Below are 72,089 nucleotides of genomic sequence, written 5' to 3'. Positions count from 1 at the left end.
TAAGTCTCTCATTTAGCCCCGGGTTTCTTGGAGAGACTCACCAGGGCTTCTTCGAGGCTTCTGTCTCCTGAGCTTACCGGCAAATCAGAGGCTCTCCTGCAAGCAGCGCCTCTCAGCAATGGCCGTTGGAGGCTCTGCTCAGCACTGCTGCCTCTGCTGGCCTCCGGGCCTTTCTCCTTGTGCCGCCAAGCCCGCAGCCACTTCCAAGCGCCGCCAAAGCCACCAGCAGCCACCAAAAGCTGCCAGCAGCTGCAAAAAAGCCACCAGCCACCGCCGCCAGGGAGCGCTGCCGCCGCCGCTACATGCCACTGCCGCCCCTCAGTGCTCCCGCCTCATCAGATCATCGCTGCTGCTCCCTTCAACCTCTGCAGCCTCTCCACAGGGCCTTCGGTGCCCTCCCTCATTCTGTGGCCTTGGCTACCTCGTGGCGCCTGGCCCATAGGCTCTGTAGCCTCAGCGGCCATTTTGTTTGGGCGTGAAGATCTCCAGTGGCCATTTTGGGCACTTCAAGGAGTCGTTAATACAGACCATGGCCTCATCTCCTGCCCCTGAGCCACAAGTGTCTCTACCCACCAACGAGACCCCTTCTTCTGGGATCCACAAATGCAGGCCTGTCCCAGATGCCTCCCTCACGAAGCCCTCTCCCAAGGCCCCCAGGGAGTCCCATAGGGTGTAGCCAAGCCACAGGCAAAGGACAATGCCCCCCAGGTTCCTCCTAGCAAGGCCAATGCCAAGACCAATCACACTGAATCCCATCTATTTCAGGCCCAGAGGCCTTCTCAGCCTATTCCTCCTCCGGACTTATCCTCTGATTCAGAGGATGACCTCTCCCTGCTGCATCCATCATTCAGCCTGAGGATGCCAGGGGCTCAGGCGATCTCGCCTGCAGTGGGGATGAATCTAAGGGTGGCAGGAGCATCACTCCGGATGAGGAGCCCCTCTACCAAGAGGAAATTTCCCCTCCTCCCCACTGCCGCCACCACTCTTACTCACCTGGTAAGGCAGACATGATATCTGAGGCCATTGAACGTGGCGTAGCAGCTGCCCTTAAACATAGGTCTTCTAACCACTCTACTCCACACAGGTCTGCTTCTTCTTCTGGTTCCAGATGCAGGAATGGTGATCTCTTGGCTTTTTCATCGCATGAGCTCCCTGGCAATTCCAGTCACCCTTCGGTTTTTGGCAAAGAGGAACGTCCAGGAAGAGATTCAGATCTCTCGGAAGACAAGGGTCTTCCCCCTGACCAACCTGCATTTGTTGGTTTGTTCAAACCTGCTGTCTTTCGCTCTCTCCTCTTTAAGGCCAAGAGAATCACTGGCATCCCTTCTCCTAAAGCATCTCAAGGAATGGAAGCCAACAAGGCAGACACTACTAACCCCCTTCTTCATCCAGCCTAAGGTGGAAAAGGAGGTGATTCCATCTCCCAGACTCTTCTTAGACATGGTCCAGAACCAATGGGCATCACCAGGTACAGGTCCCCTCCCAAATACCTTGGGCAAGCGCCTGTATAACGTGGGTCCAGAACTCACCAAGGCTTTAGAGGGACCTTCTATCGACTTACCTATAATTGGCCTTTCTTCTCCTAATGCAGCCTCAGCTCCTGGGGAGGCTCTTCGCCCCGAAGACAAGAGCAAAGAACAAACTCTGGTCAAGAGACACTAGGCCTCGGCTTGGGCCGTTAGGGCGGGTACTTCTGCTTTGTTCTTTAATCGCTCTGCTCTCTTATGGCTAAGGCAACTCCAGGTGAGGCTTCCGGCCAGAGATTCTAGGGCTCATAGGGATATCAACAAAATAAAGGCAGCCCTAGAATACACTGCAGATGCTTCCTTGGACATGGCCCGTTTTGCATCCAAGGCCATAGCATCCTCCATCTCCACCGGTTGCCTGCTTTGGCTAAAGCAGTGGCAGGCAGAAGCCTGTGCCAAGTGGAGGCTAGCCTCCTCTCCCTATTCTTCATCCCTTCTCTTTGGGGCCCCATTGGATCCTCTATTGGTAGAGTCCAAGGATAAGCAGAAGGTCTTGCAGCCGGCCACTAAGAAACAAGAGGGCCGCAGTCAATCCTTTTATCGCAGGCAGCCCTTTCGGGGTCAGGACAGGGGTTCCTCCAGCTCCCGTCCGCAACGTCAGGCTCCCCCCAGACAGGGCCTTTCCTTTTCCAACAGGTCAGGCAGAAACAGCCAGAGATTCTAGCCCAGAAAGTCATTCAGGGACAATACCAACCGATCCTACAAGAGGCAGAAGTGACTGCCTTGAGGATCTCCCCATAGGGGGACATCTGTCGACCTTCGCGGATCGTTGGGACGACATCACCAACGACATGTGGGTCAGGTCCACAATCAGATTCGGCCTTCTCTTGGACTTGCACTCCAGCCCTCTGAACCACTTTGTCCTGTGCCCCATATCCAGGGACCCTAAAAAGAGGCTCCTAGTAGAGCAGGCCATCCATCATCTGCTCCTCATTCGGGCCATTCAATCTGTGCCTCCAGGCCAGGTGAGACGGGAGTTCTACTCTCGTCTCTTTATTGTGCTGTTTTTTTCTGAAAACAATGGCACAATGGGTCACACACGTTATCTCATTCTTTTTCTTAGTTTCATTTGTGAAATGACAAGTTTTTAATTAAATGTTCCCCATCTGAGAAACTACCATTTGCCCAGCCATTTCTCGAGTTTCAAGACTGGCCTGATCCCAAGCACTTATTTCCTTCTTTCTGTTGTTCCTTAAGCTGGACTGGATAGAAAAAAGTAAAAAGTAAATATAAAAAAGTAAGAATTCCCTCATTTGACAAAATTGGGAAGGTTAGGAGATTCATCCTGACTGGTGACATCTCATCATAGCTATTTTTTATTGGGAAATAAAAATGGGAAAAGGCTTTAGCAGTTAAGTTTTATGTTATCACCTCTCATTGTATGTAAAAATAAATTCTGCCTAGATTCTCTTTTGCATTTGTAAGGAACCTAGCTAGCTAACATCTCAACTCTATAAGACTATGAATCACTACATTAGAAATCCTTCCTTTATCTAATCAAATCATTCTAATGGTTCACTTAACCATACACATTTTCCTCTCTGACATAACATCAAAGGTAAGGACTGTTTAATTATAACCAGGGATAGAGGATTTTTTTTAAAAAAAATGTATAATGCTGGCTGAAAAAATACTAAAGTTAGATGGGCTCAGGGAAGATTGTAATTACTACAGCTCTATAAGCATGCTAATGGATGAAAAATATTATCATCCACTTAATGAAAGACAATAGAAGAAAGCATATTCTAATGTATCAAAGGAACAACAAAGGAACAACAACATGCAAAACCTCATTTATTAAATCCAGCCCATTGTGACCTTTCTATGGCATGCTATTGACAATTCTATTCACATTTTTAAAAATGTAATTCACTTGCCCAAGATATGACAGAAGGGATGATGCGTTCATCTCAATTGTAAAATTTTTCACTTTAATGCCCCTTGGAATTAATTGAGCACACAGGCTTCACATCAAATATAATAAACAGGTTAGTAATTGATTAGAGCCTCAGGGGAACAATAGGATGAGGCTGGCTAGTAAAAAGGAAGCAACCTATAAAAATGTTAGGAATTTAAAATTTGATGGGGTGCCTGCACTAGCTCCTTCAAAAGGCACGCTAATAAAGAAATGATCTCCAGGGCTTAAATTAAATATTCAGATTTTATAAGCAATGTCAGTCAGTAGAAGTGTGCCACATTAACTCAAAATCTTGGGCTAGTTTTCCATCTTTGCGCACAAAGAGATAAGTCAGTCCGCAAGCTCCTGTTGTGCGGGTTGGTGAGAATGCATTATAGCTCAGCGTGGGCTCCCTTGTCTTCTTTTCCTTCTTTCAGCACAGTTGGGAGCTGTTAAGTTGGAAAGGCAGGCTCATGCAGTGAGGGGAAGCAACTCTAAATCTTGTGCTTGTTGAGAGTATGGAGCACCAAAGCCAAGTGTTACTTTTCACCCAATGTAGAAATCATTGTGAGGAAACCAGAGTGGCATCTTTTCTATTTGTAGGTCCAGAACCCATTTGTTCTGGGATCTTGCATTTATTTTAAAAAAAATTCCTGTGACATCAAGTGACAGCTCAGTTTGGAAATGGTGGCCTTCCCTTGCTGCTGGATGATACTTTTCCCGGAGCCAGTCCTAGTTGGCCAACTAGCCATTGTATTCAAATGCCTCTGAGATATTTTTCTAGTCAGAATTATATTAAATATAGTGTAATAACTTTAATCTTAAAATAACTAGGTCATGCATAAACCTTGGGATAATTTAGGATAATTTCAAAGCCAGTTCACTTGCTTCACAATAAACAATTTAATTTCTGCAACATTTTAAGGAAATGAAGGAAAGGCTATGTGTCCTGGATCATGCTTGCTCTTGCCTTCTTGGGTCAAAGTCCTGGCCAAATATTCAGCTTGGGCAGCAACAAATAGTAATATTTTCCTGCTTATGTAATTTATTTTGATCTTCAATGTGTTTTTTCTGCTTTCCACAGTTTTATTGCAAATCTTCCCCCTCTGGGGCAGCTTCTATTTTTTCTCTTCTTTAGAAGTTGAAATTTATGGTGTAACCCTATCTTGACCTCACTTTCTCTTTCTTGTTTCCTTAGTGAGAGGCCTTTAGGAGAGTTGCCATCATTGTTTTGTCTCACTCAAAAAATTAATATTCAGTTTCTTGAAAACAAGGGGGAATGGCTCAAGTTAACCAAGTTAATTGTTAAACAACATACAAAGGGATGGGGTGTCCTTCCATTCATCTGCACTCGTTCATCTAACATATTACCAAAAGTGTTTAAGGAAAACTGCATTGAAAGAAGTTTAACTTAAAATGAATCAAAAGGTTAAAATATGTTTGATATACATATATACAGTGGTGGGTTCCTACTGGTTCAGACTGGTTCAGCCAAAAGGGTCGCTGGAACTGGCAGCGACCCAGACCTGCCATGTCACTGAATCAGTTCTCCCAGCCATCTTGTTTTTCACTTCTGCGCATGTGCAGAAGAACTTTTTTTTCTACTGTGCATGGAGTGCCCCTGAGCAAACCGGTCGTACTCTCTGCCGGAACCAACCACTCAGTGGTGGGTTCCGGATCCCGGTGCAACGGGTACGGTGCAACGGGACTAGGCGTCCACCACATGAGAACGCACAGTGCGCGTGCACACATGAGCAGCATGCGCATGCATACTTATCACCTGTAACGCTCTGTGATGCCTCCACAATGCCCCAGCTTCTCAGCAGAGTGTCATGGAGGCGCCATACGCTCCATGCTTGTGCACAGAAGCCCCCAAAACCTCAAATACTGGTAAGGCGTAAGGGTGAGCTCTCCGGAGCACCGTACCAGAACGGTATCTGTTTCCCCCAGCAGGCACCGGTACACCCATACCGGTGCGAACCACTGCACCACTGCATGTACATGTGTGAATACACACACAGACACAGTACAAATTGTCAGTGAAAGATACAAGTAATAGATAAGAGTAATATAAAATTGAAAAAGTAAGAATAATGAAAAAGTGGCTTCTGATCTTCTTAATAGAAGTTATAAGTATATTCATATTTGTTTTTCTCTCCATGGTTACATCAAAGTTTCCTTCTTTCCGTAATCTACTCTTTTTAATCACCAGATCTATAAATCATCCATAAGGACTTTCCAGTCAGTAATAAATGTAGCACCTGATCTTTCTCTAAGCAAACAAGTTAACTTTTGCCATCTCCGCTATTTCCATCATCATCTTTACCAATCATTGTGGGTGTTTCAGAATATTTCCATTTTTGTCCATATATGGACAATCATATATAGAAATAATCTTTCATGGCTTCTGTTTAGTTCTCTATCCATTAATCCCCTTCCAGATAATTTTTCTAGAGTCATATATCAATGGTACATCATTTTATAGAAATTTTATCTTTTAGGTGATAACATAATGTGAATTTCATTCCTTTCAACCATGTTTCCTCACTGTTCCAATATGTTCAAAATTCTTAGTCCATTTTATCATGCCCTCTTTCACTTATTCATCCTTCATTTCAAATTTCAGCAAGATTTTATACTCTTGGCAATAAATGTTCATCATTAATATATAAGTTCATCTTCAAATTCTGTCTTCTATTGCTCAATTCCAAAGGTGCTGTTATCTGTCTTGAATTTTCCTCTTAACTGCATGTAAAAACTACTGAAAACTAAATCCCTCTGCAACTAGTTGTTCTTTTGATTTTATCTTATATTCTCCATGCTTTTCTTCTAACAACTCTCGAGGAGTTAACCATTTTTCTTTACTTACTCTTTTTTCCCTATAAAATGCATCTCATGTTGAGACTTAATAAAAATATTTTGGGACACAATCCGAGTTTATCTTTATTCTCAATAAGACATTTCTAACATAATAGTTTTATGAAATCAACACTAACATTAATGTTTTAGGACCATACAAAGTCTAATCCTAAAATTCTATTATTTCCCATTCTTTTATCCAAACCAAACAGCAAGCTGCAAAATACAATTTTAAATCAGGCAATCCCAACCTTCTTGATGTAACTGTGTTTAGGAGTGGTCAGGAGTGGGTAGTCAGAGATAAAGAGTCTATTCACATGTGTGTTTGGTTTCAGCCTCAGAATGGTTCACTAGATCCCAACTGGCTTCCATCTACATGATATCCCCAACAATTCTGTGAAGGTGGCTTCTTCTGCTCAGTTTTTCCTAAATCCAAATGCTCTAAATTCTTTGTGGTACCAATCACAGGTCCCAAAATTACAAAACTTCTTCTCTGAAGGGCGGCCTTTCTGAGGTGTGATCAACTAGGTCATTCTTTCAATTCTTTGGTAAGATTCGTTGAGTTCATGTTTTCTAATTTACCAACTTTCCCTCCAGCTTTGCAAGTCCTGGCTTTGTTTCCATCCTATACAGGATTGATTACCACACTGCTACAGTGGCAATCTGCTACCCCATTCTTCCAGAATCTATATATTGATCTTGCTTTTCCTCCCCATCCTTTTTCTTTCAAAGACTGTTATAAAATGCTAAGCCGGTTCCAAAGACTGGGCTCCTTTAATTCCAAGGGCCTGTGTAGTATTTATAGCAGATAAACAAATGAACTGCCTGAGACTGAGAATAAGAGGGAAATCTCTAGTTTTAGCTTCTTTCTATGAAAGGAGTGGCTAGGTGGGCACATATAATTGCTAATGTAATAGCAATTATATATACAGATCATCTGTATCATTATTATTTTTAAAGCTTCTTCAGTTTGGGAGTGGGAAGCACTTGGGCACATTGTGGCAGAGATCGTTGCTGAAGAGACCTGTGATTAAATGAAACAAAACATTGGAACAAGCTAAACAATATAGTATATAACAGCTGTCCTATCAATCATTACCCCAAAATTATAAAATAAGCTTTTAGTTAGCTCCTACTCCAGTCAGATAAACTGGAATAGGTAGGATAGGTAGGATATTCCATTTCAAAAACAAAAGATCCAATTTAATAGCCCTTGGATATTAAAAAGCAAATTGCAATTATGAGGGAAGATTTTAATCATAGTTTGATTAAAACTAAAAGGAGGGGACACTAATCATAATTTGATATAAATTTCTTTCTGTTTCCATTTCTGGCACAGAAAAAATCCACTGGTGTCAATCTTGTTTCAATAGCGTATCCTATATTTGGAATTTTAAACATATCCAGAATTTGGCAAGCATATTGGAGAGATCATGGGAACATACCAGGGAGAGGCTTGTCCCCTCCGTGTGATTACCTGTCACACACACACAAACGTATCAGTTGGCCTCTGAACCTGAGAGGGTGTCAAGGGAGAAGTACGTAATCATGAGTTCCAGATTGAAAACCTCAGCCTTATTCCATGTCATTGTGACATTAGAAGATCAAAATTGCTCAAGACCAAACCTGGGATTACCAGTAGCTTTTTAAAGTTATTCCTGATGTTGTCAACTCTAGGAAAAAAAATAAAGACTTGAAGCCAAATTCTTCTCTCTCCCCACTTTCTGATCCTGGCAACAATGATAATCCTATTAGGATCAGACCCGTGGAAGGAGTAGAAGGATTAGTGGATGGAATCACCGAAACAGTTTAAAATCTGTATTGAAATGGACAGGGAGGTTAAGTTGTCAGACTTCCTCACGTGACAATGCACAAACTTATAGAAATCCACACTGGTCTGTTTTAGAAATGTGTTCTAACCCCAGGATTATTACCGTAGCTGGGAGATCTGGACATTTATTTATTTATCAAATTTCTAAACTGCCTATCTCACCTAAGAGACTGGTCAGGAGTTTCTAGTTACTTTGTCCCCTGTAGTTTTGATGAGTGAATGAATTAATTTACATACAATACCGAAGGATGGTATGTATAAAAATAAAACTCTGTAGAGAGGATGAAATAAATTTCAGTCCCAAAGTGTCTGATTTTGGCATGAATTGGCACATTGTGATAATGGCAAGGCGGAAAGAAAGGAGTACTTTTTTCAATTTCAGGCTACCCTTGAATGGAAGATATACTGCTTGTCACATAGCCATTTTTACATATTCAAGGAAGCAGAACAAAGGGCTGAGATGATCAGTGGGTAGGTCAAAGGAAGAAGGCTGCTAACATTTTAGCTATGTTTGATTTTACAAGCAGATTTGCCAAATGGGGAGAAGTCTCCCAAGGAAGCCCCAAATATTTTTTTAAAAGAGCCATTGATTATCTTGCTTGGTGGTCTTCTCAAGCTCACATTCAGGTTGACACAGCTAGCAGAATGAATGCTGTTCCTCTTAGGATGAGTAGCAGCTTATTTCAGACATGCATATCGACCATAAAGCAAAATGGTACTATTATTGCCCTCTATGTCCTTTTATATCAATAGCACTTAGACTTATATACCACTTCAAAGTGCTTTACAGTGCTTTACAGCTCTAAGCGATTTACAGAGTCAGCATATTGCCCCCAACAATCTGGGTCCTCATTTTACTGACCTTGGAACATCTAATGCTGGAAGGCTGAGTCAACCTTGGGACTGGTGAGATTTGAACTGCCAAATTGCAGTCAGCTGGCAGTCAGCAGAAGTTGCCTGCAGTGCTGCATTCTAACCACTGCGCCATCACGGCTGGTAGAGAGAGCATCTTGTGCAATGTAGCAGCCATGAGCTTCCACGTTCCTCTAAGTCCCATCTGGAAAGCACTGTGGCACAAAGAACCAGCATTCAACATGGCTGCTGCTTCTCTGTGCTGTGTACTTTCTGGAAGGGACTTAGAGGAAAGCAGTGGCTCACAGCTGCTAAATTGCACAAGAGATGCTCTCTCAAAACCAGCAGCAGAGAGAAGCAGTCGCTGCCCTGGAGAGATGGAGAGGAGCAGGCCCCAAAAGGCTGCTCAATCAACCCTCACCACGTGGCAGAAGCTGTGCAGGCATGGAAGCCACGCGTGCACATAGGTGCATGCACTCACATTTTCAGTGAACCGGTTGTTAAGTGGGTTGAATCCCACCACTGGTTAAGGCTTACACAAAGATGTTGTACTCTGTAAGAAGAAACAGTATGACCTTTTCATTTGTCAATTTTTCATAATACTTAAACTTACTCTGAAAGGAACAAGAAGCCAAATGTAGTGCTGTTCTGAGTTTAATCACCCATCACACTAGCCATAGTCCCTTCTTTCATTGGTTGAAGTTCATACAACATGTTACATTAAAATGGAGCAAGCCATATTTGGTGTAACATTTGTACTTGGTCTTTTCCTCGTCTCTGGCAAACATCACCCATCACATTAGCAATCCTTGGTGCTCTCTGAGCCGCCCTGTTTTCTTGCAGACATTTCATTACCCAAACTAGGTAATATCATCAGTGCTAGCCTTCATTTCAACCCTGAGCTACAAATATTCTCCTTTATTGGAAACATCAGTTTTCCAAACCAGAAAAACCTAGAGGAGCCATGCTCAGTGAAAGTAACTTCAGTTTTTTAATAATAATAATAATAATAATAATGATAATAATAATAATAATAATAATAATAATAATAATAATAATAATAATAATAATAATAATAATAATAATAATAATAATAATAATAATAATAATAATAATAATAATAATAATAATAATAATAATAATAAAATTGAATTTATTAGCCGCTCCCTTTCCAGGCAGGACTCGGGGCGGCATACAATGGAGCATATAGAACATAACACATGTGTACAAACACATAAACATACATATAGGCAAAGACATACATGCACGGAGGAGGTAACAAATTACAACATTTAGACAATTAAAAATCACCATTAACATACCCCAATAGTAAAAACCCAATGTACAATTAAAATTTAAAATTTAAAAAAGACAGTCAGGAGGAATAGGAAAAATTACCTTTGAGCCAGGCCAGATAATTGAAAGAGGTGGGTCTTCAACTGTACACGGAAGGAGCGGAGATCGGAAGTAATCCTGATGTCACGGGGGAGGTCATTCCACAGGGCTGGGCCCATCACAGAGAAGGCTCTGCTCCTGGGTGTCGCCCCCCGACACTGTTTGGCGGACGGCACCCGGAGAAGTCCCTCTCTGTGTGAGCGAATTGGTAGTAGGGATGTGTGGGGCAGGATGCGATCCTGCATGTAACTAGGTCCTGTGCCATGAAGCGCTTTAAAGATCATAATCAAAACCTTGAAACGCACTCGGTAGACCACAGGAAGCCAGTGCAGCTCGCGCAGGAGAGGTGTTACAGGGGAGTATCTAGTCCTCCCCATAATCACCCGCGCGGCCGCGTTCTGGACCAACTGTAGTCTCCGAGTGCATCTCAAGGGAAGCCCCATGTAGAGAGCATTGCAGTAGTCCAGGCGAGACGTCACTAGCGCATGGGTGACTGTGCGTAGGGCATCCCGGTCCAATAAGGGGCGCAATTGGCGCATCAGGCGGACCTGATGGAACGCCCCCCTTGCCACGGCTGTTACATGGTCATCCATGGACAGCCGGGCATCTAGGAGGACGCCCAAATTGCGCACCTGTTCCATGGGGGCTAGTTGCACGCCCCCAATGGCCAGAGATGGAAGCACCTGGTTGAACCGGGGGGCCGGAAGCCACAGCCACTCCGTCTTGGAAGGGTTGAGTTTTAGTCGGTTGCCATCCATCCAGACCCGTACGGCCTCCAAACACCGGGACATCATTTCGACGGCCTCATTGGGGTGGTTCAGGGTGGAAATGTATAGCTGAGTATCATCAGCATACAGATGATATCCCACCCCAAAACCACGGATGATCTCGCCCAGCGGTTTCATGTATGTGTTGAACAGAGGCGAGAGCACCGATCCCTGTGGCACTCCACATGTGAGTGACCTCCGGGTCGAACTCTGCTCCCCTGCCAACACACGTTGCGTCCGGTCAGAGAGGTAGGAGCCAAACCACCGTAAAACGGTGCCCCTGACTCCCAGCCCCTCTAGCCGGTGCAACAGGATACCATGGTCGATGGTATCGAACGCCGCCGAGAGATCTAATAGGACCAGGATAGAGGAACAACCCCTATCTCTGGCCCTCCAGAGATCATCAACCAATGCGACCAAGGCCGTCTCCGTGCTGTGCCCGGGTCGGAAGCCGGACTGGCGCGGGTCTAGATAATCATTTTCCTCCAGGTGACGTGGGAACTGCTGTGCCACCACACTCTCTACAACCTTCGCTAAAAAAGGAAGGTTGGAGACTGGACGATAATTGACTAGGTCCGTTGGGTCCAGGGAAGGCTTCTTGAGCAGGGGCCTCACCACCGCCTCTTTCAAGGCGGCCGGTAAAGACCCCTCACCCAACGAGGCGTTCACTAGGCCCAGGAGCCAGTCGCGCGTAACCTCCCAGGATGCCAGTACAAGCCAGGAGGGACACAGGTCCAATAAACATGTGGTGGGTCGCAGACGTCCACGCAACCTGTCCAAATCCTCGATGGCAACCGAGTCAAACTCCTCCCAAAGCGGTCCCTCAAGACTCGCCACGGGCGTCTCTACTGGACCACTGAAAGGGGCCCATCCCATCCGGATTTGAGCGACTTTGTCCTGTAGATATTTCCCAAACTCCTCTGCTCTGCCCTGTAAAGGGGCTTCCCGCGGTCTCTCAAACAAGAGGGAGCGAGTCACCCGAAACAGGGCGGCAGGGCGGTTATCTGCGGACGCAATAAGGGCGGGCCAATGTTGACGTTTGGCCGCTCTTAATGCCACAAGGTACGTCCTCAAATAGGCTCGTGCCTGTGCTCGGTCAAATTCGGAACGGGAGGATCTCCAACGACTCTCTAGGCGTCTCTTGTGGCGTTTCATCACCCTTAGCTCCTCAGTAAACCAAGGGGCCAGGGTGGTTCGTCGCCGCAGGAGAGACCGCAAAGGCGCCACCCGGTCTAGGGCCCCAGTAGTCGCACTATTCCATGCGTCCACCAGGTCCTCTACTCGGGGGCGGGTCAGGTCCACAGGAGGTGGCCCAAGCTCCGTCTGGAACCTATCTGGTTCCATCAGGCGCTTGGGGCGGAACCATCTAATACCTTCCGGTTCCGCCTCCTCGCGGCGGGGGGTAGCACCAGGGAAGTCAAGCCGGAGAAGTGAGTGATCTGACCATGACAGGGGAATAATGGCTAGATCCCCTATTCCCAGATCACTCGTCCACTGGCCAGAGACAAAGACAAGGTCCAGCGTGTGGCCTCCCTCGTGAGTAGGGCCCTGAATTAACTGGGTCAGGTCCATGGCTGTCATGGAAGCCATGAACTCCCGAACCCCCTCAGACGCTTCTCCCATCGACGGCAGATTAAAATCCCCCATCACTAAAAGTTTGGGGGTCTCAACCACCACCGATGAGATCAGCTCGAGGAGTTCAGGCAGGGCTGCTGACGTATAGCGAGGAGCCAGGTATACTATCAGCAGGCCCAACTGCCTCCCTGGGCCCCATCTCACGACAAGGGACTCACAATGAGGGGACAATGGCTTGGTAACTGTCAGAGAACTGTCATAATGAGGGGACAATGGCTTGGTAACTGTCAGAGAATCAACATTGACTTATTGTTATCTTGCTTTACAATAGCTATTGCATACATGCACAAGAACAAAGGAAAGGGTATAGAAGGAAAGTCTCCAAAATGGCTGAGGACTGGTGGTAGACACAACCTTTTGTGAAAGCCTCAAATTAGATAAGAATGATGACAAATGGAAGTGCAGCTCCAGGGTCAGGCCCCTTTCAATAACAGGATCCCAGAGCTGTCAAATATTTGGTTTCGTTCAGTTACATAGGAGGTTTCTGGTCTCTTGTTGCTGAGCTTTTTCATCTCACTTTGCTGAAAGGATAAAGCAGAGAAGCTAAACAGGATAATTCCCACATTCTGCTGGGTGAGTCACTTCCCTTATTGCTTTTCAAAAGCTGCCTTGACAGGCCAAGGGGAGCTTTGCTGACAAAGCAAAGGAAGTGCACTTTGGGGTGGGGGTGGAAAGGAAGGGGGTATTTTACAGGGTGGCTTTTTCAAAGATGCGTCGTCACTACCAAGAGCACCTGCAGTCCAGCTCAGGAACAGTCTGGCAAGTGCATTTTAGCTGCCTGCAAGGACTCTGAACTATCCATTCTGATGTTCGGGTAGAAGCGCTTTGAATGGCTTCCAAGCTGATGCGTGCCTGTCTTTTCATAAGATGGAAAATGATGGTGACTGAATTAATGAAGCTGCTCTGCAAGATATGAGCTTCTATGGGAAAGGAACTCTGTGGTAATTGCAGAGAGGAAAACGACCCAGAATCATTGTGCTCTGCTACAGGGCTGTGGGGATAAATTCCAGATGCACTCTTAATCCAAGCTGGTAAAGTCAACTGATCATTTATGATGGTTTCAGTTAAGGGCCCTGCATTGAGGCTTTACCCCCCAAAAAACAGAGCCCGTTGCTAAAACACAAAGAATGAAACATAAACTTTCTGTGCTTGGCAACCTGTGAAAGACCCTGAAACCTGTGCCTGATTGCCCTCTGATGCTTTCAGTCTCCTGTTTTTTTTATTCAGACGATGTAGTCATATGTCTAAGTTGCCATCGATAGATGTGGGCAGAAATTTGACCTGTGATGCATGAAAAGAACTCCAAGTGTGACTTACATGTCAGTACACTTGTTTTCTGCCTCAAGCCATATCAACTCAGGACGTGATCTTGTCAGATGGTATAACTAAAGCAAGGTTGAATTAATTAATGCTTTCGAGGAGGGAAAGATCTTAAAAGGAGAAGCCAGAGGCTATAAGAGATGTTCTCCTTAATCCATGTAAAGGATTTTCAGAGAAATAATTTGTCACAAACTGAGATACTGGGGTGGGGGGGAAGCTGATATGTTATATTGGGCTACCTACAACATTGGTCCATCAATCCAGAAATCTGTCAACAGTACTTGGTAAATTTCATATATTTTTTACAAGAAGGGCTGTGTCTAGTTTGAAGAAGTCTCCAGATAATGACATCAAGAAGTAACATTTTAAATGCTGAGATATTAAAACAAGTATGGTGAGGCAATGAGACAAAATAAGTAGGCAAATGGTATCGAAAAGCAGCACCAGCAGTTAAAGAAAAGTGCTTCTAAATAATATCAGTACAGTGTAAACGTTTGGCAAAGAGATTGTTTTCACATCTGCAAATGTTTTGAATGTGCTATTTTCAGAGTGAACGTGGGAATTAGAATTCTTCACAATCTTCATTTTACGTTATATACACACCTGCTAAGGCATATCCTAATCAGTCCAAGCTTTCAAATTTTTCTGTAACACATAAGTAAGCTTTGTTTTAAATAGGAATGTAACTTACTTAATGTGAATCAAAGTGTAATAGAAAATAATCAGGAAGTATTCCCCAAGTATATACTCATGATTTTGTAGGAACATCCTAACAATGAAAAGGAAATTGAAGTTTTAAAACACCCTTGGCCAAGTATAGGAGTTTTGATAATTGATTTAATTAATAAAATAATATGAAACATCTGTACACAAGTCTCTTGAAGCCAGGTGGCACTTTTATTGAATTGTCAACAATTATTCTTCCCATTTAATGTTCTGTAATAAAGTCATGTAATCCTAACCAACATGGCTAGAGGAACTCTTGGAATTATAATAGATCTTGAGATCAAAAAGTCGGGGGAAATTGCCTTAGGTGATATTCTTTTCATTTCTTTCTTGTTTGTGTCTTTGCGGTATTAGAAGTCAGATGTATTTTTGTAGTGCTTCTGGAAATGAATGTAGAACATTTGGAGTTCAGAAGGAAATATGGCTGTTGCTTTGCCTTCTGCCCAGAGAGGATTCTGCTTTCATTAGCATGAAGATTCCGTTGAGAGATTTGTTCCCAAGAAAATTTTACCATACCTCCAAACTAAATCAGAGTTTCAGATAAAATTGGAAGTATTGAATAGTGCCTGATACCAAGATACACTTTGGAAAACTGAATCAGCATGATCAGCAAGTCTTAAAGCTGTCACGTTACAAGACCCTTGCACCCCTAACCCTTTAGAAAAAAAACCCCAGGGGTGTTCAAACTTGACAGCTTTAAGACTTGTGGACTTCAACTCCCAGAATTCCTTCTCTCGCTCTTCATCTTGATGAGGGGGAGGGAGCTGGAACCAGTTCTAAACGGCACTGTAGATTTGTGGAACCTCTTCTATAGAAGAGGTTAGAACTGGCAGGAACCCACCACTAGTCTAATGCCTCTGAAACCTTCTTCTGTTCTGCTAAGAAAAAAAATCTATGTGCTGTTGGTGTTAGAGTTTTCTGTCTTGAATAAAGGGAAAATGGGACTCCCCTTTTCCCCATTTCAGTTGTACCTATTTCAGAATTGGGAACACATTGCCTGAACTTCTTCCAGAGCCAAAGATTTGACTGTGAAGAATTGGATCATCTGTGCACTTTCTGCTTATGACCCCCAATTTACCATTCAACATGGTGCACAATCCTCTGCCTAGAATCTTTGGGAAATGCACAGGCAGATCTTCATTGGCTCAGGTAGCTGACTGAATTGAAGTTTGTTGACATCATTTAATTGAATATGAAGTTTCAGAGTTTCTGAACATATGTTTGTGTTTAGTGCATCTCAAATTGAGTATATCAAAATCAAAAGTTGGTTGATGGATTATGTGCCATCAAGTTGTTTCAACTCCCAGCAACCACATACAGTAGTTAGGTTTTCTCCATGACAATCTATCCCTGACCTGGTATTTCAGCCCTTCCAACTATAACCATCATTTATTATCACTGTAACTGAGTCCATCCACCTGCTATTGATCTTCTTCTTCTTTTCCCTTCCATCTTTTCCAGAATTAGAGCCTTCTCCAGAGAGGTAGGTCTTCACATACAGTATCCAAAGTAGGATAATTTGAGCCTGGCCATTTGTGTCTTGACTGAGAACTCTGGACTGATTTGTTCAATGATCCATTAGTTTGTTTTCTTGGTTGTCCGTGGTATTTGCAAAAGTCTTCTTTTACACCAAATTTCAAAGGTTCACTATTTTTCCTTTCCTGTTTCTCCAACATTCAACTTTCACTTCCGTAGTGTGTCACTGGCCACATCATGGCTTGCATGATCCTGATATTTCTAATAATAGACACATCATGGCATTTGAATATCTTTTCAAGACCTTCATTGCTTGAAGTGCTAGCGTCTTTCTTGATTGCTTGTTCCTGTACTGTTGGTGGTTGATCCTAAAAGAAAGAAGCTATCTACCTCTTCAATATCTTTAGTGCCAATTCTAAGGTTGTTTGTTCTACCTTGTCACGAGTTTGGTCTTCTTTATATTTAATTTTAGTCCCATTTTTTTCACTGCGCTCTTCACCTTTGTTATTAGAGTTTACAGATCCTTTGCATTTTCAGCTATCAGAATAGTGTCATCAGCATGGTGGAAGTTATTTGAAATTTCTTCTGAATAAATGTCTGCAATAATTTTGGCAATTGTGTTAACTATTTCTTTATTTAGTAAAATATTCCTGTCTGGCTATTCTACTGAAAGGAACACAAAATGACTAATTAGAATGATTAAAACAGTATGATTAAAATAACTGATCACAAAATAAGAACCAGTAAAACTGAAGCAAAGGCAAGGGCAAAAAAGGGGAAAAGAATTCTCTTTCTGTTTAAAAAGTAAAAAAGTTGATGCATGATGGTCTTCAGATGGTCATGAGTTTCACAGAGTTTCACTATGGATCCCAGTTTGGTCTTATGATAAATAGATGCTCAGCAAGAAGCTTTTCTATTTTGTTGTACGGTCAAAGGCCCATTATAAAAAGGTATTTTCCCACAAAATGTGGAACAATCATGCTTAAAAAAACAAAAAAAATAAAAACTGTACAATATAAATGGTGGGGAACTTTAAAAAAAACATCCAAACTCTAAAGAAATTTAAAAGGAGCAAAGCAAAAGGGAGGAGGGTAAAAATTCCCTTGAGCCGAAGCATCCAAAATTGTAAAAGGAAGCTCTTCTTATAGACCAAATGTGAGAATATTTAGGCTATTTAATCAGCTCAAAATGAATATTAATATTCTTCCTCCTATGATGGAAAAGGAGGGGAGCCAGTCTGCATATGTGGGGAGGTCATGTTGAAGAATGACATCATCATCATCATTATCATCTCTGATTAATATTCTAGCATTTCTACCCAGAGGCTGAGCGGTCAAGCTGGAAATAGGTTGTTGGATTCATTTATCATTGTTGTTCTCCATGACCTGAACCTCTAGCTCAATAAGAGAAGATTGTGGCTTTCAGAAATCCTTGTCTTGATTAGAAGAACTTGCTTTGTGCAAGATGTAGAAATTCAATAGCAGTAGTCATCAGGATGATGATGCTATATTTATAAAAACAAAAGGAGCAGGTGCAATGCCAATCCTGGCTGTTTCTGGTGCCTCTTGAAATGCTAGCATTCAGTGTTTTCATGACAGAAACAAACCCAAGACAAGCAGGGCAAGTACACAACTGTACAATTCTCCACAGATGTTCAAAAACAATTAAAGGGTAGGTGCCTATAGAGGAAAGTGCAAATTAGGACAATCTGGTTACCTCTGAATAATTCAGTTGCATGTAGACGGTAACGAAGAAGCAGACAACCTGATTTGTCTTAAGTTTATTTGGACCAAGTAAACTAAAGGGACAGTGTGTCAAATAGATGGAAATTCATTTTGCTGTCAGCAAAGACATATGTTTCAATTGATTAAGCACATAGATGGGTGGGCCTTCGTGTTCATGTATAGTGTCCAAAAATACTTTCTGTTTGTTCGCATTTCTTTAACACTGGAGTGTAAGCTTCATACAGACAACAGTAGGTTTTCAAACATCCATTTAAAAAAAGCTATTGCTAAGACTTAAGACCGAGTTAGAGTTGCACACAACTGTCCATAGCCATCGCTGCATACCTACACTACAACAAGGTCGATGGGTAAGTGGAAGTTGCAGAGGGCTGCAAGATAGGCTGATGTAAATATGTCCTAAATGCCAACTGCATGTTATGTACAGGTGTGCGCTCTCCCTGCTGTGATTGGTTACAACTTCCTGCTGGGAGGTGGAGGAAAATAAAGCACGTTCAAACGGGGACTGTTAAAATTCACCGACATACAAAAAGAACACCTATGCAACTGTCTCCAGATTACAGCCATATGTTCCATGCAGTGTAATGTAGCAGAAGTCTACTCCAACCTTAATACAGATTATGAGTATCTTTTAATATACTTTCTTCCCACAATGTGGAACCTTTGTTGTAAGATTTTAATGTTGTAAGCTGCCCAGAATCATGTGTGCACAAGTTGTCCATATAAAATTGTTTAATAAATAAATAGCTTATTAATAAATCTGTAAGATATATTTCCCATTGTCAACTGCCCATCAACCTCAATCACTATAATTTCTCACAATTAGAATGACAAGACTGCCTCAACAAACAGCAAAGACTTTTCCTGTGATTGTCACCTCTGATGGGTCACAGTGGCAGGCCACATTACATTAACCCCATTATCTGACAGCTTTGTTTACATGAATTGTGCGCCTTGAAAGTAGTTGAGCCATATGGTCACTTGCTGCATTTCTAAATTTGAGAATCAAAGGCATTTTCTCCTCTGCTATCAATAGTTTGCTTTGCCAGCATTATTAAGTATCCAGGCAGTGTAATTCCCCCAAAGAAAAGGAATGTATTTTGTCCCTTCTCTCTCCAAAAATAAAATCTGTTTTCCATGTGAGCTGATCCATTTTGCATTACTCGGTGATTCAAAACACCGCATGGCCTTGTTAGACACTGCTCATGGCAACAGCCTGGCTCTCCAGTGGTCTTATCATCTCTTGATTCCTAGCAAGAGGAAGTGCCAGGCTTAGAATAAGGGATCACCCACATTCAGCCCTTTCCCCTGTAGCATGCCCGCTTGGTTCAGGGGATGAATCCTCATGCAGCCTGGAACTCTTTGTACTACAAGCCATTATCATATTCTGTGGTCAGTCTGCAGCTGGCTTTCCACTAGGGAAAGTTGCCAAAACCACATGGTACGAGCTGAAAGGAAATGCTCAGTTGGCCAGTGACAGTATAAATATGGAAATAAAAGAACCTCTTTGTTTCGTCCCTACTACAGGTGGAGGTCAGAAAAGGCAATGAGCACACCAGTGCGGTTTCTTAGCTCAGGATCTGCCTGCCATTTCCTTAGCGGTAGCCACGATATTTGTAGCTTGAGTGCTCAGCATTTTAAATGGCATTGATTTGCTGAAAATGATGTCACACTATGAAATGCATTTTCTTATCTGCTGGTGTCAGCACTACAAGAGGAGAGAAACAGGGGAGATGGAGAGGGGGAGAATCTTTTAACTTCCATGGTTGTAAATCACCCTGGTAGCCAAGCTATACATTGTGTCTCTGTTCCAATGAAAGGACTAAGTCGCAAACAAATGAATGAGAGACATAAAGTAGATAAGGCAATACTTTTTATTGAACCAGCGTCAGTTGGCGAGAGTGTATAATAATTTCTGGTCTCACTTAATTCCCAGCTCCTCTCAGTATTCTTTCATGTAAACTGCAATGACACTATATTGCTTTATCACTGTGCAACAGGCGCTATCTAGTGGATGCTTCCACTGAAAATCTGAAAAGAAAAAAGAAAGAAAAATTCAAGACCACGAGACATTGGAGAAAGAGTGTTCAGGACAAATAAAGGGAGCTGGGGAGAAATTGGGAATGCATTTTGGAATATTATCAAATTGAATGTACAATTGTGTTTGCCAACCTGAATGCCTTCAATGTTTGGTAGTCAAATGAAATATGTTTTAAAGAAGCAATCTGCCCTATTTTTTCCATCTACTTGCCAAATACAGCCTGAGATTGATAAACCTTGCTTGCTTGTTAAGCTTTTAAGCTTTGAGGTCTGCATGATGTTATTTAAAAATGTCTATGTGGTTTCACTTTCTGCTAACAGCCTTCAAGAATATAGCAAATACCACTATAGTCAAAAAGGTGATCAGTACAATGATTTCAGCTTCTTTGAACATTGAGAGGTAGACTAAGATTTAAGAATGACACCAGCTTCATTTCCAAATTTAATCCTGTGATAGGGGTGACATCTGGATTGTCAAACTTTTCCTGAATGGTTGGGAAAAGAAGGAAGATGATGTTCCAAATGCAATAGGAAGGAAACGTACAAATTATCATCCATACTAAAAGTTATTATATATATAATACGTACATCATTAACCCAATGTGTCATTTCTGCCTCCTCAGCTGCTGAACTCTGGGGTTTTTAAAGGGGATTTTTTAAAGGGAATTTAAAGTTCCAAGCACAATCTGGGAATATTGGTGATAGATCATTTTCTAAAGGCATGACCACTTCTAAAATGATTCAAAAGAACTGTTTTGGATGTCATGCAAGCTCTGCACCTTTTTGGCATTCACTAAATCAAAAGCAATCCAGCTTTTTTCAGGTTCCCGTGGTTGCCTTAAAAAATGTTTCCACCATTTTAGAAATCACATTATTGAGTTGATCTTTTTTTTTTTAAAAAAAGAGGCATTTTCAACTGGAAACAAGAAAAAGTGAGGCTACTTTAATGAAAAGTAAAAAATATCTGAAAAACATCTTCTGCCTCAGTTTCAAAGTATGTGCAACACTGTTTTGTATGTGGCTAAGGAATTTGTATCCATATCTGGAAGGTGGCTATCCAGAAAGTAACAGTGAAGTAGTAAAATGTGGCCAAATGGTCAGAATGAATGAATTCATGTAAAAGGGATTTAGGCCAGAAGTAGATTGAGCAGGGAACTTGTTAGATACTAGCAACTGTTATAATGGTTTACCCTCCGAGCTTCTCATGGGTTGCCAGCTAAGGTCCCACTTAGACCAGCTACACCCAAACTATTCTGCCGCATCGCCCCCAGACTCCGCAAGCAAAATCCAGAACTTTAGCGTAGGGGATTCAGTTTACGCCCACAACTACGCAGGGGGAACTCTGTGGATTCCTGCTACAGTGATAGGCATCACCGGACCTCGCTCTTATCTCGTAGAGCTCAAGGATGGTCGGAATTGGAGAAGGCACGTTGACCAACTCTGTGGCCGCCTCTCCAACTCCACTCTTAGGCAGCCAGAGATAACTCCTGCATGAGTTAGCCAAAGCCCTACCCAAAAGGAGCATGAAGTCACTCCTTCCACAGCCAACTCAAATCCGAATACACCGGGATACTTAGGTACTTGTGTTGCAGGCCCGTAGCGAGCTCCGAGCGAACCGGCTCAAGAAGCTCCAGCCACGGCCTGTGAAAGATTCCAGGAGCTTCCACCAAGCAAAGCTGCAGAGCCAACAGGCCCGTCCAACCTGTCTGAAGAACACCCTCCGACTGAACTGCGCAGGTCTGGCAGAGCTACCAAAAAGCCCACCTACCTGCGTGACTACGTCACCAGTTGGATGATTCCATCTAAGAGGTGAGGGGTGTTAGATACTAGCAACTGTTATAATGGTTTCTACCAAGGTCCTCTGTTCTGGCGGGAACAGAGGTTTAATCCCATTGGTCGAAGGGTCTGACAGCTCCCTATAAAAGGGCTGCTGTCAGACTGAATCTTTGCTGGATTGTACATACTTGTTCTGTTACAATAATGAGCTGTTGTTGCCTTAGCCTGAGTGTGCCTTTCCATTACCCGATCTAACACAACTCTAAGCCTAGACCCTGCAATGCTGAAGACAGAAATAATCAATTGTTAAGGCCAGGGTTAGGGTTAGGGGTGGATTCCGGCAGGCACTATTGCTGGTTCGCTCATGTGCGTGCTTTATGTGCACTGCACGGACATGCACAATGCAATAAAAATTGTTCTGCATATGCACAGTAGCAAAAAACAAGATGGCAGCGCCATAGGCACTGCCTGGAGAACCAGTTCGCTGCCCATTCCAGCGATCCAGGCCGCCAAACCACTACCAGTTTGGCCGAATCAGTAGGGACCCACCACTGGTTAAGGCCATAGAAAGTCCATTTTACATGAGTTATGTGGCTCATTTAGCTCTAAATAATTGTGCTTAGTTTTTTTGACCAAAATGGATGAACATAGAGTGAACACAGCCTTCTAGAAATAGAGATAGATGGATTTCCTCTTCTTAAACCATCTGCAATTTATCAAGGTATCCTAAAAATAACTTTTAAAAAATTACAGGAGACAGCTTGTTATGGATTCACAGATATTACTCTGTGTGGTCTCATGTAATACCTGTTAATCCCAATATCACCTTTTAGACAAATCGGCACTTAATAATAACAAATCATACAAATCAGACCTGTATACTGCATGAGTCAAAAAAAGGGCTGAGAAAATATCTACAGACCCCTCACATACTGGACAGAAATTGTTTCAACTTCTGCCCTCAAAACAAGGGCACTGCACACCAGAACAACTGGACATAAGAAAGTTTTTTTCCTGAATGCCATCACTCTGCTTAACAACTAATTACCACAACACTGTCAAATTATCTACTAAGACTGTATTACTATTATTCTTCTCATTCTTCCTATTACCTCTCTCCTCCCACTTATGACTATAACCATGTTGCTTGTATTTTTATGATTTATATTGTTCTGTTTGTTTCCTAGTATGATTTGATTGCTTATTAGTAACCTATGACAATCACTAAGTATTGTATCTTATGATTCTTGATGAATGTATTTTTTTCTTTTTTTCCTTTTATGTACACTGAGAGCACATGCACCAGACAAATTCTTTGTGTGTTCAATCATACTTGGCCAATAAAGAATTCTATTCTATTCTGTTCTATTCTTAAACAATATAGAGAGGCAGGATAGGAAAATGGAAGGAAGGGACAACCTAAGAAAGTGAATGCACATGGAAAAAAAGAACAGATACTTACAAACCTCTGTTCGTTTACAAATGCTAAAAATAACAGCTGTATTACAAATTAATATAGGATACTTTTTGAAAAACAAAGCCTTGTTTTGTAGATTTACCGTGCACACCACACACTGCAGTTGCTATGGTAATAATTATGGGCCTTTTCATTGAACAGCACTGTTAGAGGTTACAGAAAACTGCAGCTGGTAATTTTTATAAAAGGTTTCATTATGTATGGCAAAGCAACAGTCTTAAAAGGCATAGAGAGAATAAGGGAAAAAAGAAAATGGAGAGAACTGACTTTGTTTTACAATATTATGCTGCTAGAAATGTGACATGCGAATGAGTGTGTATACATGTGTTGCAAATAGATGGTTCAAAGATGTACATTCATGGGGCTGGATAGCCAACAACTGTTTTGATGGTACACTAAGTAGGACAGTAGCCTATTCTTTGCATGGGAATGATTTCTTTCTCATAAGCTTTGATATGCAGATCCTCAGGATAGGTTATAAGGATAAATGCAAAATTAAAAACCTCTCCAGAAACAAGTTAACAGTACCTTGTCCAATAGCATAAAAACAAATAGGAAAAGCAAACCTACTTCACCGCCTGATAAATCTACATCAGGATCAGGGGTGGGTTGCTGTTGGCATTACTGCCAGTTCAGTGCACGTGCAATTTTGTGCATACGTGCTCACTTTGCATGCATGCACTCCAGGCGCACGCTCCGTGCATGTGCACAGTTGCCCATAAATAGGTCTGCACATGTGCAGAACATTAAAAAATGGGGAAAAAAAACCATGCCATGCTGACCGGGGAACTGGTTCAGAGGCGTGGCAGGCCTGGGTTGTTATCAGTTCCAACAACCCAGGCCAGCAAATCACTATAGGTTTGGCCGAACCGGTCTGCACTGGTAGGAAACCAACTCTGGGAAATCTCTTTGGGAAGGGAGCCAGTTTGGTCTACTGGTGACCTCTGTTTATACAACCAAAGATTGTATTAGCCTTTTTTGGCTGCTGCCGCACACTACTAACTCAGGTTTAAGTGATCGTCCACTAAGACTCCAAGGTCCCTCTCACAGTTTCAGTTTTCGAGCCTAATCTGTACTTAAACCAAAGATACAAGTACAGATTAGGAGATAGCTGGCTCAAAAACAGCTAACTGTGAGAGGGACCTTGGAGTCTTAGTGGACGATCACTTAAGCATGAGTCAGCAGTGTGCGGCAGCAGCCAAAAAGGCTAATACAATCCTTGGTTGTATAAACAGAGGCATAGAATCAAAATCACATGAAGTATTAGTACCGCTTTATAAAGCCTTAGGAAGACCACACCAGGAATACTGCATCCAGTTTTGGTCACCACATTATAAAAAAGATGTTGAGACTTTGGAAAAAGTGCAAAGAAGAGCAACTAACATGATTAAAGGCCTGGAGACTAGAACTTATGAAAAACAGTTCCAGGATTTTGGTTTGGCTAGCTTACAGAAAAGAAGAACTAGGCAGGGACATGTATTCCTGAATTTGAGAGGCTTCCACAAAGCGGAGGGGGTCAATTTATTTTCCAAAGCACCAAAGGGCGGGACAAGAAACAATGGATGGAAATGCCGTGCTGACTGGGGAACTGGTTCAGAGGCCAGTTCTTAATCAAGAAAAAAGCAACCTGGAATTAAGGAGAAACTTCCTAACAGTGAGGATAGTTAACCAGTGGAACAGAAGTTGCCTTCAGATATTGTGGGTGCTTCATCACTGGAGTCTTTTAAGAAGAAACTGGACAGTCACTTGTCTGAAATGGTATAGGATCTCCTGCTTGAGCAGGGTGCTAGACTATAAGAACTCCAAGGTTCCTTCCTGCTCTATTCTGATTCTGAAGGCACCAGGCTAGAAACCAGGATACTGTGAGTTTTAGCCCTGCCTTAGGCATGAAAGCTGGCTGGGTGTCTTTGGCCAGTCACTCTCTCTCAGCGCAAATCACCTCATAGGGTTGTCCTGGTGAAAATAGGAGGAGGTAAGTTCATCACCTTAATTTATTCATAAAAGGCAGGATAGTAATTAAATTCTACAACTTGAGTGCCATCAATAAAAAGATCCTTTTTAAAAAATAGCCACTTCACTGTATTTCACCTGGGTCACAAAACCTCCGGACCATGTGGAGGAAGATAGAATGGAAATAGAATAATTGTGGGACTGTGAAGGCTCTATAGATGACAAAAGAACCCTTTGGATTGAGTTCAGAAATGAAGATCAAAAAGTCCACAAGGAGTAAAATGTAACTGTATTTTTATCTATTTGGAGTTTATTCAAAAGCAAACCCACAATACTCCATTGCAGTGGCTGAAAGAATGATTGCAATGTCTCTACATTCTTCTCAAATTAAACCAAAAAGTATTTCTTTCAGATTGAGGATGAAGATCAGGGGCTATATTTTCCTTTGTCAATGTCTTGATCTTGCAGGATTTTGTTCTTCCCATGCAAGACACAACATGAGGCAGAAAGGAAAAAGAAAGCAGCCATAGTACTCTGTTGCATTGCTCCTGGATAGCAGCTGTCTGTGAACAGCTTATTTTGAGTAGGACAATCAGTCTTTTTGTTCCTGATTGTGTGTCCAAGGATAATTAAGCCATTTGTTTGCAGAATTAAGGGGAGGGATCTGAGTCCACGTTAGCCTGAGATCCCGTAACTGCCAGTAACAATGAAGCATCATCCTTTCTTTCTTTGCTTTTTATTCTAGTTGAAAGTATCATCCAGCTAAGAAGTAGGGCTAGCTGCTTGACAGCAGTTGTACTATTATATGAGAGGCCTGAAGTAGGGGTCACACTTGCTGGAATTCATGTAGTTCAGTGTGAGGCAATTGGATATACTTAGGAGCTTCAGGGCTTCTTTTTTTAAGTCCCTTAAAATGCCAAATGGGCTTCTATATCTGAACATCATCTTCATAGTTCATTTCTGCAATGGAAAAATAGCATTAGTGGAGGTACCTTCCCAAAGAAACGTTTTGCTCTGCAGTATGTCAACACTAAGGAGTGTTGTTGTGTTCAACTAATTTATTCTGAAGATAAATGCACAGGATCCACTCAGCTCATGTCACTGGAAAGTTCTGTAGAAGTGCCTTTGAATTAACAGTACACTTTGGGAGTAACACAATCCTCTGGAAGGACCATCTTTTGAATCCAAGTTTATGTCAGACTTCCATCGCTTGGGATGGATCCTGTTACCCACGTTGACAGAAACAGCTGCTTGAAAATCTTTGAAACTGTATGGCGTGTACGCAGATAAGCACACATACACACTTGACTATTCTGAGGTTTCAAGTAGTTTTTTTTGACTTTCCTATTAGACACTAGTTTGTTTTTAATTTTGGAAGCAATTCTAAAAACAAAAAGACAAACAAGTATACACACGTACCAAACTGAACTACAGAAATTGGAGGCAATAGGATTGTTTTTTTTTTAAAAAATGATTCTATATTTACCAGGCATGGAAGTGATTCAGCCAAGAGAATTTTTTTTCTCAGAAAATTTTTGACTAAAAACAAAATAAAAGATATGCGAAAAAAAGGATGGGCAAATTTGATGACTCAAGGCCATTTCATATATAATGCAGGACAAATCTTGGTCTGTTATTGAATCAGCAACGAAGAGAATACAATATGATTTACATTTTTATTACCTTCATAGCTTAATTTATAAAGATGACACTTAATTGTCCTTGATATACACCAGTTCTACAGGTTCCACATAGTTGATCTCAAATACGTCTTAGTTTGATCATAGGTGAATCTGTTCAAATTTAGCATAGAAAAATGTTTTTTAGAAAAACAAGCACCAATTAAATATGAGAGCAATTCAGCTCCCTACCCCCATTCATTTAATATTGGGGGAATAAAGAAGAGGGATCTGCTTCATACCCATCATTTTCTCATTGCTGCTTCAATAAACATCCACATGCAAGAGAGTGCATTCATATAGACTCAATTTTAATTGCCTAGCATTCCTATACAATCTAGAATTTGGAAGAACAGATAAAATTTCCTAACACAGGCTTCATCCCAAACAAATGGGGAGAGCCAATACTCTGATACCAAGCCTGAGATGAAAGGGAGTACATGGATAGATCCTTCTTTCACCTTCTTAGCTGAATGGAGAATAGGAGAACAACAATTGAAGATTCCCATGGAATGGATGCACAATTCAGCATCTGACAGAGAGGATTCTGGATTTGGTTTCTAGCATCTCTGCTGTTGCAGTTACTGAACGTATGAGACACCTAGTTATGAGGAATACCTCCCTCATGTATCTGGATAAACCTTTGAGAGTATTGGGTTAGATGGACCAATAGTCTAACCAAACCAGATCACATATTTATTTCTATTTGTTTGTTTACTTACCATACTTATATTCTGCTTGTCAGAGAATTGTTCCCCCCCCCAAAAAAAAATGTAAGACTCACAAAGGATGAAGAAACAATGGAAATTATTTCAAAATCAGAACAAAGCTAGAGCTGTACACCAACTTTTCTTTTTTATATATATTAAAATACAAAACAGAAAAACAAACAAAATGAAACAAACAAAAGCATACATTCAGCCCTAAGAAAAACAACAAAGAAAAAAAATACTGTATAAAAATGAGGAAAAAGTGATAAATAAATTTAGCATTTAACATGTAGAATTCATCCTGGCTGGGTGCTGAAAAAAAAAGAAAAAACAGTACATTGGTCTCCTCTTTACATATAGGGAGGGAGGGAGGGAAGGAGGGAGGGAGGGAGGGAGGGAGGGTGCTGGATTCGGGCAACGAAAGAACAGACTGCAGACACGTAGTGACTTATCAGCTCTTTATTAGTAGTAGTAGTGATCCAGCTTGCTCTGTGGTCAGAGGGTTCCCCTTTTATAGGAAGCGGGTACGCCTCTCGACCAATCAGAACGATACCTGTTTCCTGCCGTAGCGACGGACCAGAGAGGAGACTTGCTACGATATATGCTAATATCTAACACCCCTCCCCTCTTAGACGGAGTATTCTGGTTTGTTACATAGTCCTTAAGATAAGTGGGTGTTTGCCTTACACGGGTGGAACGCCACAGTTCTGGTTGATTAGGAGTGGTTTCAGGATCGGTTGCTTTTTCTGTTTCACGTTCGGGGATCCGCTGGATTTCGTCGCTTTGGCTTCGTTCGGTTTCGCCTTCGACCTGTTGTTCTACCCTGGGCTCACAGGTGTCCTGATTTTCTGTGTTGGGATCCTCGGATGGCTGACTTTGTGCTGGCAGGTAGTTTTCGTCTGCGTCCCGTAGGTCGGAGTGTGTCAGGCGACCTCGTAGTTGATCGATGTGCCTTTTCCAATTTCGTCCATCTTCAAGTTCTAGCAAATACGATCGTGGACCCGTGATGCCAATGACCCTAGCCGGCATCCACAATGTTCCCCCTGCATAGTTGTGGGCGTATACTGAATCCCTTATGCTAAATTTCCGAATTTTGCTTGTAGAGTCTGGGGGCGATGTGGCAGAGTAATTTGGGTGAAGACGGTCCAGGTGAGACCGTAGACGGCGGCCCATGAGTAGTTCAGCGGGGCTCCTACCCGTCGTTGCACTGGGGGTGATATGCTGAATTAGGAGGTAATGGTCAATGCGTGTTTGCCAATCACCTGGACCCATCCTAGCGAGGGCCTCTTTTGCGGATCGCACCATCCTCTCCGCCTGTCCATTTGAAGCCGGATGGAATGGCGCGACGAGGGCATGCCGAATTCCCTGACCTGCTAAGTACGTTTCGAATTGCATGGCCGTGAATTGGGGCCCATTATCGGAGACCAGGAGGTCGGGCAGGCCATGAGTGGCGAAAAGTCGCCGTAGAACCTTAATGACTGCCTCTGCCATGGTTGAAGTCATTAGGACTACTTCTAACCATTTGGAGTATGCATCCACAACTATAAGGAAGGTCTGACCTTGGACTGGCCCTGCGAAATCGATGTGTATTCATGACCAGGGTGCTTTAGGCTTCTCCCATTCAGTGGCGGGTGCTTCCGGGGGTGCTGGTCTCGATTCTTGGCATGGATCACAAGTGGCCACCCATTCCTCTATTTCTTTGTCCATGTTGGGCCACCAAACATAACTTCTTGCTAATGCCTTCATTCTCACGATCCCCGGATGCCCCACATGTAATGCTTCTAATACATTCCTACGTAACGCATAAGGAATAACAACTCGATCCCCCCACAATAAACAACCTTGCAACACAGAAAGTTCATCTCGTTTCCCCCAAAATAGCTTGAATTCCGGGCCCATGTTTCCTTTCGGCCACCCCCTCCAAACCCAGGTTTGCACTTGCTTTATTATATTGTCCCTAGCAGAGAATCTGGCAACGTCGCAGGAAGAAACCGGTCCTGAGTCCAAACAGTCAATTAACAATACCGGTACCTCGGGAGTGGGGTCTGGCAAGAGATCCGTAAGTGGGCAACGGCTGAGTGCGTCTGCATGTCCTAGAGTGGAGCCCGGTCGATGAATTAACTTGTATGAGTACGCGGCCAGGAAAACAGTCCACCTGGTCATGCGTGGAGAAAGGGAGACTGGTGTGGGGCAGTTTCCTGCCAAAAGTCCCAACAGCGGTTTATGATCTGTAATCAGTTCAAAATCGCGGCCGTAGAGGTATTCGTGGAAACGTTTTACTCCAGCAACGGCAGCTAACGCTTCCCTGTCCATTTGGCTGTAATTCCTCTCGGCTGATGAAAGAGTCCTGGAGTAGAAAGCGATGGGTGCTTCGTTCCCGTTTGGCATCCTGTGGCTCAGGACTGCGCCGACTCTGAATGGGGATGCGTCGCAGGTCAATACCAGCGGTAGGGTCTGGCTGTATTGCACTAGCAGCGAGTCGGTGGTGAGCAGGCGCTTTACTGCGGCAAAAGCTGCTGCTTCGGATCGTCCCCATTTCCATGTTGCGTTCCTCTGGAGTAGTCGATGTAACGGTTCAGCAACGGTCGCCTTCTGTCTCAGAAAAACGCTGTAGAAGTTAAGTAGTCCGAGGAAGGCCTGCAACTCGGTCTGATTTCGTGGTGTGGGGGCGTCCTGGATCGCCTTAATTTTCTTTGAAGTGGGGTGTATTCCCTGTCCATCAATTCTATATCCCAGGAATTCTACGCTAGGCACGTTAAGTTGGCATTTCTCTTTTTTGAGGCGGAGACCCTTCTCTCTGATTCTGGCCAAAACAGTTCTGACTCTTTTTAATAGTTGCTCCTCATTTGCAGCGGACACCAAGATGTCGTCGAAATATGGGACGACTCCCGGTATCCCTTGCAAAAGCTGTTCCATGACGCTCTGGAACAGACCTGGAGCAATACTCACACCGAATTGTAGCCGGTTGCATTTGAATGCTCCTCTGTGCATCACTATAGTTTGGGCCTCCGCTGTGGCGCTATCCACGGGCAACTGCTGGTAAGCTTGTGCCATGTCTAATTTGGCAAATATCTTTCCTGGCCCCAACGAGTGCAATAAGTGTTGCACCACTGGCACAGGATATGCGCTTTGTTGTAGTGCGACATTAATTGTGCATTTATAGTCTGCGCAGATGCGGACGGACCCGTCTGGTTTAACTGGGGTCACAATGGGAGTTTCCCAGCGCGCGTGATCCACCGGCTCAAGGATTCCTTGCTCTACTAACTTATCTATTTCTTTATCTATTTTTGGGCGGAGTGCAAAAGGCACTCATCTCGGTTTAAGTCGGATTGGCGCCACTTTGGGGTCTAAATTGAATGAAATTGGTTTACCCACATACTTACCAAGACCGGGGCTGAACACATCCTCGAACTCCTTAAAAATCTGTTCAGCGCTGCTGTTCTCCACAGCGTTGATCCCGGTGACTTCTAACCCCAAGGCTTCAAAACAATCTAGTCCTAGAAGGTTCTGTAACGGGGCGCTGGCGATGGTCACGGGCAGCTGGGCTACGATGTCCTTGAAACGAATTTGGAACGTGCCTTGGCCCACGATGGGGACTCGGTTCCCCTGGTAGTCTCATAGCAGGATGTCTGGTGCGCGTAGTTGGCTCTTTTTGAGGCTAGGGATAGCCTTTTTCATGGATGCCCATGAAATGATCGTCAGGGATGATCCTGTGTCAACTTCCAGCTCGCAAGGAGAGCCCTCCAAGAGGACTGTGACTTTCAGCTTTTTAGGCCGCTTGGTGCGGACCTGACTTATTGTGGTGAGATAGGTTCGCAATTCCTCTCTCTGGGTCAACTCTATCTCCGCATCCGTATCCTGACAATACTCTTGTTGAGCGTCTTGGTAGAACGCTCTCTCAGCTCTTTGTGTGTAATCTCTCTGGGAATACGCCCTTTCAGCTCTATGGGAATTGTCTCTCTGGGTAAACACTTGTGGATTTCTCTCTGGGCGCCCTTTTTGATTTCGCCAAGCCCCTGGGTTGGGCTTCTGTTGGCGATACATTGGAGGCTGCCGTGAGAAGGCAGGGACTTCGCTCCGGCACACTCGTGCGATGTGCCCAAGTTTGTTACAGTGTGAACAAACAACGTTCCTGAACCGACAGGTAGACCGGGGGTGATTCCCTCCACAGCTTGCGCCGGGTGGCAAACGGAATCCGGGTCTCCCCCCAGGCCTCATGTGACTGCTCCGCATCAGGTGACTGTCCTCGAACTCGGGATCCTCGTAGCCTGGGTCGGTGTCCTCGTAGTGGACTCTGGTGTGTCTGGGTGCTGGCTGGCTTATGTTGAACCCGCGTTGTATTGTTTCCGACGATTTTTCTGCTGACTCGGATGCTCTTGCTTCGTTGAGTGCTATTTGGAGGGTTAAATTCGGGTTGGCCAATAGTTTTTTCTGTAGCGAAATGTCCTTTAACCCACACACAAGTCTTGCCAGGATTTGCTCGTCCAGATCCCTGAACTCACAATGAGTCGCTGTTTTACGTAGAGCTGCAACATATTGGTTGATTGATTCTCCCGCCTTCTGGTTCCGCGTGTTGAATTCCTGGCGGCAAACGTGGCGGGAAGGTTTTGGCGCGTAATGAGTCTGTAGAGTTTGTTGCAGCGCTGTCCATGATACCGCTTGTATCGGAGTAGGCGCGGAGAGGTCTCTGGCCGTGTTGAAAACTTCTCGCCCACAGTAGCCGAGGAAGATGTTTTTCTTTCGGGCATCGGTTATCCCCGTGTATTCGTTCGCTTCGAGAAAACACTCGAAACGAATCATGAAAGCCTCCCATTCGTCGTTCGTCGGGTCGAATGGAGCGGGGGGAGTGTGCATCGCCATCTTCTCTTCGTTTGAATTTGCCGCGCTGCGGTGTCCTGAGATGGCTGCCGGAATTTCTGCCGAATTCCTGGGCTGGATCGAATCCTGAGATTCTGAAGTAGCTTTCTTCGTCCTATCTGTCTCTCGATCCCATCCTCGTCGCCAATGTTGGATTCGGGCAACGAGAGAACAGACTGCGGACACGTAGTGACTTATCAGCTCTTTATTAGTAGTAGTAGTGATCCAGCTTGCTCTGTGGTCGGAGGGTTCCCCTTTTATAGGAAGCGGGTACGCCTCTTGACCAATCAGAACGATACCTGTTTCCCGCCGTAGCGACAGACCAGAGAGGAGACTTGCTACGATATATGCTAATATCTAACAGAGGGAGAGAGATCTATTGAGATCTGAGTTGACCTTTCCTCACTGGGTGTCCTTGTTTTAGTAGAATTCAATGGTCCTTTTTTCTTGATTGAGGAATAGGGTCACACTAGCTTTTCAGATCCAGGGTGTCCGGCAGATGGAACCAAGTGCCCTCTCAGGTAAGACCTGGTGATGAACATTACCTGCAACTGGTAGTTCTGCCCACTGAATAAGGCCACTTCATAATACTCTTGATGGAAATAAGGGAATGTTTCTTCCTGAAGTCCCTTGGTCTGTTCATTGCTAGTGGATGAAGCTATAATAATACTATCCTTCAGTTCTTTTACTGCCAAGGCAAATGTTTCTTAGGTCCTCAATAGGGCAACCTTTACAACCTTCCCCGTGTTATCATCCCAGAACTCAATTTCTTCAGAAATGTAGTAAAATGGGGAATGCACAATTATTTCATTTATTGTTAGAGAATAATAAAGAGAAGCTATAACTTATTGATTTATTTTATACAAAAGCCTTCTGCCAATTGCAGAAACTTGAAGCAATCCACAAGGAAATGAAACCCACAACAATAAAACCATCCCTGGCAGAATGTTTCTGCCTCCAATTGCCATAGTGGGGAACATCAGTGGCGATGAAGAAGTATTTCTCTATAATTAGGGAATCTACCTTTTACAAAAGCCATCTGCATAACTATGTCTCTGCACAAGCACCATTATTAAAGTGATTTTTCTGGATCAAGTGAATGAGATGCAAATCAGATTTGATTTCCCAGTAATTGTTCCTTTTATTTATTTATTTTTAATTATCTTTGTTGCTCCTGAAATAAGATGTCTGATTATGAAATGGGGTCTGGAACCTATGGAGCAACCTCTGATGCATAGGACTGTACGGTGTGATTGAAAAGTAAGGAATGTTTCCAGCTGGTATTCACAGCTTCCTTTTTCAAGGGTGGCTCTATAAGTGTCTTCAGCAGCATGCACTAATTCTGTCCCCTCGTCTTTCAGCTTCACCAATCCTATGATATTGCCCTCATGTGTGGCTGTCAATTAACACAGTGCTTCCTAGTTTCTAAGGTATAACAAGATGAACCGCTGCAGCCTTAATGGCTTTTCAATACCATTTTGAGCTACATGAATTCACTTCATTGGGCAATCACAATTTTACAACTGTTCTCTATGTCCAAAGACACCCTGTGCTTAGGATGGATGCAGAATAAATAGCATTACAAGGCAGTCCAAATGTCCAAATACTCTCATTTAGAACTTTTAAAAATGTTTACGAGCCATTAGTGCTTGAAAGTGGATTTGTTGGAGTATAATTGTATGTTCACAACTAACTGGAACACTTGTCAGCTCATTTATGTGGAAGGGAGCAAGGCAACAATTGCATGTATTTTTAACACAGTATGGGACATAAATAGCAATCTTAAGAGGGATTCTGCATTTAGCACGAGCAAAAGCAACCATCAGTTCCTGCCAAAAGAATTCCATTGTAACACAGAAGATTTTGTGAGGCCAGATTTCATGGAACATCCATAGCATGAAATATTTACATACCCCATTAAAGGCAATGTGCTGTATTTACAACAGAGACTTTTAGTGTTTTCACTGTGTGTTTCTTAAACTTTATATAGAATGAGGCCAATGCTCCAATCTTCTTTTGGACAAGGAGATGGTAGCCAATTTTATACCACTTTCAAACAGAAAAATGTATTTGTTAAATTATTACCAAGATAATATCATATTTTGTATTTTCTTTATTTATAAAGCTTCTCCTTTCTTCTCTCTCTCTCTCTCTCCCTCCCTCCCTCTTTCTCTCTCTCTCTCTTGTATGCTTGATTAGCTTGATTTTCATGTTCAGTTACTGCTTTCTTTTCCCTTCAAACCTACCATTGTCAGACTTTGCAATTTAGATTCTCCTGCTCCTAAATTTACTATGATATTTTGCTTTCCTATTTTTTCTCATAGACACCTCTATGGTGGCTCCTTGCCATTTTTTATATATTTGACTCTTATCTAGAAGCACAACTGCCCTTTCCTCCTTTATCAAAACCTATTTAGATTCAACCTGCAAGGCTTCATATCCCATTTAAGAAATACAGTACACTTAAAATAATATCCTGCCTATGTTCTATATAAAGAACTCTGGTATATCAATTGGCTTGCTAAGGGCTCAGGTTGTAGTTAAGTGCAAAGTTCCGTTAGGAGCAGATTCAAAAGTAGCCACGAAAGGGGGGGGGGTGAACTTTCAGAGCATTCATAATGGGAAGAGGGGAAGCATTTCCATTGCATGTGCTACTCCTTTTCAACAATAAAATTAATTAATTGGCAGGCATTAAACTTACTATAAGAAACAGCCCCTGTGGGGCAGATCATACAATTCTGTAATATTGAATTAATTGATTTAATTGTAACAACATTGAGTAGACTTGAACTCAATGGACATTCAAATCAAATTTATGTGAGGTAGAGCAAGCTTCTATTTACTATACATCCTGGCTTCAATTATTAAAAATAAATAATTTTATAGTGTGGCAGGAATGGTTACATTGTGCGAAACAAGAATTTATTGCTATTTTTTCTCCTGCCAGTTGGTATGCTTTCTATTTTTTAGAGAAAAAGTTACAAAATTCTGGCCTAGGAACAGTCCTTGAGCTTTCTTTGTGTTAAGACATAATTTTGTGAATCTGACTGATGGCTTGAATGCAATGACAAACTGACTTTTCTGTAGAGTAATTCCCTTTGCCAGCTTTGGACTTGGTGATGTTATAAGACAGCATTAGACCTAGTTTCCCTGTTCTGCTGTTTAAGAGACTCAAGAAGTTATTATTAGTATTGCTGTTGTTATTATTTCTGTGGTCCTCCAATGCAAAGTGAAATATTCAACATGTTTAAACTTTGTCAAGTATTTAAATTCTGCCTATAATCAAACCACGTTGAAGTAATGTAAGTCAAGGTAGCCCTTGACTTATGCCCATTTGTTTAGTGACCTTTCAAAGGTACAATGGCACTGAAAAATGTTACATATGACCATTTTTCACACAATCCTTGCAGCATCTCCATGATCACAGGATCAAAATTCCGGCACTTGGCAACTGGCATGTACTTATGACAGTTGCACTGTCCCAAGCTCATGTGATCACCATTTGTAAACTTCCCAGCTGGCAAAGTCAATGGAAGGGTGTCAGATTTGTTTAACAACCACGTGATTCACCTAACAACCACAGTGATTTACTTAATAGTGTTGGCAAAAAGGTTATTCAATGGGACAAAACTCAATATCTGCCTTGATTAGCAACAGAAATGTTGGATCCAATTATGGTTGTAAGTCAAGGACTACCTTGACCATGGTGGCACAGAGGTTAAAGTGCAGTACTGCGGGCTACTTCTGCTGACTGCTGGCTGCCTGCAATTTGGCAGATCAAATATCACCAGGCTCAAGGTTGACTCAGCCTTCCATCCTTCCAAGGTGGGTAAAATGAGGACCCAGATTGTTTGGGGGCAATAGGCTGACTCTGTAAACTGCTTAGAGAGGGCTGTAAAGCACTGTGAAGCAGTATATGTCTAAGTGGTAAGTGCTATTGCTACCTGTATATGCTCAGAAAGCCAATCAACACAAGACAGAATAAGATCCCCCCCCCCCCTAGATAGGAAATTAAAATTTTCTAGCATTTGGCAACGCCTGACTTCAAGAATTTCAAGAAAGTATATGCATGTCTAGGTAAACAAGTTCACATACAGGAGGAAACTGCTTTTTCACTTATTTCCAGGGATGGGATTCAGCCGGTTTGCATTGGTTCGGGTGAACTGGATGTTCATTTTGCATCGGGTTCGCCGAACCAGTTGTTGCAAGGACCGGCTGGCCCTGACACGCCCTCCCAGGGATCTCCACGTGGCCTGTTCATCTTGCCACATAAGTTCAGGGCCTGTGCAGAGGCTCTGGGAGGGCGAAAAACATGCCTACCGGAAGTCCGGAAACAAGACTATTTCCAGCCTCCAGAGAGCCTCTGGCCCTGGCTCACCCTCCTGGAGGCTCGGGAAAAGCCTCCGAAGCCTGTAGAGGGTGAAAAACTGGCCCACTGGAAGTACCGGAAATCCAAAAATAGGCCCGTTTCTGGCCTTTGGTGGGCCTCTGGAGCCCGGGGGTGTTATGTCCTTGATTCACCAGCGTGCTGACACAGAGGCGCCTCCCATTGGCTGAACTGTTGACAGCCGCTTGGTGGGAGAAAGAAGTTTCATGATTGGCTGCTCTGCCTGACAGCTGCTATATAAAGGGCTGTCAGACATAAAGTTCCCTGTTGCCAGTTCCGGAGTTGCCTCTGTTATTTCTGTTAGAGAATAGCTGAATAAAGGCTATTATTGTTTACCAACCTGTCTTGCCTCAGTCCTTACCCACCTTGTTCTCTGTACAGAGCAGGGGGAGGACGTTTTTGCCCTCCCGGAGGCTCAAAAAAAGCCTCCGGAGCCTGGGGAGGGCGAAAACACACCCACCCCATCGTGGTGCAGGAGGCCGAGTAGGCCACACCCACCATGGCCATGCCCAACCAGCAACCGGACAGAGAACCAGTTGCTAACATTTTTCAATCCACCCCTGCTTATTTCCCCATCTCCTTTTCGTACATACATCAGAAGAAAGCACCAAAACCTTCCACTTCAGATTTTAAACAAATGGCAGTTATTGCAAAGTCATATCTGGGACAGCTTAAGAAAAGAGATAAAGAGTGTGAGATTTCCGTTTCCTCTTCAAAACATCTCTCTTCATTGTTCAGTTCTAAAATATTGGATTTGATGGGGCACATCTGGCACCTCCTTCAATTGGTGTAGAATATGAGGCTCATCAGTCCTCTCAGCCAATTCCTCTGCGGAACAATGCAAATTGGGCCAGGGACCTTCATCTCACTGCCATACTGATTCAGTGCTCTCATTCCTGGCACCTGTTTCAGGATCCAACAATCAAACAACAAAGTCATTAAAAATGCAATAATTAGATCTCTGTATTTATGGGCTTGGCGAGAGAAGCAGGAATGAAGATTAATATATGACTCTGTAGGATGTTCAGATTACTTAATACTTTGTCAGGGGTCTGAGGGATTCCACCACCCACCACCCACCCTGCCCTGGGCTCTTAATCTGAATGCAGTGATGCTTTTTTGCTACCAAATGGAAGCAGAGAAATTGGGCCATGTGAGTGAATGGAAATTAATCTACAAAAATAATAAAATCAAATTGCTCAGTTGGGTTAAATGTTCATGTTAAAGGAAAGCAGGCTCTTTTGCCTATTGTAGTCTGGAGAATGTAAGTCTGGGAATATGGATGTATGTCAATTACAGGACAATGATATCATTACAGAAAATTCTTCCTCCTGATTGTTTTAGTTCTGCAAATTTCAAGGTTCATTTCAGCATCAAAGCATATTATGTCTCAGGAGCCCTAAGTTGTTCAGAAACTGTCAACATGGGACAGGGAGCTAGATTAAATTCTATATTAGAAGGAATGCTCATAATTGTAAATATTTCTGGAATTATCTAGAACATGGCTGTCAAACTCGCAGCCTGCAGGCCAGATGCTTCATCCGCTGGTCACACCCATACCCAGTTTAGTGAAGGGGAAAAGTCAAGATACCTTCCTTTGTTCTTTAAAAAAAACTTTTAACATGAAACAGAACAAAGGCTGTAGCATTCAAAGAACATTCTACCAGCTCACACAGAGACCAAATATGTAAGGAACACTGTGTCAATCCTAAAGCTGACCTGGCCGAAGCCATCTTAGAGCTTCAGTGTTGCCACACTGGAGCAAGGGACGGGGAGGGGGGATTAGGGATAGCTGGGGTTGTGTAGTCAAAATAAAATACTTTCCCCTGGGAACCAAGGATGTTCTCATACCTGGCCAGAAGAAGGAGGAGTGATGTCACCAGACCTGCAGACGTTGCCTTGATTGGGCCATGTGACTGATTGTTTGGGGTGAGGGGGAAAAACTTTTACTTTTAATTAGGTGAAAACCAAGGGGCCTCCCAGAGTTGGTTTTCACCAGATATGTGCCAATTTGATATTTCCAATGAAGCTATTCTTTGAGGAATCTACCTGCCTTGGAGTTCTTGGAACCCTGACACACTGATATAAATAAAGATACCTGCAACAGAGTAGCATCCTCCAAACGATCTAATGAGGATTGTTACATTAGTCAATGATCTCTACCTGTAGATAACTATAGTATGGATCAATCAAATAATATATAGTATCTTTATATTCCTAGTTAGGAGGTCCCAAAGTTTAATGATGCTTTTCTTCTTTTTATCATTGGCTACTTGGTGAGGTAAAGCAAGTGCTTGTGGGAGAGGGAAAGATATACAAAGAATGGCATTTGACATCATAACCTTTACTAATTGGTAATTTACAATGTAATTTTGCAAATATATGTCCTTTAGTTTTTAGGAGTCAAAAGTTTCAAAAGATCTCTTCATGCTGAAGTAGACTTTTTGGATAATAGATGCTCCTTCCTGTTCACGTCATAAACTGGTTATTAATTAGTTAATAGTTAAAATAATAGTTCATTTGTCATTTCCAGCTACATTTTTTTACTGGCCTTTCAGAAGCTCTGAAATTACTTGTTCTGCGAACTTGTAACTTCCATGTTCATTGTGTGAAAAAAAATTTCCTTCATCATTTATAAGTATCAGAGAAAGAGGGAGAGACAGAGGGGAAGAAATACTGTGCCAACACATTTCCTTCATTCATCTAGAATACCTATTGGTTTTGGAAGCAAATAAAAGAGGCATTATTCTGCTAATAAAAGAGACCACAAATAAGTAAAAAGAATAGTCTGCCACCCGTTCAAAGTGTTTTTTGATAAAATAATGGGGAACAGGTAGGTGTAAAAATAATTATTGGGTTCTAAGTATAGATGATTCTTGAGTTTACAGAAAGGATTTTCAGCCTGACATTTTGACCTCTTGCAAGTTTAAACATATGATATTGTTTCCAATATTTCTCCTGGTGGATCTTTCGTTTTCACTCTTTCCCTTGTGTAATCTTTTCGTGCCTGAAAATTACAAGCAGGGTTGGCTTTGTATGGAACTTCACAGGAGAGGAGAATCAATTATGATCCACGTACAGGAGAATCTTAACAGGAGTAAGTTCTGTACGTGATTCTGATCTATTGTGATTCTCATCTTCCTCCATTGAGTTGAAATAGGTTCGTCTTACAGTTTCTGTCTACTGGCTAGCAAAATTACCACGGAACTTTATGTGGACTTTAAGAACATTGTTTCTCTCGTATATTCTGAAATTGCTTTTTGCCACATATATTTTACTTTATAGTGGACCTCAATACAATCAACTTCAGTTTGGTCAGTAGTGAGGGATTGTGAGGATTTTGATCTGTCAACATATGAAGAGCCACAGATTATCCAATATTGCAGGAAATGGTTAGCTTCAAGGATTCAGTAATGATTAAATTCATGGATACACAGTTAAAATGCCAAGAGTGGGTATCTGTCTTATTAGTGAAGGGCCTTGCCATTTCCTTTTTATATGTGACCTAAATGAGTGCAAGGGAAGCCATCCTTTTGTCATCTGTTTCTCCCCCCACCCCCCAGCAAAATATTTAAAACAAAATATGAACTTTTTATTGGACAGCCAAGCAGAGTTGAAACGTAGTTTGGGGGGGGGGGAGTGTGAGAGAAACAAAGATAAGGAAAATGCCACTGTTCAAACATTGAGATTTTTCCACATTGTCAACAGTTTATAAGCAATTTACAATAATGAAAGCAATGTGTAATGCAAAGAAAAATAGGGTATATATTCACATTTCATTATTTCCTCCATATCTTCTTTTTTTCCAATCATCTTATGACCTTAAAATACTAATTACTGGGAATATAAATTTGCTGTGCCGTGATTTATAATTAAATGAAGGATTAAGAAAAATGATTTTAAATTAAGATGAGTATGAAAGTCTAATCTAAAATAAATTAATATCTATTTCTTCAGTGGTGACTATTCTTTCATCTTGAACTTGAACTAATTCATCCATTCCTGGATAATGGAGTCATACAGAACTGATAGCCCATGACATATCAGAATGAGAAAGTAGATTGCCCTCATCTTTAGGGGTACCAGAATTTCAAGGCTGAACTCATACCTTTGTGATTCTCACCCCCTTCATTACAGTGAGGCTGCTTACATGATTATATATTAAGATACTTTTACACACCATAAAATCTTTCCATATTAGCTAGGCCTTTACTAAATATTAAACTTCTCTGGGCTAAATTAAATGGTGCTGGAAAGTAATTGTTCTTTAACAAAACCTTAATTAAGTGGAACCTGACAGCCTGTGCGGTATAGGAGGTGGAAAGGAAGGGTCTATGCTTCAAATTTGATTCAGCCATGACGCACACTAGGTGATCATGGGTTAGTCCATTTGTTTTCCTTAACCTACCTTTAAGGCTCATAAAAGAAGATAAAGTTTATGAGATTGGCATATAGTTTATGCCAAGCTGTTCATAAGGAAAGGTGATATAAAAATGTCAATCAATAAATAAATGACCTCTTAGTTCACTCTGGGCAGATGTAGAGTCATGAAGAAGAGCACCCCAAAATTCAGTGAAAAAGCACATTTACTGTGCAGGTGGCTGCAGTTGATCAAGGGATTACGGTAGCTTGTTGGTAAGGAATTGTGAGTTGGTAGGAAGGGAGATACAGAGGATTGTTTTCACTTCACAATCAATTTCAGGTCATGGGAGAAATAGTCATCTTGCTTTGAAAATCTGAATTAGGATTTTATGAACAAAGAAAACATGTCTTGCATCTGGGAAAAGATGGATTGTAAAACTGCAATTAATATAAATTTGTCTTGGGGCGTGTGTGTGTATGTGTGTGAATTAGAGTGTGGGTGTGTCTCCCCTCTACATCAGGGGTGTCAACCTCGCTGTGTCACATTGCCATCAACGTGACATATTGTGACTTTTTCCCCTTTTGCTCAACTGGGGGTGGGCATGGCCAGTGCGTGACACATCTGGTCTGCGGGCCGTGAGTTTGACACCCCTTCTCTACATAAACATACATACATTCTCTGAATAAAATATTCTTTATGTGGAAGAAAGTGATATAAAAATCATTGCAATTCATCAGCTAAAGAATAGATCAATACGTTTTCTGATTTTGGAGAGAGAGACTGTCAGCCTAGTCCTCCTACTTCAATACAGTAGACCAGGGGTGTCCAAACTTGGGAACTTTAAGACTTGTGGACTTCAACTCCCAGAATTGGGAGTTGAAGTCCACAAGTCTTAAAGTTCCCAAGTTTGGACACCCCTGCAGTAGACAAACCTTGCATTCAGGCTCTGATACCTGGAAAGCATAAGCATTTACTGTTTGCATATGTAAGGGATTTGGCCATGTTTTTTTTCTGTAAAACACTAAGGTTCACAGAGAGCCATTCTTCAAGGAATCCAAATTTAACTACATTTCATTTTAATATTTTTCAGTAGAAAAAGCTTAATTTCTTCCTTGGATATAAATGGGATTGAGAGCTATTTCCTTTCGGGATAGACTGTAGTCCTGCCAGTTACTACACTGGTAAGGTATCCTTTTTACATGCAGTTTCTGTTTTTAGAATAATGTCATACAAAAGTTTTGAACGCCAGACTAAGCCTAATAGTAGGATATTTATTACTGAATGTTCCAGAACTTTTTGAAAGGCTAAATGCAGCCATTGGAGATTTTGATTTGGGTTGGAGAACAAGGGGATATTTTGTTTCCCCTTGGAGGCTAAAAGTTATTGGGAAATGAGGTAGGACACTTATTCTACAGCTCTATCTGATTCCTGTACCTCCATTTCAGCAAAAGCAAAAACATCAGAAGACCCATTTGTAATTCTTTCATTCTATATGGTTTGGCTCTGAGGAGATCTATTTTTAACTGTAGATTTTCCTGCTCACATTCTTAGCAATTTTTCTGCATAAGCTTAATAGCGAATCAATGGATAAATGCAGGAAAAACCCAGAAACTAAAACTATGAGTACAGCAATTCAATGAATTGTAATTGCAGTGAAAAATTCTCCTATCATGTTTTGAATTGTGAAAATAATGACACTTTTCCAGGGCGAGGCCTATCAATACTTTTAGAAGAATAATGTACATTTGATTCTATTAAACTGGAAATAGGTATTTGGTGGTGGTTTCATTCATTTGAGTTTATTAATCAATATAAGGGCTACCACAGAAAAAATAGTATACATTTATTGATTTTCATTGCCCTATTTGGGCATTTCAATGACAAATTTGCATTCCATATGTAGAGAATCACAACACATGTCTTACACTATGCAAAGAAGGCAGCCTGTCTGCTTGAGTGATAACACAGAGAAGCTTTCTGGAATTTTCTGCCAAAATGCCTATAAATTATGCTAAGTTGATCTCATTTGATCTGTGTATTCACTGATTAGCTTCCTGAAAGTTTTTTTTGACAGTTTCTATGGAATAGGAAAACACACCGATAAGATGGACCTCTTAAAACCATCATTTTCCATCAGACCAAGGAATTGTCAAATTAGTCTCATTGATGAGGATAGGACAAAACTTGTCAAGAGATATATATATTTACCCTCACAAGTAGCAGGGACAGGACAGAGGGGAACAGGAAGAAGGGGGGGGGAGCAATGTTGGAAATTAGGACCGTTTCTGATTTCATTCATATTTCAGTCCAGATGTGTCATTCAACAGTTCAGTCAAAAGCCAAAACCAATATTCTCCCTAAATATCTCCTGTTATATTTACATATTTGAGAAGGTCATAAAGGGCAGATTGCACAAGGGACTCAGGCATTTTTTCACTATAGAAAAGAATGGCTCCAAGGGGTGTTGTCTGTCAAATGGCATCCTACAAAACAACAGAATAACAACCCAAAATGCTTCCCTCAGGAAATCTTTCCTTTTTATCAAAACCAGCGTGACCATCTAACCATGGCAGCCCCCTTCCCCCCTCCCTTTTTTTTTGCTGATAAAGCTAGACTGTTGCCGAAAAGGAGGTGAATGGGGGAAAAAAGAAGAAAGCAGATTTAGAACATAGCATGTTGTACAATGCTAACTGTAGATCTTTCTGCTTCAGAAAAATTGGGTGCTGGTTTATTTCCTTTAACATCTCAGTATTCTTCCTTAGGCGCTAAAATAAATTTGGGAGGCATTTACAAACAAGCAAAGGCATACATAAAATCATCAAGAAGATGAAATAACCTCTCTTTTCTACTATCATTCCATTCTGGCTTTAGCTTCTTTCAAGATTTCAACCAGGCAGAGCTATTTTTTCAAATTTGAGAATTGAAAAAGTACATATCATTTTATATGAAATATAACTCCACTTTCAAACTTTGAATCCATTGTGATTTTATATATAAATCTGTTATCAATTCCATGTCAGCATCCACATTAGAAAGGAACTATTTAGAAGTCCTCAAAACTTTAAAAAGAATCTGTCTGCCAAAAAAGAATACATCTATTTGTTATCTTTTATTTTTTCTAATAAAGATGGGTAAAAACTCCTCAAATACACATTACTTTTCTAATAAACTTCCTGATTATCCTTTTTCAGTCCATTTCCCTGATATATTTTATGTTAAAGTTATTTATTATTTATTTTAGTATTTTTTTTCTCTCAGGCCTTGCTTTGGGTTAGGATTGTGATTCAGTTTTTTTGTTTGTTTGTTTGGCTTTGTTTTTGTGTGTTTTGGGTCTTTTGCTATTTGTTTATTTGTTTGTGGTTTTTTTGAATGGGGAGGGGGTTGTTCCAGTGAATGAAAGGAGATAAATCTCTACTTAATTGTCCAATGTGGATTACTGAGATATGTTGTTTGTCACTATATGAACTATAGCAGTCCTCAGATTATAATCACTCATTCAGCAATCATTCAAAATTACAACAGCAATGAATGAGGGGGGACTTATAACCAGTCCTCAAAGTTGTGGCTGTTGCAGCATTCCTGCAGTCACATGATTGTGATTCAGGTGTTTGGTAACTGGCTCACACTACGATTGCTACATCCTGCAGTCACATGACCGTGACCTGGTAAGTTGCTCCCACTGCTTTGTCACTGTCAGACTGTCAAGTCCCTTAGAAAGGAAAGACCCTCAACTCCATTTGGGTGAAGTGATAGGTTGCTGGCTGCAATAAAGTCAGGCTAGAACTAAGTTTCCTGTGTGAAAAGTTACTATTTTTGTCCTCCACATCCCATCCTCTCCCCATGATTAGTTCATCTTCAGCCAATAAAGAGCCGCATAGTGTTTTGAGATATGCTAAGATGTTTAGAGCAGTCCACATTCCATTCTCAGGGTTCATGGCCTTGAGTGCTAGAACAAACTGGTTCTGTGCTTTCCTGGTCTTCATCAAGCTGTCATCTCCTTCTCTATTTCCTATCACATCCACACACAGGTTTATTGCCCATATGTCTCCTTCTCGTGCCCCTCCCTGTAGCCTTTGATGGCTGAATGCAGGCAGCAAGGTAAATGTGGGCTTCAAGTAAGTGAGGAGCTGCCACCCAGACATACTTGCACCAGAACACAGTACCTACCACTTGCCCACCCTTATTCACGCCACACTGGAGACACACTCCCACTCACTTGCCTGCACTTCAATGCAGCAGTAACACCCTTCACTCACCCACCCACATTCTATAGGTCTCAGCTGCCCAGCAGCCTGCTTCTAAGAAAAGGCTTGCTGTGACCAGGACATACAACTTCCTGCCGCCCTCCCCATTAACTTTGATTGTTGGAACACAGCAGGAAGTTGTAAGTCTAGATTATGTGGGATTCTTGGTTGACACCTGCAAAGGGGACGGTTGGGATTGCTATCACTAAGAAATGTGGTCATGTGATATGTTTACAATCACATTGCTTAGTGATGGAAATCTGGTAAATCTGGTAAAATGTTTCTGTTACAGCTAAACCATCAATGATAAAAATTTAGAGTTTCCCCACCCTCTTTTTCTTATCAATTTTAATTAGTATGCCATCATTCTTTTTGAATCAGAATATGTTTGTTAATGCATGTATTACCCTAAAAGATTATTTTCTCCTACTTTGATACTATTATTTTTTATTTGTGTAATAATAATAAGTATCCCAATATGTTTATTTTCAATTCAGCTGTCTGAAAGGCACTAAGTGCCCAAAGGCATCCCTATTGTGTTTAAGAGAATGTTGTGACCATATTTGGTGTCCTAATTTGTTCAACAGAGAAGCACCTGAAGGCACATAATTTATACATACATTTTAAAGTCCCTTTTTCAGTTACCTGACAGAAACCAAGAGTGACTATTATAATTAATTTCACTGGGAATAAGATTTGATGATGTCCCATTCCTGTTTGGTCTATGAGTTTTATGCTATTATGGAAATAGTTTGTTCTTAATATGCTGTATTTTTAGTTGATCTTCTGAACATATTATTTCAAAGCAAAAATTGTATGCTTTTGAAAATACTTTTCCAGTCCTCTATCTCTTGCCTTACTAAGGAGCAACAACAATGGTATTCTTTTCCCACAGAGAATTCTGTATATTTTACCATTTTTAAAAATTTGAATGTTGCTTTCAAACTCTCATGTAAAGTTTCTGCTCCTATTTTTTTAATACTGTAATGGATATATCTTTCTACCTTCCATTCAGAAACTGTTAGGCTAAGCAAAGTAATTTATAAACCCAATCAATGAATATTTCAATGTAGCTATATTTTTTCAGTTAGCACTGTGATTACCAATAGGAATTATTTCATACAATATTTGTATTACATAAATGGTTGCTATGTGACTAGCATCTTAGTGAATGCTTTTATCTCTGGATATATCCCTAAGAGTATTTTGTGTAATTCCCATGAACCATTTCTGGACTTAAATATGGGGAACTAATTAATTATTAGAACCAGTTTGATGTAGTGGTTGAAGCAGGGCTCCCTATGGTGGTCAATAGTGATCCCTAAGGTTAATGGTTAATTAAGGTCAATCCAAGGAGTCAACGTTGTTATTATCATTTGCAGTGACGTGCAGTGAGGGTTATGGCTGGGGAGGCTGGTGACGTCATCAGGAAGGCGGGGAATGGGACCACGTGTGCAGGAGGCTGAGGCAGCCTCAGCCTCAGCCTCCAGCACACGTGGTCCCATTCTCCGCCTTCCTGAGTGAACATTAAGGGGACCGTGGAGTGCACTGATCCATGTAGCATTGCTTCCTCCACCGGCGCCAGTCCCTTCCCCCCCCCACTCCTTCAAGGTCTCCCACCAACCCAAAGCCCGATCCCCAGCTCCCTCGGGCAAGGCTTGAGCAGGGTGAATGGGAAAGCAACGAAAGGAGCTGCGCTTTCACCCCGCTCAAGCCTTGCCACCTGCAGCCACTGCCCGCCCTCGCTGCTCCTTTCATTGCTTTCCCGCCTGCCCTCGCTGCCCCTTTCATTGCTGGAACATTCAGGCGGCTGCGCTTTCATGCCTTGGTCCTCCGGCAGCACCGACATTTCTGCCTCCGCCCTTCGCAGCTCCCAGGCGCCGAGGCAGTCTGGCGGGCGAGCGACCGAGGATCAGGCTGCCTCGCTCGTTCTTTCGTCTGTCCGGCCGGATGTAGCCACAGCGACGCCGAGGCGGTCCAGGCGGACGAAAGAGCGAGCAAGGCAGCCTGATCCTTGGTCGCTCGCCCACCGGACTGCCTCAGCACCATTCTGGCTACCTCCATCCGGGCGCGCCCGGGAGCTGCGGAGGGCGGAGGCAGAAATGTTGGCGCTGCCGGAGGACAAAGGCATGAAAGCGCAGCCGCCTGAATGTTCCAGCAACGAAAGGGGCTGCGCATTCACCCCACTCAAGCCTTGCCGCCTGCATGGGAAGCCGCCTAAATGGGAATGGGAAGCTTTGTCCTCCGGCAGCGCTGACATTTCTGCCTCCGCCCTCCACAGCTCCCGGGTGCGCCTGGACGGAGATAGCCAGAATGGCGCCGAGGCAGTCCGGCGGGCGAGCGACCGAGGATCAGGCTGCCTCGCTTGCTCTTTCGTCCACCCGGACCGCCTCAGGGAACCCAGTCGCTTTTGTTCCTTCATCATCCGGAAGCGCCGACAACATTTCTGCCTCCGCAGCTCCTGGGCGCGCCCAGACGGATGTATATAATATTATAATATTATATATAATATTATATATTATAATATTATATATATAGTATATACTATTATTTCATGAAGAGAGGTGAGGCCCTGCCTCCCCTGCCTCCCCTGACCGCACATTTGTAGTACTATTAGGTAAAGTAGTATTTATTAAGTTATTTTCATATAATAATATGTTTTGGGGTAATAATGTAATAAATGTTTGTGGATTAATGAACAACCTGAAACCTCAGGAAGGGGTTGATGGGCTGAAGAGTTTGGAGGCCCCCTGGATTAAAACTATCAGGATAGAAAACAAGGGAGCATGAGTTCTAGTCCCCCCCTTAGCCACAAAGCCAGCTAAGTGACAAGGGCAAACCACTCCAGAACTCTTGCCTGGAAAACCATAGGAACCCACAGGCATTTGCTAACGGATCTTGTTTATTATCACTAAATTATCTGTGCTGTTACTTGTGATATTTGATCAGCAGCAAATACTGTTGCTCCAAAGAGTACTTCTAGGATGGCCCAAGAATACTAGAAGTTTACCTGTTTATCCAATGGATATGTTTTACTCTATGAAAGACCACTGAAGAGCTTGCAGTCGACATATCTCTCTCTTAACATGAAGGAACATCTCCAAGATTCCCTGGAGATAGCTTCAGCTCATGGAATATGTCCCACATGCCAAGCACTTCTGGCATTTGTTCATTTCAGTGGGGGTAAGGTAGAGCATTTGCCATAAATGTCTCAGAGGACGTTATTTTCTCAGAATGCCTCTTCATATTTCCCCCTGCCTTGAAAACCCACATTAGGATTAATAGAATTAGGATAAAATGTCTTTGAAAGTGGAACTACTAATAATGAGGACTCCATTTTGGTTGTAGTATAATTGTCCCTGGTCTCTGAAAGGAAAATTCTCCCACCACATTCCTATGAGGAAAAAAGACAGATTTTTCCATATTTCCTCTGAATAATCTCCACCACATTTCTGTGAGGGCTGCTATTAAGGCATTTGACAAAGTAGACCACAACCTAACTTCTTGGTAAACTAGAAAAATGTGGGATAGATAGCATTACCACCAGATGGATACTCAATGTGTAATCCTTAATGGAACTATATCTACATGGAGGGAAATAAGCAGTGGGGAAAGCTCTGTTTTAGGCTCAGTATCTTCACAAACAATTTAGATGAGGGAATAGAAGGGGAACTCAATAAATTTGCAGACAAACCAACCTGGCAGGAAGAGCCAACATCCCAGAAGATAGGTTCAAGATTCAGATGGCTCACAACAGACTTGAATACTGGCCGCTATCTAACAAAATGAAATTCAATTTAGAAAAAACAGTAAGGTTTTATACTTGGGCCAGAAAACCAAATGTACAGGTACAGATTGGGTGAAACTTGGCTGAATAGCAGTAACTGGGAACTTGGAGTTCCTAGTAGACAATCATTTAAATATGAGCCAGCAGCCCATATATGTGTAATAGCAGCCAAAAATCCAACACAATCCTAGGTTACATTAACAGAGGGATAAAATGAAGATCACAGGAAGTAATAGTACCATTACTGTTAGAAACTGTTAGAGAATTTCTTCCCCCACCTCAATATCTCTGATGGCCGTGGGTTCTTTAGGAAGCTATTTGCACAGGGCTTCCATGAAGCTCAACAGCGGCAGAACTACAGTGGCCACTTTATGGATTCTTCTTGCTCCTATAATAACATTCTCACTCATAGCTTGGAAACAGATCAACTGTTGGGCAGCTGCTCTGCAGCTGAGTCCTTTCCTCTACATTGTTTAAAAACATATAGGGGGCAATTAACTGGGCGAGGAATTACCTGCTATTCAGTTCTCAATATCCTGAAGGAACTTTTTCAACAATGCTCTTTTTAAATTCTCAATTTCCTCTCATCCCATCAAGGCTAGAATTAATCGGACTGCATTCTTTCACAAGAGCTTAATTGTGAAAAAGGAATCTGATTTCAACTTTTATTTATTCTGAATCAACAAATCACATCATAGAAACTGGCTTTCCTTCTTTGAGTTTCCCTTGCTCAATTGTCTGCTAATATAGTCCGTATTAATGGCTCAGCGTACTTTCTAAAGTTTTAGGGCGTGCTTTTTTTCGTATTCTGATAAGAGGTGGTTTTCCCAAAGAACCAGGCTGTACATTATTTTGATCTGATACTAGTTAGTGACAATGATGTTATTCCCTGATGCACAAACAAGTGTTTGGTGTCCAAGTAGGCTGTATGCAGGGCATGACATAAGAGAATGACAAGTGTTCCAATTCAAGCGTCTGCAGTCTGGAAGGAAAATTTCACATCATTCTTGTTTATTGACTGCAGTATTTTACCTGTTCTGTGCCATGAGGCATCTCCATGGTTGGTATGAAGGGTGATTTATGCAGTTTCTTATCCATTAATGAATCGGGCAATGAGAAATTGTTCAGGTAGTAGATATTTCAAGTACTTTTAGCACTTTGTGAATTACAGAAGAGGACAATCTTGATTATATTTTTCTCAAAGCTGGATAATTTTCTCCTTCTGAACATCTGGTTTCAGATATTATAGTCAATAACAGTGAACAGGCTAAAGCAAACTTCCAGTATTTTTTTTATCCCTCTTCATTCTCATATACAACTCAAAATGGTGAATATATCAATACTCCTTTCTCCTCCTCTCCCCTAACAATCTCCCTTAGATCTCCTTTCTCCTCCTCTCCCCTAACAATCTCCCTTAGATGTGTGTTGGGCTAAGGGAGTCACCCAACCAGCCTACCTCATGCCTAAGGGGAGGATTTGAACTCTAGGTAAAATTGCTTTCAAAAAAGAGCCATTTGGTCTAGCAGTGCCTGGGGCTTAATTCCTAGACCAGATGGTTCTCTTTCTGAGCAATTCATAGCTTTTGAAAGGATTCATTCCAATATTGTTATATTAGCCTTTGTTATTTTTAAAATATTTTCTGTTCTTCTATTATGCAATAAGAGACCATGTGGCTCAGTGGCTAAGACACTAAGCTTGTTGATCAGAAACGTTGGCAGTTCGGCAGTTCGAATCCCTAGTGCCGTGTAACGGAGTGAGTTACTTGTCCCAGCTTCTGCCAACCTAGCAGTTTGAAAGTATGTAAAAATGCAAGTCGAAAAATAGGAACCACTTTGGTGGGAAGGTAACAGCGTTCCATGCACCTTCAGAATTTAGTCATGCCGGCCACATGACCACAGAGACGTCTTCGGACAGTGCTGGTTCTTCAGCTTTGAAACAGAGATGAGCACACCCCTAGAGTCGGGAATGACTAGCACATATGTGGGAGGGGAACCTTAACCTTATTATGCAATAAGACACAGTATTACCATCATCATCATGCTCAAAACATAACAAAAGATGAAAAGAACAAGATGAAAATATGCAGGTTTTTTCCCCATTTTTAAACACAGAGCAAGAACATACCATTAACTCTATACTGTTGCATGGATAATTTAGAGTGGAGGGAAAGAGATTTTAGATTCCACTTGCTACCACTGACCATTAACTGGCTCTAGCTCATGCTTCTACTGCATCCATTCCATGTTCTTTGGTGAGGAGTCCCAAAAAGGTAGAATTGGTGATAATCAGGGTATTTAGATTTAGGTTTTTGAACCATTTCTATGAAGTTGTACTTTCAAGGTACAATTTGAGAGGACCTTCCCATTTTATCTATTAGTGAATGTTAAGCTTTAATTGAGACAAAGCAATTACATGTCTTTAGGTAGTTCAGACCTGATGGCTGCAACCATGAACAAACCACGAACTCTCTTAATTAGGCCTGCACACAGGGATTTACTCAAAATAAAAGGCCGAGATAGCCCCATCAGAAAACAGAGTGTTGCAATTGCAGGCTCAGCTTCACATTGAAAGGGAAGCTTTTGCCTTTTCTTCTTAAGTGACCTCTTTCTGAATTGCTTGCCTCCATAAAGCAGGCTGCAATGAAGAGATGTAACATGTCACTGCAATCTTTGTCTATATGCTGCCTCAATTTAGAAATCTAATTTAGACTTAAAGTCGTGAAAAATTGGGTTTCTCTGTAACCCCCAGTTCTTTGGCACAAATGATAGAACTAAGCTGTTTAAGTTCTTTGAAGCCTAAGACAGAACAATAAATGATCCTGACAAGCTAAAACATTTTGTTCTGTTGGCTCTTCTACACATTAAAGGTATAACATCACTCTGCCTCAATGATAGTGCTGGCTTTTGTGCTAAGCATTCAGCTCTATACCCAGTGCCTCTTCCCATCCCCGCCCCGTGCCCCAACCCTGGGACATCCAAAGATAGTAAACAAGGGAAGTCAGACACGGGGTCTGCCTTTCCTGTCCCAGCAGCAGCTGCTGCTAAGTCTGCATATTTTCAGTCCATGCGCACCCTTCCTTTTGACCCTTCTGCAACCCAGTTGCCTATGTGTCAAACACTCCTGAAGATTGTGATTTCCTATCCTGACAGTCAGCAGGAAGAGGAGAAATCTGCCAGGCAACCTTTGCTTGAAGATCACAGGAGGCATTATTAACAAAACCAGTCGTGACAGATCTGTCTTAGGAAATACTGATAAGATCAGGGGAGAAGAGGAAGCTAAGCAATTCACTTGCTGCAGGGAACAACGGTGCCATTTTGAAACTGGGTCAAATACAGCATCATGTATTTAATGTGTGCTGTATCATTTTTTCTCCTCTCTGATGTCACTTTTGTACCCAATCTACAAAGTGTTTGAATACAACAAGCCAAACAGCGCATTTATATTGGTTTTTAAATCAGAGGCATGTCTGTCTACAATCCAGAAATCTCAAGAGGACTCTTTTCAGTAGTAGAATATAACTCTTATGTGCAGGCTGTTGAATTATCTCCGTTGTTTTTGTTTTATTTTGTTTTTAAATCCATTAGAAAGATTTCTATGTGCTCAGCTAATGGAAAAAATTACTGGCAAGATCAGGAACTCGCAAGTTAGTCAAATTCGATTTTGCTATTTCCAATTTTTATAGTTTTAGTTAATTTTGGTCTCTCTCCTCATCAGTTACATCATTTGGAAATTCATAGTCATTTTCATGCACACAGCTCTCAACAGGCACATTTAAATTGACTGAGCACAGGCACGAGCCTATTTGAGGACATACCTTGTGGCACTAAGAGCGGCCAAACGTCAATATTGTGCCGCTCTTATTGCGTCCGCAGATAACCGCCCTGCTGCCCTGTTTCGGGTGACTCGCTCCCTCTTGTTTGAGAGACCGCGGGAAGCCCCTTTACAGGGCAGAGCAGAGGAGTTTGGGAAATATCTACAGGACAAAGTCGCTCAAATCCGGATGGGATGGGCCCCTTTCAGTGGTCCAGTAGAGACGCCCATGGCGAGTCTTGAGGGACCGCTTTGGGAGGAGTTTGACTCGGTTGCCATCGAGGATTTGGACAGGTTGCGTGGACGTCTGCGACCCACCACATGTTTATTGGACCCGTGTCCCTCCTGGCTTGTACTGGCATCCTGGGAGGTTACGCGCGACTGGCTCCTGGGCCTAGTGAACGCCTCGTTGGGTGAGGGGTCTCTACCGGCCGCCTTGAAAGAGGCGGTGGTGAGGCCCCTGCTCAAGAAGCCTTCCCTGGACCCAACGGACCTAGCCAATTATCGTCCTGTCTCCAACCTTCCTTTTTTAGCGAAGGTTGTAGAGAATGTGGTGGTACAGCAGTTCCCACGTCACCTGGAGGAAAATGATTATCTAGACCCGCGCCAGTCCGGCTTCCGACCCAGGCACAGCACGGAGACGGCCTTGGTCGCATTGGTTGATGATCTCTGGAGGGCCAGAGATAGGGGTTGTTCCTCTATCCTGGTCCTATTAGATCTCTCGGCGGCGTTCGATACCATCGACCATGGTATCCTGTTGCACCGGCTAGAGGGGTTGGGAGTCAGGGGCACCATTTTACGGTGGTTTGGCTCCTACCTCTCTGACCGGATGCAACGTGTGTTGGCAGGGGAGCAGAGTTCGACCCGGAGGTCACTCACATGTGGAGTGCCACAGGGATCGGTGCTCTCGCCTCTCCTGTTCAACACATACATGAAACCGCTGGGCGAGATCATCCGTGGTTTTGGGGTGGGATATCATCTGTATGCTGATGATACTCAGCTATACATTTCCACCCCGAACCACCCCAATGAGGCCGTCGAAATAATGTCCCGGTGTTTGGAGGCCGTACGGGTCTGGATGGATGGCAACCGACTAAAACTCAACCCTTCCAAGACGGAGTGGCTGTGGCTTCCGGCCCCCCGGTTCAACCAGGTGCTTCCATCTCTGGCCATTGGGGGCGTGCAACTAGCCCCCATGGAACAGGTGCGCAATTTGGGCGTCCTCCTAGATGCCCGGCTGTCCATGGATGACCATGTAACAGCCGTGGCAAGGGGGGCGTTCCATCAGGTCCGCCTGATGCACCAATTGCGCTCCTTATTGGACCGGGATGCCCTACGCACAGTCACCCATGCGCTAGTGACGTCTCGCCTGGACTACTGCAATGCTCTCTACATGGGGCTTCCCTTGAGATGCACTCGGAGACTACAGTTGGTCCAGAACGCGGCCGCGCGGGTGATTATGGGGAGGTCTAGATACTCCCCTGTAACACCTCTCCTGCGCGAGCTGCACTGGCTTCCTGTGGTCTACCGAGTGCGTTTCAAGGTTTTGATTATGATCTTTAAAGCGCTTCATGGCATAGGACCTAGTTACATGCAGGATCGCATCCTGCCCCACACATCCCTACGACCAATTCGCTCACACAGAGAGGGACTTCTCCGGGTGCCGTCCGCCAAACAGTGTCGGGGGGCGACATCCAGGAGCAGAGCCTTCTCTGTGATGGGCCCAGCCCTGTGGAATGACCTCCCCCGTGACATCAGGATTATTTCCGATCTCCGCTCCTTCCGTGTACAGTTGAAGACCCACCTCTTTCAATTATCCGGCCTGGCTCAACCGTAATTTTTTCATATTCCTCCTGACTGTCTTTTTTAAATTTTAAATTTTTATTGTATATTGGGTTTTTATTAAACGGGGCATGTTAATGGTTTTAATTTGTCTAAATGTTTTAATCTATTACCTCCTCCGTGCATGTATGTCTGTGTATATATGTATGTTTATATATGTCTTAGTGTACGCCGCCCCGAGTCCTGCCCGGAAAGGGAGCGGCTAATAAATCCAAATTATTTATTATTATTATTATTATTATTATTATTATTATTATTATTATTATTATTATTATATTATTATATGTATATTCTGCAGATAAATTTCCATAATGTATTGTATATATTATTATTATAATGTATATATTATTTTTGCTATTTAATATTTTACTAATCTATACCTCCCAAAGTACATTTCCCTAATATGCATATTACTGCCTGCACACTGACTGTGTGCTGTTTGGCTCAGAAAATTGAACATTTGTTTCCTCCTATTCTTAGACTAGATAAAGTAATCATCTGATTAAGTATAAACATCTTCATACTTGTCCTGTCGGCCAGATTTGCAAAATATGGGTAGAGAGTGCATTCCTCAGTGTTCAATTCTCCATAATCATCTTACATTTCAGTATAGCCAGTTTCAAAAGATGAACTTTGTTCTTTTTCTTTATGAATATAAGTTCTTCCCTACTATGTTAGATTTGGAGTTCATCTTCAGGCTTTTAATGGTTGTAACTCTGTGTGTGTGTGTATGTGTGTGTGTCCATGAAAGCCCACAGAGGAGAAGCTGGAGAATAGTCATCATTTTCTGAACTTAAGGAAAGCTTAATCATAGATAGATAATAATAAAAATTGTTTTGACAGTCTCCCATTAAATTCTATTGACTGTTTTACTTATTTTGGTGTCAGCTATAGTTATAGTGAGAAGATAACCTTGTTTCCATTTTTGTTTCCATTTTTGTCTCCTTGTACCCATTTTTGTAAAAAAAAAAAAAAAACCTGAGATCAATTTCATGTAGAGGTAAACTTGCCAGAATATATTTCAACTTGGTTTAACAGATGGCCAAAGACTATACCCATTATATCAAAATGCTTACAATACAGTATTTACAGGGAGCTTTTCCTAATTATCACAGACGTTGCCATAGTAATTATATCATCACATATCATCACAGTAATTTTTGCAAGACGGTAATCCATATTACCTGCAGATTGGCAACCAGAAGTAGGAGTTTGAATCTCCCAGGAACTATATCAACAGAAATATCTTCCTCTTTTTTCCTCCTGCTAATTCTCATTCAGTTTGATGAAAGAGATTTTCCCTCAGAAATTCTTTCAGATGAGAATTGAAGAGGAGGGAAATTCTCATTACAGAGCTGTAATGTTCTTGCATTTAGGGCAGGTTGTGCCTGTCCTGTCTTTCACTGCATCAGCATCTTTCCAACAGACTACAACTCTGCTCAGTTTCGCATTCTTTCATTTAATCCTAAAGAGTGAACTTTGTCATGGAGCATTTTCAGACTAGATAATTCGGGAGGCATCAGAGAAACAGAAGGCAAGACTAGGAGTAGCATCCTCTGCTTCTCCAACAATAAAATATGCTCAGAAGATCGTCAGAGTCTTAACTGAAATGACCCTGAGAATACTATGGAAAAACAAACCAGAGGATTCTTTTGCAATAAATATATATATATATATTTATATATATATATATATATATATATATATATATATATATATATATATATATATATATATATATATATATATATATATATATATGATAACACGAGAGAGATTTTGGCATAGCATTAGTTAAGAGGAGAGCCAAATACAATCCAAATCACACCCTAATCACAAGCCACTTTTAATATATTGGGCTTTGTTGTGCTTGTGCATTTATCCAAGACTATCTTAACTAGTACAACAAACATCTGAAAAAACTGTTGAACCTTTAGTCTTGAGTCATGATCATTGGGAAATAGTGCCTCATAATCCTAAGAAGCCACTGGGAATGTCCATGTGTGGTCCAGAGTATTTTGCAATCCGCAAACAAACTGAGCCGATTAATTTGGTGTCGTCCCTAATCATGGTCAGAATTTTCCATGGCATCTGAAGAAAGGAGGCTGCTTGAGAAGATGTCCTCTAGGCCACCCCTGAGAATGCCTTTTCTTTTTTCTATTCAGATCTAAGATCAGTGGCAAAGAGGCGCCAAGGAAGGCAAGGGAGGTATTTGAGATTTTTAATGGGAATAGGGTATTTATCAGATAAAGGATCCTAAAGACCATGTCAGAAAGAAACCTCTCTTGTCAACTAAAATGGTCATGTCACACCTGCATTTATTTAATGTTCAGACAGAATTGCTTTATGTCAAAGTCCTATCTTTTAAGATGGGGAGCCTTCTCCATTCTTAAAAGAACGTGACAATGAAACATTCACGAGGCCTGATGCTGAGATTAGCTGGTACATTTTTGCAATGGCTGTTGATTAGTGTGTCTTGTCAGGTTGTCAGATAAAGGGACGCACAGATTCTCATAATGATTTATTAGTCTAGATTCAACCCGTTTTTCTGCTGAAAATGGATCCCTCCATTCTTCATCTGACTGACTTTTTACATTAGAAAACTAAAAATAGCCCTGAGTGTTTATAAAAAAAGACCTTCCAATATCTCTCAGCATCACTCCAACCTCCCTCCTGCCAAACGCACACAGTCACACATACACAATTTTCTGGCACCTCATGTGTCATTTTCTTCTTTCTACAATGTAAAGATACACACTCCAAAAATTTCATCTATTCCATCTCTCTATTTTTAATGCACTTATTTCACACAAATACCTTAAATGGGGAAGGGGGGAATCTTCATATTAGGAACCACATTTACTGGATCCCTCTCTTACTTCTTTGTATTTTCTATTACAATAAAAGTTGTGGCTTTTCACCCCAACACTCATCTTCAGATACTCTTGCGGTTGCTTTTTATTGCTTGCTTGTCTCAAAACATCTTGGAAACGTGGCAATGTGGATTTAGGGTGGAGTGAGGGGGCTAATCTCTTCCACAAGTTGTGCTTCCCCTTCCTGGTGCTGTTTGCCACCCAGTGGAAGTAATAAAGTGGGAATAGGATCCCATGTCATCTCCCCTCTGAAAAACAAAGTAGGCTGACTTTTAACTGGGAAAAGCCTAGCAGCGACAATCAAATCAAATCTTTTTGCTGTGCGTCATGCGACAAGGACACTGCATGGTGCAGATCTGCAGCTCCAGTCTTTACCAGCCCTTTGAACTAAAGATTGTAATGTCTGTGTCTGAGAATGTCTATCCTACCTACTGTAAGCTCCAGTACTGAGCTCCAGTTCTTGTCAATCGTCAGCATTGCCTGAGAACCTGGAGTCAGGATTAGCTGCTGAGCACATTTGATTCTTCCACTGTTTTGCTGTTCAGAAAGGAAAGATCCTGTCAATAGCCCAGCAACTAAAATAGTCCAGTTTCAAAGTGGGTTTGGTGCATGGGTTACTTTTCCTTTTGCTTTGTGAGATTAGCTTTAAAAAAAAGCACAGTGCTGCCAATTCTTGTGCCAAATCCCCATTTCATTTTGAAAGTGTGAAATGTAATTACAATGCACTGCTCTTTCATAGACAAAGATTTGGAATAATGGTAGGCATTTAGAGTGGCTATATAAAACCCTAATAATGCTGTGTCTGTTTGTGGTGATGTTAGGCTCTTCATTTTAATTTGTGGAAAAATCCATTTCTGTTACTTCTAACATGGGCCGTCACCTTGCTTTGTATTTGATGGGCAAGACTAGGAATAAAGCTGTCTGTTTCACTTCTGTTCATATGTGCATGTGGCACACATGTAGCCATATATGTATATTCTGAAATGACTTCTCCTCTGTTTAAGAAGTAATTTCTGAAATTGCATAAAATCTTTTTCAAAAAATTCTAGCCACTTTTAACAAGTTCTAGCATAAATGCCTCAAGAGTGGGGAAAAATTTATTGAGAAAGAAAAAAAAATCTTGGTGCATCTTGTTTACTGTTGATTTTATTTCCAAAGCATAATAGGTTTCAAGAAACATTTGACAATCTCTGTCTTTCATTTCATTGCATTATCTCATTTTTTTTGTATTTCTTTCAACACGCCATATAATTTTTTTTCTCCCACTGCAAACAGCATTATGAAAAGGACCTAGAATGTAATGATTTTCCCCAAAACAGAAGTAGCTTGTCTCTTGAACTAAACAACAATGTCTCTGCTACCTGACAAAGAAAGGAAATCAATTTTTTTAATGGATGAAAATTTACTAAGAAGTGATATTCTCTAATTTAATACTATGGAATTAGCTTTCATTTTTCAAGATTTTAAATTACATTTTAATTAGTAATCTGATATATCAAAAATTCAAGTGTGTGTGTGTGTTGACTCAGGTGTCCATTTGAATGGTAGGTAGTAGAAAGAAGCTCTGATTCCCTATTCAAACAATAAAATATTCAGCAGGTCAGAGAGACAAGCCCTAAAGATAGGTACATATTTAATGCACATACTCAATTGCTATACCTACAAAACTAGTACAACTGGAAGAAGTTTGAAGACAGGAACAATACTTTATCTTTTGGAAGTGGGGGAAGTATAGCATAGATGTCTCTTTTTAATTTGCTATCTCTCCCTCACCACCAGCATATTGATGCATGTTTTTATACATTTCTTGAATGTAGGTAAAGTTTAAATTGATGAGACAAGGCAATCAAGGAGAGAAAAATAATAGAAACGTTGATGGAGAGAACATCCTGATGGCATTTAGTGGTCAAGAGATTGAGGTATTAACAGTTATTAATAAGAAAGCGAGTTACAACTATTTGTAATACTTATTGAAATATAAATGCTTAACAAAAGTATTGAGGAATGTAAAAGGAATACATTTAAACAATGTTCTATATACTTATGACCAGGTAATATTCTGTAGAACTTCATCTGAGAGATTTAATTTATTTAGTAGTATGGGAGAAATGCAGTAAGTCTGAGATTCATTGAGATAACAGGAAAGCAGAGAGGGAAATTCAAGGATAGAGGACAAAAAGGAAGAAAATATATCTTTTTCTAAACCCCAAGATGGTAATGATTAAAACAAGGGGAAATTTGAATAGGCTTTTGTTCTTGAAACTAAAAATGATTGCATTACTTCTCATGTTATTTATGATTATTTCTTGTTCAAAGAGCCTTACACATTCTATATCGCTTAGGCCACAAATCCCATGTGTACTCACACAAACATTAGGTTGCATTAAATACTGCAACAAATGTCCAAGTAAATATGCAAAACAAAATACTGTGGCCAAGAGATTTTGGCAGAGAAATTATCTCACCACACAGCACAAACTTCTTTTGAGAAAACCAGAACAACTAAGTGACCTAAATGTACTTTATGTGTTAAATACAATAGAAGAGTTGGAAGGGACCTTGGAGGTCTTCTAGTCCAACCCCCTGCGTAAGCAGGAAACCCTATACCATTTCAGACAAATGGCTATCCAACATCTGCTTAAAGACTTCCAGTGTTGGGGCATTCACAACTTCTGGAGGCAAGTTGTTCCACTGATTAATTTTTCTAACTGTCAGGAAATTTCTCCTCAGTTCTAAGTTGCTTCTCTCCTTGGTTAGTTTCCACCCATTGCTTCTTGTTCTACCCTCAGGTGCCTTGGAAAATAGTTTGACTCCCTCTTCTTTGTGGCAATCCCTAAGATATTGGAACACTGCTATTATGTCTCCCCTAGTCCTTTTCATTAAACTAGACATACTCAGTTCCTGCAACCGTTCTTCATATGTTTTAGTCTCCAGTCCCCTAATCATCTTTGTTACTCTTCTCTGCACTCTTTCTAGAGTCGCCACATCTTTTCTACATCGTGGCTACCAAAACTGAATGCAGTATTCCAAGTGTGGCCTTACCAAGGCATTATAAAGTGGTATTAACACTTCATGTGATCTTGATTCTATCCCTCTGTTTATGCAGCCTAAAACTGTGTTGGCTTTTTTTGGAAGCTGCTGCACACTGCTGGCTCATGCTTAAATGGTTGTTCATTAGGACTCCAAGATCCCTCTCACAGTTACTACATTGAGCAAGGTACCGCCTATACTGTACCTGTGCATTTCGTTTTTGTTGCTTAAATGTAGAATCTTACCCTTTTCACCATTGAATTTCATTTTATTAGATAGTTCAGTGTTTCTGAGATCTTGTGCCAGTTCCTTCAGAACCCTGGGGTGTAATCCATCCGGTCCTGGTTATTTGAACTCATCTAGGGTAGACAGGTGCTCACTTACCATTTTCTTCCCTGTTTCAATTTGTGTTCCTAATCTGATTTTTGTGGTGCTGTCTTTGACAGGTTGGACTGTTTTGTCCCTTTATGTAAAGACATGTGCAAAATATGAGTTAAATAGTTCTGCTTTCCCCCTGTTGCTTGTCACCTTCTTGCCACTTTCTCCCAGCAATGAACCAATTGTTTCCTTAACTTTTTTCTTGTTTTTAACATGTTGGAAGAAGCATTTTTTGTTATTTTTTACTTTTGTGGCAAGCCTTTCTTCATTGTGAGCCTTAGCTTTCTTCGCTTCATCTTTACATACTGGGGCTATTTACTGATATTCTGCCTTAGTTATGTCGTCCCCCCCTTTTCCACTTTTTATACTTATCTTTTTTGTCTTTCAATTTTTCAGAGAGTTCTTTATGCAGCCATGCTGGTTTCTTTGGGGAGCTGTTATTTTTCTTCTTCATTGGTATTGTGCTAGACTGGGCTTTTGTAATCCCATTTTTCAAAATTTCCCAAGCTTCTTGAATTGTTTTCCCCTTGAGGATTCTCATCCATGGAATTTTTCCCAAGCTCTCTCTAAGTTTATTGAAATTAGCTCTCTTAAAGTCCAAGACTCTAGTTTCACTTTGTTCTACTACTTGTGTTTGCATAATGTTGAATTCCAATATTGCATGGTCACTTGCCCACAGGGTTCCTGTGGCTTCAACACCTTCTATCATTTCCTTTCGGTTAGTGAGAATTAAGTCCAATATGGCTGATCCCCTTGTTCCCTTCTCTACTTTTTGGGAAACAAAGTTGTCTGCTAGGCTTGTTAGGAACCTGTTGGATCTTCCACTTGGTGCAGAGTTTGTTTCCCAGTTGATGTCAGGGTAGTTAAAATCCCCCACTACTATGGGGTGTGCTTCCTACATACCTTAGTTAACTGACTAGCAAAAAGTTCATCTACTTTCTCTGCTTGGTTGGATGGGCTGTAGTATAGAGCTATGGCAATGTCATTTCCCCCCAACCTTTAATATTGACCCAAATGCATTCAAGATAGTTCTCATCATTGTTGTGCTCTATTTCTGTAGAGAGGTAATTATTTCTTATATATAGTGCAACTCCACCTCCTCTTTTATTTGGTCTATTTCTTTTAAATAATTTAAATCCTTCTAGCTGTATGTTCCATTTGTCGGTTTCATCCCACCAAGTTTCTGTAATGACAGCAATATCATATCTGCCCTCTTTTACTTGAATTTCTAATTCGCCCTGTTTATTCCTCATACTCTGTGCATTTGTGTATAGACATTTGAATCCATTTTGATTGATCCTGTGTTTACTGTCTACATAACCTGTGTTATGCCTGACTGCCCCTATTTTTTTGCCACTTGTATGATTCATGCACATGGTATGGCACTCACTATTAAATGCTTGGTTTTGCTTGACAGCAGGAGTGATAATCTTACCCGCACAAACATCTGTGTTACATGCACTGATAACCCTATGAATTTTAGATTGCTGGGGACAAAAATGTTCTGTATCAATTAATTCTCTGTCCCCGCTGTTCAGTTTAAATGTTTATCCAGAAAATCTGTGAATTTAATGCCAAGTAACTCAGTCCCTTTCTTGGATGGGTGCAAGCCATCTCTTTTGTACAGTTTTTCATTGGACCAGCTGCATAAATCATGACTAATAAAACCAAAGCCTTCCCTTTTAGACCATTCCTTTAGCCACATATTAAACTCTGCTACACACTGGCCCTTCCCTTTTTGTTCTTTATATACTGATAAAACCTCTGAAAAGATAAGCCTACAACCTATACTACTAAGTTCATACCCCAAGCTCTGGAAATCATTCTTCACAGAAAGTACATCTTTTTGGGACAGATCATTTGTGCCAAGATGTATAACAGCATCAACATCACAGTCCTTACTTGCATTCTTGACTATCTTAAGAATACGCCTCTTGTCTCTGCTGGCAGTAGCACCTGGCAGACACCTGACCTCTTTTAAAACCTCCATATCCTTTCCTAAATTTACATCCCTTATGATTGAATCACCAACCAGAAGGTGACTTCTCTTTTTGCATACCTTGCTCTTCTTGTGCGACTCATGTGTGATACCTGGTTCCCCATTTCACCTTTCCGAAATAAGTTCTTCATTTTGGACCATGATCCTTTGCTTATTTGAGTCATCATGATCACAACTACTTTGACCTATCTTTTTAGTGTCCCCATAAGGGTCAGCAAGGGTGCTATATCTGTTATGCTTTGTGTTTATGGTTCACAGCTCTCACCCTGCCAGATCCCACGGTTGTCCAGACTGCTCTTCTCCTGCAGGATCTTTGCGGTAGGGGGGGCTGATAGCGTGACATCTCCATAGAGTGGAATGGCCAAATTGTACATCTAATTTCTGCTTGGAGAGCACAGATTAGAGATTCTAGATAGGCAATCTGTCTATGTAGACTAGTAATTTATTTACAAAGGGGACAGTATCCAAATTTGAAAAGAGTACTGTGATATAAACATGTTAATGTAGACATGTTTACAGAACTAAACAATAACAAAATAGGGAACAAGTATGGACTGCAACTGTTGCGTACACAATGCATCTACTTGGAAGATGGTGTAAATGCCAACAAGTCTACAGTACCAAGTACTTACATGCTCCTCTGCCTTGCTTTGTTTGAGATCTTGTTTGAACAGCTTACTGTTATCCAGCTAGGCAGTAGAAAAAAAGCAGACAGGGAAGTCTTGGGTTTTGGGTTTGTTTGTTTTTTTTGCTAAATCTGCTTTATTTAGTTGCTCAGAAAATAAAGTAACACAGTTATATGACAGAACTCTACTGCTGCTTCAGTGTTTTCCATCTCTCTCCCCAAATGCACTCTGTCTCCCACTCTCTCTCTCAGACAAAAACAGTAAAGAGCTGTCACCATAGAAATACCTGCTAATTGAAATGAAAAGCAGAATAGCTACTATTGCGTCTACATATTTTCTTGAGCTTGAGCTCATTTTGGCAAAATGTGTTGGAAACTTTGGAAACTGTTTTTGTTTGTTTGCAGAGGGAGAGGAGCTAATCCTGTACCCTTGCCTACAAGTGCCCTGACAATCCCCATTCTGTATATACAGCACAAATATTCATAGGGAGGGTCCCTTTGTCTACATTGTGAGATATCAGAAAGCTGTCATGCAATCTGAAACCGTAGATTTAAAGACCACCACCCCTATCACAGAGCTTTTCTTTACACCCACATTTATCATTCCAATGACTCCATCCATGGCTACTCAGGTTGTATAATACTGAGGATATGCCAGCTCATTTAATGGGTTCACTCTATGGGTGAGAGGCTGTCGAACAGACGGTCCTGCGTGACCTGTGATCTCTCCTTCGCCTCTGCTAGTGTCTAATATCTATCTAATTTGGCAAGTATAATCATGGTTTCTGGAAGGAGACTTTGCAGACTTTTGCTTGACTGTAATATAATGAGCTTTGGGGGCCAAATTAGTTACATGATGTAACTGAAATAAGAGGCTTTACATGGAGGTAACAAGAAACACATTTCACATGGGAGTAACATAAAAGAAGAAGAAGATGCTGGAGAGAATCCATTTTTCCTTAAGGGGAGCACATGCATTCCAGAGCTGGCATGCTGACAAATTGTCACCCTATCGGTACCAGACAAGTCTTGAGATCCGGAGCAGCCAAAGGCCAGCTTTGTCATGGGAAGTGGGATGGGGGGGGGAAGGGGGAGAGAAAAAGATGAAATATAAGAAGTGTGAAAAGTCAGCATGATCCATAGAAAGAGCAGAGAATTCTGTTGACAACCAACCCAGAATTGCCTGGAAAAGATAAGATTCTTAATGGGAGGAGAGACAATAATTGTTTTTAGTACAGCAGATAGGAGATTAGACATCCTTCCTATGATCTGCTGATTGGGAAACAGTAGCTTCCAAGACTACTGTCTCTAAATATTTAAAATGAAGAAAACACATACCCATCTTTTCTCACATTTGTTTATCCATCTATTCATCCATTACCTAGGAAAGCTGACTTCTATTTTACTGTAATTCAATTTTGAACTTGCAGGTAATTTTGCCATCACTTCCTCCTTGTGATTGCAAAGACTGCCTGAAGTAAAACCAATGACACAGAAAGCAAGATCTGAACATCCCTAATCTATTTTCAGAGGACACTTGGACTTTGCAAGACTCCTTAAGATGCCAGAAAACCTTTTATTGTTTTTACTGCAGATGAGCAAATTTACTACTCTGCATATTTTTATGGATGTGAAAGTCATAAAAACCATAATGCATGAAAGCCATGAAAATAAGTTAATTATTAACCTATTAATCATTCTGGTGTCACAGGAGTCTACGGAAACATGTCCCACTAACTATAACACAAAAATGGTCCAATGTTTTTGGAGAACTGATTTTCCTGATGCAGCTTTCATCCCATCCGCATGCCACTGTCAAGGCAGCCTAAATCAATGCTTAGCACTTGGAGCTTCCAAGTAGTATTTCTGCTTTTTCCCAACAGAAATCCACGTGTCCATTAAGCTTCCTTCACAATCTTGGTAATGATGTTGCCTTGGGCTGGTGTCTGCCTATATTTCCTCCCCTCCGATTATTGGTCATTCTCCTCCTCCTCCTCCTCCTCCTCCTCCTCCTCCTCCTCCTCCTCCTCCTCCTCCTCCTCCTCCTCCTCCTCCTTCCTGTTTCAGATGTCGAGGGACTGTTTTCCATACCAATCTGCTTTTGCAGAGGCATTTGACCCTAAAATAACTGAACCATGTTTCACAACTATACATACAGTGGGGCAAAAAAGTATTTAGTCAACCACCAATTGTGCAAGTTCTCCCACTTAAAAAGATGAGAGAGGCCTGTAATTGGCATCATAGGTAGACCTCAACTGTGAGAGACAAAATGTAAAAAAAAAGACCAAACAATCACATTGGCTGATTTGGAAATAATTTATTTGCAAATTATGCTGGAAAATAAGTATTTGGTCAGTATCAAAAGTTCATCTCAATATTTTGTTATATATCCTTTGTTGGCAATGACAGAGGTCAAACGTTTTCTGTAAGTCTTCACAAGGTTGGCACACACTGTTGCTGGTATGTTGGCCCATTCCTCCATGCAGATCTCCTCTAAAGCAGTGATGTTTTGGGGCTGTCAACTCCCTCCAAAGGTTTTCTATGGGGTTGAGATCTGGAGACTGGCTAGGCCACTCCAGGACCTTCTTACGAAGCCACTCCTTCATTGCCCGGGCAGTATGTTTGGAATCATGTCATGTTAAAAGACCCAGCCACGTTTCATCTTCAATGCCCTTGCTGATGGAAGGAGGTTTGCACTCAAAATCTCACAATACATGGCCCCATTCATTCTGTCCTGTACACGGATCAGTCGTCCTAGTCCCTTTGCAGAAAAACAGCCCCAAAGCATGATGTTGCCACCCCCGTGCTTCACAGTAGGTATGGTGTTCTTTGGATGCAACTCAGCATTCTCTCTCCTCCAAACACAACGAGTTGTGTTTCTACCAAACAGTTCTATTTTGGTTTCATCTGACCATATGACATTCTCCCAATCCTCTTCTGGATCATTCAAATGCTCTCTAGCAAACTTCAGATGGGCCCGGACATGGACTGACTTAAGCAGGGGGACATGTCTGGCACTGCAGGATCTGAGTCCCTGGCGGCGTAGTGTGTTACTGATGGTAGCCTTTGTTACGTTGGTCCCAGCTCTCTGCAGGTCATTCACTAGGTCCCCCCGTGTGATCCTGGGATTTTTGCTCACCGTTCTTGGGATCATTTTGAGCCCACGGGGTGAGATCTTGCGTGGAGCCCCAGATCGAGGGAGATTATCAGTGGTCTTGTATGTCTTCCATTTTCTAATTACTGCTCCCACAATTGATTTGTTCACACCAAGCTGCTTGCCTACTGCAGGTTCAGTCTTCCCAGCCTGGTGCAGGTCTACAATTTTGTTTCTGGTGTCCTTTGACAGCTCTTTGGTCTTCACCATAGTGGAGTTTGGAGTGTGACTGTTTGAGGTTGTGGACAGGTGTCTTTTATACTGATGACAAGTTCGAACGGGTGCCATTGATACAGGTAATGAGTGCAGGACAGAGGAGCCTCCTAAAGAAGAAGGTACAGGTCTGTGAGAGCCAGAAATCTTGCTTGTTTGTAGGTGACCAAATACTTATTTTCCACCATAATTTGCAAATAAATTATTTCCAAATCAGCCAATGTGAATGTTTGGTCTTTTTTTTACATTTTGTCTCTCACAGTTGAGGTCTACCTATGATGCCAATTACAGGCCTCTCTCATCTTTTTAAGTGGGAGAACTTGCACAATTGGTGGTTGACTAAATACTTTTTTGCCCCACTGTATATACTGGTATACCAGTAGATTGACTACTGGCACATGGGAGGAGAAACAGAGCTAGAGGAATCTAGCAATAACAGGGGTTAAATCATTTTGCAGTAAAGCTCTAAGGATGGGAGCACTAGAAACTTTGTTGCTGAGGTAGACTGCAACATCGCCAGGGCAAAGAAAATTATGCCAGTAAACATGGCCATGAGGATATATATTATAACAGCAGTTATATATATATATGATTGATGACATTTGGGGGATTCAGCTGAAACTCTGTTTTCCTGCATGGAAGTTATAGCTATTTTAAAGTTAAACTTTCATGGAAAGCTGGATACAATGAGAATGGATTTCTAGCTTCTTGACAGATGACCTAATGATCTTGGGGTTGCAGAAATGAGAGATTAAAACAAATGCAGAATTGTGGTCAGTTGATGTGTCTGAAAGTCAATTTCCTGTGAAAATATGAGATACAATGACATTATTGTGTTTTGAGAATTCATGTTTCACAGTAGCCCAAATTTATTGGACACCGCTAGAGTCAGTATCAAGAAAACAAAGAGATACTAGTTTCTTCCTTCAGCAGGTGCCATTTCCCACCCACATTGATTATACACACACAGCTTATATCTTATAAGAATATACCCCAAGAGACATGCATACACAAGAGATACAGACCAAAGTGTTACGTGTTTAAGACTCTTTGCATTGTCCCTTTCTCTCCCCACCATTGCCCAATTCTGTCTCTATAGGCTTCTCTCTCTTTAGCCAAACGTTCTGCACCTCCATCACTTACATGCTGGAAAAACAGTAGTAACTAACATTTGTGACTTTGGCAATAAAACGGCAGGCCTCCCAACCCCCAAATGGCAAAAAGACATTTCCATTCCAATCCAAGTTTTAAATTAAATGGTAATGAAAAATCAGCAGTGGCAGCTGGGACCAGAAGCAGAGATTGTCTCCAGAAACAAAAAAGAGAGATGGCAAGGAGAGCTCAGCCTGGCAATAAAACAGTTGGTAAACTCACAAGTAAAAAAGATATTAGGAAAACAAATCTAGGAGGGAATCAAGCAAAGAGATGGACAATCACAGGAAAGAAAGGAGGCTCCACAAATCAGCCTCTGCCTTTTGAACCGGTGTTTAGAAGTTTAGGGGGAGGAGGGGAGAAGAGCAGAGCTGTTCTGTAGGCTTGTGCTGACATCTGGAGGAAAGAGATGGGATTAGTAAAGGGAGGCACAAATAACTTCTCAAGTCAGGTGGACCAACACAAAAATAATGATGGTATAGGACCCCTTCCCTAGCCACCCATAGATCTCCATGTCAGTCATTAATTCAGTATTTATTAACACAGCCCTCTAAAGGAGGTTTGCCAAGGGCTCTTGAAAGGAGTACTGACATAATAATATATGTGAACATGATTGCCTTCATTTTAAAGAGGACTACAGAGAGTAACTTGCTGTGGATGCCTTATCTTTTCCTAATACCTTCTTCAGTCCAGCTGATCCCACTCCTGTGATAATCATTTTACATCAATGAGTGGGAAGCTAAAAGAATGGGTATAGGTGGAAAAGAAAATGCACACAAAAAAGGGAGAGTGGGGTTTTTGGCTTGAATGAAAAGAGTATGTCTGATTTAAGGCTCCTTCTTGTTTTGCCAAATAAGAGGAGGTTTAGCTACTAGGTCACCCGGGAACAATTGTCTGATGTCTGGAAACAATTACTTCTTCCATGAGAAGGCCAGATCAAATGGCTTTGTTGGCCTTAAACATCGTCTCATTGGAGAAAAGCTGGCCAGGAATTATAAAGTGGTTGAATTTTTAGTTCCTCCAGGAGCATTAGAATCCACAACTGTGCAAGACTTAGTGTTCTTCCAGTACAAATGCAGCACCTTAATTTTTGCATTTAATTTAAATTAAGGGAGCTTTAAAATGTCGATGGCCCCTTCCTTTCTGAAGTGGAAGTGCTAATCATTTCTGTAGAAGTTGTTTCATTGAGTGTATGATGACTTGTGGGTTTCATCTCAGTTTCAGGCAAGAAGACTGTTTCATCTAAAGGGTGCATAACGAGAGGTGTGCCTACACTTAGTTCACCAAGAAGCTACAGAAGGAAGGAAAAGGTGAAGTAGCAGCAAAAGTCACTGTTGAACCTCCTATCACTCTCCAACTGAGGAATATGTAGAGCATCTTGACAGGCAAGGAGAGGGATGGCATTTTGAAGAAAAGTAGGAATATCATATAAACTGAATCTTGCCTTGCTTCTTTTCTTAAAAGCCGCTGTCTCTTTTTTGACATTGGACTCTCTCTGCAGTCACATTAAAATGCTTTCCTCTTATGCTAAAGATGGCAGAGAAATATGCTAGCATGCTCCACTCTGGCCTCATCACTCATTCCTATTCTGTCTCAGTAATGAGATCAGCTAATGAAGTTGTTCTTTCAGTTTTAATGCAAAACCAGTTTAAAAGAGTGATTGGGGCTTCTTCTGGCTTCAGCCTCCTTCCCACCAAATGATACCAACTAGTGAGAAATCATCCTCCAATTGCTCTCCTTAAAATGGAAAAGACTGGGGGTCTGGTCAGCTGCCAAAACCATGATTGAGTCAGCTAATTCACAAGTAGAGATGAAGAAAAATATTACCTATGTGATTGGAAGAAGTGTGGAGAATCATTCTGCATTGAATTCATAGAGTTTATCTTTGTAATTGAAGACTTGGGAAATAAGGAAAGCCTGATTGGAAATATTCAGATTCTCTCACTGTCAAAAGCTGAACAAACCTTGTCTACTAAACTCCAGAATGGAAAATAAGAGGGCATGACCAAAACAGCACAGTGGCCAATGCTGGAATGTTAAGCCCTGGGCCACTCTATCAACTGTGTCATGGATAAAACATCCTAGACTGTGTCAATAAAAATACAATATAGAGGAACAAGATGAAAAACACTTCTAAAACTGGAACTGGTAAAGATGATTTCAAGCTGCTTTTGCTATGGCTGAAGGTGAGATGAAGGCAGGATCAGGAGAACATGTCATTTAAAAATGGTTCATATCGGTGCTGCAGTTGGAAGGATATGAAGTTCATAGTCCAGTCATTTCCTTTCTATGTTTGGTGAAACTAGTTCTCCTGCTTCCTGGCATTCTGCCACATTTATGTAATGCAAGGCTGAACTGCTTCAACCAGGCTGGGAAAACAGCTGAGGTAAAAACTATTCAAAATTTTAGACCTGGGCCAAAGAGACATTTCTCCTCCCACTTCCTTTTTTTGGCAGGGAAGGGATGCTTCTTTTGGCATGTGGAGAAATACATTCATTTACATCAGTGATGGCAAATTACTTTGGCTCAGGAAGCTGATTCCTCCCTGCCTATGCTGGACAGAAGCCACAACAATCAACTCTGCTTTGGGTTTGCAAAATGTTTCTTCCTGAAGACCTGTTTGGTAAAATGGGCTGCTCAGGCAAATGAGTGAGAGAGAACTGGCACTCTGGAGCATGCAGCTGAGAGGACTGTAAATATTTTGTCCTCCCACATATCCAGCGGCCAAACCAACCTCTCTTTTTCTTTCCAAGGGAACTGGATTGGGTGGGACCATGCATGAGGGCAGGAAGGTTAACTTTTCTGCGGATTTTAGCTGGGCTGGAATGGACTTTTTTTTGTCACTCTACTCTTTCATTCCCTTTCATTCCCTTGGGCAGGAAATGAAACCAGTCTAGAATAGCTGACCAAATATAAAAGGACACAGCAGTGATTTCGAAGAGGAATGGGTTTCATTCTCTGGCTATAAAGGGAAGTTACACAAGCCAGAATTATGGAGGTTTTTTTAAAAAAAAAGAATGCCTCAAAAAAATATAAAAAAGCAGACATTTCACATTTAGCAAGGCTTGCTTTCCACAAAAAACAAGCTGTGTGTGTCACAACATCAGTAAAAGAATAGCTGCTAACACCTGACAGATGTCTGGTTAAGGGACTTAGTTACTTCACAAAATATGTGCTGTCAAGGGTTCTTAATATGAAAAAAACCATCAAGAGGTTAGCTTCTTATCACAGCTTCATTGCCAACATAAATAAATTGGCAATGTTTACCCAAACTACAGCACAGTACATCAACCTTCCTCCCGTGGAACGGAAAAAAAAATAGAAAGAGCTCAATATTGCATATAAGGATAACTGCTGGCTTGGGGCTGAGAAAGTCACTGGACAATCCCAGAGCATTAGCCTCTCCATTTTTCATGCCTTCACAATACACTTTAAGAACAAGTTAGAATTTTCCTGATCTGTCTATCTATCATTCACTTTTGGCTCTGCTGATCCTTTCAGCGTTAAGATAATTAATTTGAGGGCAAAAGTCCATGTGTGCAATGCTAAGTCCCCCAAAGGGCTGTTTGATTTTATGTACTTTTGTCATGGTCATGAAGTCCAAGAGGACAGTATAGCTGCATCTGGTCATTGTCACCAAATAGCACCACCCAGAGAGCACTTGTAGCATTAACTTAAGCCCACTATTGCTCCCCAATACTTCTCTCCTGTCATGTT

Source organism: Natrix helvetica, assembly GCF_964273705.1.
Source record: "Natrix helvetica genome assembly, chromosome: 1".
Taxonomy (NCBI): domain Eukaryota; kingdom Metazoa; phylum Chordata; class Lepidosauria; order Squamata; family Natricidae; genus Natrix; species Natrix helvetica.
This window is presented reverse-complemented; position numbering follows the sequence as displayed.